Here is a 72,089-nt window from a genome sequence, read left to right as displayed (position 1 = left end):
GTTGAGCTCGTATCCCACTAGTGTTTTATTGATGTAGTAGATGGCTCACTCTTTTCCTTCATTATCCTGTTGTGCAAGAAAAACTCCTAATGATACTTCAGTGGTTGATACATAGAGCAATAACGGCTTGTCTGGAATTGGTGACATTAAAACGGGTGGTTGCATGAGATATGCCTTGATCTTGTTGAATGCATCCTCACATTGATGGTCCCACTTGAAATGAACATTTTTATGTAATAGATGGGTGAATGGTTGACATTTATCTGCTAATTGAGCCACAAATCTTCTGATTAACTGCAGTCTTCCTTGTAGTGATCTGAGTTGACTTATATTCTTGGGGGATGCCATTTCCATGATTGCTTTGACCTTAGCTGGATCTACTTCGATACCTCTAGCTGAAACAATGTATCCCAATATCTTTCCTGAAGTGACACCAAAGGTACATTTCTTAGGATTTAGCCATAGCTTGTACTGTTCTAACCGATCAAAGATCTTTTCCAGTATATCAATATGTTCTTCTCTGTTGTATGATTTTGCCAAGATGTCATCCACATAGTCTTCCATGAATGTATGCATCATGTCATGGAATATCGTTGTCATAGCTCTCTGATATGTGGCACCTGCGTTCTTTAATCTGAAAGGCATGACATTCCAGCAGAAAGTACCCCACGAACATGTGAAAGTTGTCTTTTCTTGATCTTCAGGTGCTATTTTAATCTGATTGTATCCGAAGAAACCATCCATTAGAGAAAACATGGAGTGTCCAACTGTTAAATCTACAATGATGTCAATGTTAGGAAAAGGAAAGTCATCCTTTGGACATGCATTATTAAGATCTCTGAAGTCTGTGCATACTCTGATACTTTTGTCTGGCTTTGAAACAGGAACAATGTTTGATACCCATTGAGAATATGCTATAGGTCTGATGAATCCTACATCCAGTAATTTTTTAGTTCTGCTTTGACCAAGAGAGCAATATGTGGATGCATCTTTCTTAATTTTTGTTTGACTGGTTTGGCTCCTGGATTGACATTCAAGTGATGCATAATAAGCTCTGGATCCAATCCTGACATGTCTGCATATGACCAGGCGAAATTGATTTTTCGTTGTGTAAAGAATTCCATATATTCTTTCCTTTCTTTTTCTGATAGAGAAGTTGTTGGATGTAGGATCTTTGGTTGCTCTGTTGTCCCAATATTAATTGCTTCTGTTGGTTTGATCAAAATTGATGACCTTTCTTGATAGTACTCAGGTAAAGTGTCAAATCTTCGATCTTCCGGCGCCTCAAGGAGGTTTTCACCGTTAGATGCGTCCTTTCTTTTTACTTTTTCTTGATCTAATGTTGCCAAGAAATGGTTTTCAACATTAGACCTGATATTGTTTTCTTTATTTTCGCTTTTGCGAGTAGGAGATTTGGCACCCACTTGAATGGAAGATGCGTTGCTGAAATTCCTGGTTGAAGTTGTTGCGGGTTCGATTGCATTAAGATATACGGATATGGCATAGTCATTTGGAAAGGTATCAATGGCAGTATGTCCTTCATTTTCCCATTCAATAAGTTCGGGGTGAATTAGAGGTAAAGGATCACTAGGTTGAGATGTTTCGAGAGTATTTAAGGTCATGATTGAGTTATCAAAGTTTTCGATATGTATGTCAATGTCTAGAACGGTACCCTCATCAAAATGATCTTGCCCAAGGAGTTCTTGATCGTTCTCAATTAAGTCCAAGTCAGCCGAATGTGATTCTAATTCAAGTGAACTAGTTCGTAACGTTTGTCCTGCATACGTGTGAACTACATCGACTCCTACATCTTCTTTAAAGCAATTTTCTTCAGCTGATTCTTCAGAATGATAGGAATCCCATTCCCATTCGTCAGAATCTGTCTCACTTGCAGCTTACAATCTACAAATTTTTTCATATAGCTTTTGATGTGTTTCTTCTGTTTGTCTTGCTATATCTTTCCTTCTTTCATATTCAACTTCTTCTGGACTGAGATTGAGTTCTGTCAACTTTACTATCAGTTCTCCTTGATTAGTACTAGGTTCATGCTTGTTTTGATTGAGAGTTAATGTTGCTTGGGAGGTATTATTGGTTTGTTTCTCTTGTTGATTTGAGGATTGTTTCTTTTTCCATTTCATGTTTGGTTGTGCTCGTTGCTTTGTAGATGCTTCTTCCCTTTCAATTGCAAGTTGTTCTTGTCTGTTTTCATATTCTTCTTTTTGTTGGTTAGAAAATGTGTCTTCTGGTAGAGTAACTTGTCCATACCCTAAGCCTGCTTTGTCTATAGCTTGCTGATTATTAGGTTGGATAGGTTCTGAGATACCTTCTTTTCTTTTTCCTATAGGACCTATTCCAGTGTATCCCATCTTTTGAAGAATGTTGAATCCTTTTCCATATTTTTCTGTAGGTATTCTGACATTGTTGACCTTTTGTTAAATTTCTTCATCTTTGTATAGCCACTGTAGCACATCTTTGTCTTCTGTCTCCTCTGACAAGGTTCCAGCACTAATGAATGCTCCATCAAATATCGGAAGATGTTTCACAATTGGTTGTTGTTTAGAGTTTGATGGTTTTCCAAAGGATTTAGGAGAGAGTGGTAATTGTGATGTTGAGTATTCTCCATTTCCTCAATCTCTTAACTGCATTTGTTTTTCCATACTTGATAAAATAGAGGCAAAGGATTGTTCTTTGGATTGTGTGTTCGAAGATGATGCCTCCTTGTTATGAGGAACAATGACTTCTTGAGCCATTTTTAGATTGCTGCAATACTGGAATGGATTTGAATCTGCAGATATTGTGATTTCTTGTCCATCATAGGGAAATTTGATACAATGATGATAGGTTGATGGGACAACTTGCAAGTCATGTATCCATGGTCTCCCTAGGAGTATATTATATGATAAGTCCAAGTCTAGAACTTGGCATGCTGTGTTTTTCTGTAAAGGTCCCACTCTGATGGGTAGTATCACAATTCCCTTAGAGGAACGTTCTTCTTCATCATAGGCTTTTATGGTGATCTTTTTATGGGGATCAACTGCATCTTCTAAATATCCTAAGGCACAAACAAGACTCAATGAACAAATATTTAGGCCAGCTCCACCATCTATTAGAACACGTTTAACTCGCGTTTTGTGAATGAGGACTTCAATATGCAAAGGAGCGTTGTGGGGATGTTGCAAGGACATGCCATCTTCTTCGATAAATGATAGGTAGTGAGGAGTTGTGATGTGTCCCACCATGGTTTGGAATTGATCTATATCAAGATCTTTGGACACTGTGGTATCTACTAATGCTCGTTCAAGAATCTCTTTGTGTGCAGGTGACAGTTTTAAAAGTTCTAAGATGGATATTTGTGCGGGTGTTTTCTGTAATTGATACACCAGATTGTATTGTTTGGTAGTGGATGACGTGTTTGTTGTAGGACTCGACAAAACCACTTTGGCTTTACTTCGTGTGATAACATGAGCAGGTTCGTGATGTTGTTGCTCTTAAACCACGATTGCATTTACCACATTGTCATATGCATGAGCATAGTTTACCTTTGCTTTACCTTTACCATTATGTCCTATTGATGATTCACCCTTCTCGTAATTATGAAGTGGAGTTTTGAAAGCTATGTGAGATTCATTTGTTGTATGTCGATCCACGGTTATTATTCCATTATCAATCAAATCTTGGATGACATGTTTTAATCATTGACAAGCATCTGTTTGGTGTCCTTTGTTTCGATGGAAATCACAATAATGGTTGTCATTCCACCAGGCAAGTTTTACCTTGGGTTCAAAGTTTCTTTCTTCTGGTAACGTAATCAATTTGTTTGCGATGAGTGTTTTTAATGCGGACCCAAGGGGTTCACCAATGCTTGTAAATTATCTTTGAAAGAAATTTTTGATAGTTGCTTTTTGGTGATTGTTGTTTTGTTGAGCTGTTGCTGAGTGATTGGATAAGTTGAAAACCGGTTGCTTTGGTTTTACATTGTTGTTATCCACTATCCCGTCATTGACGACATTACTATTTCTATTCCAAAATTTTGGTTTATCATTGTGATTATTGTTGTTAGGGTTGTTAGGAGGGTGAACTCCTTCTTTGAATATTTTTAACTCACCTTTCTTTATCATGGATTCTTCCATTCTGATTCCACTATCAATCATTTTTGCAAAACTTTGATTTCCTTGCATTTTTAAGTAATAACTCATTTGATCGTTTAAGTTGTCTATGAAAATGTCCATTTTTTCATACTCTGACATTGTACGAGGATACCTCGAAGCTAACCGCCTCCATCATTGTAAGAATGTCATGAAGGGTTCTCTGCTTTTTTGTTTTGTGTTACACAGGTCTAGCATGGTTATTTCGTGTTGGATGTTATAAGCGTATTGGGATACAAACTTATCCACCAACTCTGAAAAGGATTTGATTCCTGGTGGAAGTTTGGAGAACCATTCCATGGCTAATCCGGTTAAGCTTTTTGGAAATAGTCTCATTAAGTATGTATCTTCATGTGCAAACTCCATGCTCATTGTGCAAAATTCTCTTATATGATCTTGAGGGTCAGTGCTTCCGTCATATTTTTCGTACCTTGGAGTCTTGAAACCTATAGGAAAAGGTATCATGTTGAGGTTTCTATCGAACAGATAAGGACATATTTCTTGAAGCGAGTATCGTCTAACATTTCCTCTTTGCATATCTTGGATTTGTGTTTGCAATGTTTGTAGTTGTTGTGTGAGAGTCATGATACGATTATCAACATGATTTGTTCTAGCATAACCCTAATTTTGTATTCTAGGAGGATCTCGATCTCTTCTTGGTTCATCCCTGGTCCTTCTTGTATCCTCATTAGATTGAATGTTATTTAGAATTTCTACTTCATCTCTGTTGGGGATGTAAGTCTCTTCACTGGTTGTAGTGTTATTAGGAATTGATGTGTTATTCATTTTGAGACCAAAGATGTCCTCATATTGTTCGTTATTAGGAGGAGGATCACTTTTCTTTTGTGTCAATTTGTTTACATCAAAATCTTGGGGGAGTGTAGCACCAAATTTGGCTAACATTAGGAAATATTTTTCTTTTTCTCCCTCCAATATTTTCTGCATAAATTTTTCAAATTGAGGATCTTTTTTGATGTCTTTGACATGTTGTTCTGTTATTTCCTCTTCAACTTGTATTTCACCTTCATGTTCCATGTTTCTATAGTCTTTAGTTATTTCAAATGTTTCTATTTCCGTTTCTGCAATCTTTCGTCTCTGAGCCCTGGTTAGAACGGGCATACATGTGTTTTGAATGTTTTTCGAGGTTTAAATCTTGAGTAATGTGTCGTTATAAGTGATCAATTGTTGAGGTGAAAATTGTAAGTGGATAGACACGAAATGATCTTTTCAAGTATTTTCTTGTTTACAAGTTTTTTCGATCTTAGTTTTTGGAGTGCAAATTTTGTGATTTTTGATATGACCAAGTTCAATAGGAATGATATATCCTATGATAGAGAACGAGGTTATTTTGATCAAGCGTTGTAGTTTCGTGATTAAAGGATGATAAATCCTGATGAGAAACTATGTTTGAACGATCAAAGACAATGTGGTGTTGCACTTTAAGGTGTTTGATCTTTAACTTGTTTGAGGTGAATACTTGAGACTTTTGTGTGTCTTGTTCTTGAATCTATTTTTGACAGAAGATAACCTGATTAAATGACCCAACAAGATGACCTATTCTCTATGTTTGACTGCATGAGAAATGGGTTGTTTTTGTTTTTTGATTTTGATGTATTTTACCATAAACGCTGACAAAATGACCAGGAACTCTGCTGTACTGACCAGAAATGCTGCTGTTTAGACCAGGAACTCTGCTGTTTATACCAGAAACACTATTATTTAGACCATAAACTCTGACAGACTTACCAAAAACACTACTATACTGACCCGAAACGCTGACATACATACCAGAAATGCTGACTGACAGACCAGGAACTCCGTTCTGCAATACAATGACTCTAAAGTTCAAATAATGATATGTAGGTTTAGTAAATTGAGTGTTTGAACTTAAGAGATTACAATTTTGACCCAACTCTGTAATATGCTCAACCTGTTGAAAATATTCAGGACTAACCAAGTTACTAAGAGGGGAGGGGTGAATCAGTAACACTTAAACTTTTTAACTCATTTCTACACTTGTATATATTAAACCATTCATTCATTTAATCTACTGTATGCATGAAAGTATAATCATTCATAACACTTAACACAAAGATTTGGTGACCCAGAAACCTTCCAAATAGAAAGTAAAACTGGGGTGGGGATGGTACCCACAAAACTTTGGTACTGCAGTAAAAGTTGGCCGGTTAAGGCTTACAATGATCACTTCTGATGATCTGCCCTGTTAGAAGCAAATTTGGACTGCTAGGTCCACCTTGTTAGAGGATTTACAAACATACAATGAAGTATGCACTCGGTTAAGAGATTTACAAAAGACTGTTAAGTCTACCCGGTAAAAGGATTTACAAACTGATTCAACTGTTAGGATGAAACAGTAGATCTTGACTTACAACTTTATTGCTGATAAGATCCTTTGAGTATTGATCTCCTTCTGAGATAGATATGTCGATTCTGCTCCTTTACTGACTCTGCGAAAATGTTCTAGTCTGCTGCCTTAATGCAGTTTCTGCTCTGCTCTTTCTAATTTCGCATATTCATACATCTTACATACATTTTCACATTACGGATTATAGATGGTATAATACATCACATATATATACCGTCCATAATTACATTTACATTTCATAAAGTCGGCCTCATACAAATTAATAACATAAACTCATTCTTAAGTCGGCCTTACATAGGTGAACAAAATATTACTGAGTCGGTAGATACTCGGTTCCTCAAGCTGGCTCGGTGATCTTCTGATACATGGCGTCCACTACAGTACTCGGCATCGTCATGCTCTCGGTAAGAGTAGAAGCTCGGTCCATACTAGTCCCGAAGTGTAGCTTGGAACTCGGTAGCTGCGGTGACTCGGTAGATATAGTGTCACTCGGTAACCACTGGTAACTCGGTAAGAACTGACTTCTCGGTTACTGCTGTTTGTCTCATATGCTCGGTAATAGTCTTACTGCTCGGTATGAACTGTTTAATCGGTAAGCTTTATCGAATGCTCGGTATAGGCTGTGGACTGAGTGATGAGCTCGGTAAGCATTCAAAATTGAATAAGTGTTTTCGCTAAGTGTTATTCACTAATGACAAATATATCATTATTCCAACAATCTCCCCCTTTGGCATTAGTGACAAAAACACTTATGAGACAAAAATGAATCTGTCATGCTGACTTGATTCTTCAAAATTGATACCAATTGTAGATTGCTGTATATACCTGTATATCTCACTGTACATAACTCCCCCATAGAATATACACATGATTCTATACTTATCTCTATACCAATTGTTATTTACATTCTCCCCTTGTCTCTAATAATATGTTCCATATTCTCCCCCTTTTTGACAATAATGCCAAAGAATAGATAACTCAAATAGAGATATTAAAGCGTGAGATAAACTCTGAGTGTACCTGTTTGATATGAGCCAAGGTATTATCCCAATTTCCTTGCAAAATTGTGCAAATAGACAATGCAACTTGAACTTTGGCTGATAGTTCAATTACATGCTCTGCAACTGAAAAACTGTTATCATGGATCAATGTTTTGGAATGTGTAATGTGTTTCTGCATTGTATCCATGTTAGGGAGGATCATATTCTGAATATCTAACAATGTAGACCGGATCCTTGCATCTTCCCTAAGCAATTCTGATTGCTTATCTGATAGGACTCTGATTTTTGAATGGTGAGTTGAGCTTGAGCTGGGGTCAAGCTGCAACTGTTGTGCACTTGCTTTCAGATCATCATTAACTTTCTTCAGTTGATCTCTGATTCCTTTTATGAACTCGGTGACATTACATAACTTTGCAAAGAATGAAGTTACATTATTAAAAGAATTTTCTAACTTGGCCAAACTAGTGGTCAATTCAACTTGTTTTATTGCTATCTGCTGAGCAATGTGCTCAAGCACCTTGTTATCAAATTTCTTCTCGGTTCGTTCTATCAGTTTCTCTTCTCCTAATGAGTCCTCATTGAATCTATTCACAGCCTCTTCGAGTTGTAGCAAAATGTGTTGAGAGGGATCAACTTTTATGCCTAAGGCATCTGTAAGAATGGTTTTTGCACCATTTATGATGTTGAATTCCCTGTCTCTCTCACTTCTTAATTGTTTTTGTTTTGCGTTCTGTTCTAACATTTGGCTGATCAATCTCATTTCATCAACTGATGCAGTATTGAGGTCTATTTGTGGTATGACAATCTCTTTATCCAGATCTATATCTTCCTCTATAGCCTTGCCGGTAAGCAGAAGTTTTAAAGGTGTCTTTTGTATTACTTCTGTGCTTACTACCTTATCTTTTGATGTAGTTATAATGGTTGATAAGGTTGGACTAGCTGTTATAACTGGAATAGGAAGACTCATGGATGTACCGACTGTTTCCAAAATTGATGTACATGCAGGAGTGCTGATAGGTGCAAAAGAATGTGTCAAAACTGGAGAGGTTGCAAAACTTACTATACATGCTGCAGAGAAGTTGTGATCTCGGTGACTGAAGAAATCACTAGTTGCTCGGTAGAAGCAACACTCTGCATCCCGGTAGATAATGACATGCTCTGCAGCTCGGTGGATGAGGTAACTATTGGAGTCTGGAGCTGAGAGGTGATTGGCAAGGATTGAGCAATAGATGTAGCTACTGTGCTCACAATCCTGCTGGCTGAAGGTGATGATGCAACGCCTTTCTGCGGTGAGTGAGGAAGAGATGTAATGACTTTTGCTGCTACCTGTTCAGGATCATCTTCTTCATCACCTATTATCACCGTGTCACCTTCTTCTTCTTCACTTATGATTACCGTGTCTCCTTCTTCCTCAGCTGCTTCTTCTTCTTCCTTCTCCTCTTCATCCTCTTCATCCTCTTCTTTTTCACCCTCAGTTGTTACCGTGGGGTCAGATGACATTGGCAGATTATATATCCTTTTCCACACAATTGTGGCATTATTTACTATTGCTTCTATCTGCTTGGAGAGAACTAAGAAGGTATGAAACCTAAGTGTCATTTGGTGTTCATTCTTCTTTAATGCCTCTTTAACTTCTTTGTATGTCAGGTTCGGTAACAACTATTTTAAGGTTTGTGCATAAATGTCTTTGACAGTTTGCACTGCTGAAGTCCATCTTGGTCTAATCCTGTCTAGAAGCTCATTTGGAATTTGAGGACTGATATCATCTGGGGTATATTTCCATTTACCCATTTTGTTCAGTAAAAGCTCCTCGATCTGCATCTTTTCTGCATCTGATCTGTTTTCATACCTCAGTGCCTTGAAGTTAGACATGCCAGATCCTTGTTCCAACTGCTTCAATTTTTCTTCGAAGGTAGGAGGGGGTCTCCTGAATAGAATTTCACTTTCTTTCTGCCCTTTTCTGGTTTTCCTTGTGAACACTGCAGTTTTAGGTTTGGGCTTTGTGATTACTACTTTGCCTTTCTTCTTTGATGTTTCTGTTTCCTCCTCTGATTCCTCTTCTGTTTCTTCTGTTTTAGCTGCCTTTCTCTTGGTACTGGTGGTGGCCTTTGGAAGCTTGATTTCAAGCTCAATTCTGGCTTTGGCCTCATCATAAGTGCCAAATGCAGGGGTGTTGGGAATGGCTGGCTCATTTATCAGGGCTTCTATTATATCCCTTGCTTCATCTATGTTAATTTCATAGGGTAATGGTTTTACCCATGCCACTCGGGGTATGGCTGCCTGGATGTAAACTTTATCACAGTCTACCATGAAGCATATATCATCCTTGTAATCTTTTACCAACTTAGGAGGAATCCTGAACCTGTTGTTCATTTTGTCCTTAAATTCTTCAAAATAATTATCCATTACTGTCTCAAAATTCTGACCTATTTCTGCTATAAACTCATTTATCTGATACAAAATTGGAGTATCCTTCCTCCATACTATCGTGCCTTTAGAAGGGAAAAAGTTTTGTACATAGAAAAATATACAAATCAACAAAGAACCAAATTTGCATGGATTATTCTTTGATGTCCTTATACTGTCCATGTTCTTGTTGAATTGTGTTAGTAAAACCTCTGCTAGGTCAAAATCCATGTTCTTCTTTACTACCTTGTAGGCAAGGTCTACCGCCTCACATGCCACACTATTTAGCCTACTGGAACTATACAGCTTATATGCAATGATAATAATACCAAATTTAAGTTCAACATCAGATACATTGTTAATTTTCATTCCTCTGCCATCCCACTCGGCTTGAGTTAACTCCTGCAGTTCGTCCCGACCTAGGGTTTTGGTGGATTTTACTTTGTCTGACATCGGTAATCCTGTGATTCTATGAATCATCTTCTTTGTTATTAAGATAGGTTGATCTAACCAAAGTTGCCCATCATGTACACGGCTCAATACATACCTAATCCATTTTACTTGAAAGTTTCTTGGTAGGTGTGGGATATGGGTCAAGCCTTTGATTTCCAAATGTCTATGCACGGGTTTCAGGGTTTTGTCAACACATAGCTGATCTAGGGCATTGTCCATTTCCAAAGTCCCTAACTCCTGAATAGTGCATTTGAAATGAGTATGAATGTCATTGATGAGAAGTACCTTGGAAGGAATTCTGGACTGTGCTCCACTTGGGTCGAGTGATTCTGCGATCGCTGGAACGAGTTTGAAGTTCGGCGCTGTCCATTTAACTCCTTTCACTAACATATTGGAAGTCTTCTTCGCCTTGCTCCTGCTGGTTGTGCTAGTAGAAGTCATTGCTGAATAACCTGAGTTCCTTTTAGATTCTTCGCTGCAAATTCATCTTAAATCTCCTTAAGCACTTTGAAAACCTAAGCTCTTCGAATGCTGAATAACGCGGTGAAGAATGAAGTCGATTTTGCCCTTTTTATTAAAAATTCTATCATTAATGCTTGATAAGTGGGTAGGTGAGATGACTTAATGACTTTAGCGATTGCTCGGTAAGACTGACCTAACTCGGTGTTCTTATTTCTGACCTAACTCGGTAAGGTCTGCAGTTTTACCATGCTTGGTAACATTCAACTCGGTAAGTGACTTTTCTGTATGTATCGGAAATACTGATTTCATCGATTATGCTTTTGTATTTTAGAACTGCTTATGGTAAGGTTTTGAAGATGCAGTTCCTTATCTTCTTTAATGGATCTAATTTGTAATGGTGGGGTCACCCAATTCTTGAGTGACAGGACCATTGCTTGAATTATCCTGCTCGGTAGGTTTAGGAACCCACTGCTGTCTCATTTGTTTCCGAATGTTGTCAGCTTTAGCTTTCTTTTCATCTTCAATCTTCTTTGTGTTCATGCAGTTCTTGGCTATATGTCTAAGTTCAGTGCATGTATAACATCTTATGGTTGTATCTTTCTTCCTTAGATGATGCCTTGTACAATTCAACCCAATGTGTCCATATTCTCCACAATAATGACATCTGCACCAGGTATTGTAATCCCAACCAAATATTGCTTTGACAATTTGTTCTGCTGGAGTGAATATCTTTGTTCTACATTCTGATGCTTTGTGACCTTGTTTCTTGCATTTGTGACATTTGCCTTCAAATTTTGGTTTCTCCTTGCATTCACTAGCCTTGTGACCATGCTGATTACAGTTGTAGCATTTACCTTTGAATCTTGTCTTTCCATTGCTCCAACATTTGTTTGATGTGTGACCTGTCTTACCACAGTAATTGCATGTAGGTCTTTGATTTCTTTGGCTACCTTGCTCGAAAGATTCACCTTCTTCATTGTAACCAAGACCAGCTTTACCCTTTTGTTTGTGAAGATTTTGCTCATTTAATTGATCCAAGTCTGTTTGAGTTTTCATCATCCTTTCATTTGCTTGCTTTTGAATATCTAGCTCATTTTTCAAACTTTCATTCTGTTCTTTGAGAATTCTGATCTCTTCATTTGCATTGGAGAGTTGCTCGGTGAGATCTTCATGCTGTACAATTTCATTGCTTCTTCCTTCTATTTCATTTTGCATTTTATTCCTTTGTTCCAGGATTTCACAAAATCTTGCAGACTGAATTTCCTGTTCTCTTCTTAGCATCCTTACTTCTTTTTGCAGTAATCCATTCTTTTCTAGGAGTTCTTTGATTGCATTGTTTGCTTCATCTACTTCATTTGAACTACTTGTAGGAAAGAGATCTTCAATTTTTGTTTCAACATACTCATGATCATTTATTTCTTTTGCTAGTTCCTTCCTTCTTTTTAGGGATTGGGAAAGATGTTCTCTTGCTTCTTTGAGTTGAGCAATGGCCATTTCCAGATCTAGCTTTTCATTCTCAATAGCTTTGTCAAGTCTGGATATCTCCATTGTCTTGACCTTTTCTCAAGCTGTCAAACTTTTACTCTGAGAACCACAAAGCTCTGATACCAATTGTTGAAAATATTCAGGACTAACCAAGTTACTGAGAGGGGAGGGGTGAATCAGTAACACTTAAACTTTTTAACTCATTTCTGCACTTGTATATATTAAACCATTCATTCATTTAATCTACTGTATGCATGAAAGTATAATCATTCATAACACTTAACACAAAGATTTGGTGACCCAGAAACCTTCCAAATAGAAAGTAAAACTGGGGTGGGGATGGTACCCACAAAACTTTGGTACTGCAGTAAAAGTTGGCCGGTTAAGGCTTACAATGATCACTTCTGATGATCTGCCCTGTTAGAAGCAAATTTGGACTACTAGGTCCACCTTGTTAGAGGATTTACAAACATACAATGAAGTATGCACTCGGTTAAGAGATTTACAAAAGACTGTTAAGTCTACCCGGTAAAAGGATTTACAAACTGATTCAACTATTAGGATGAAACAGTAGATCTTGACTTACAACTTTATTGCTGATAAGATCCTTTGAGTATTGATCTCCTTCTGAGATAGATATGTCGATTCTGCTCCTTTACTGACTCTGCGAAAATGTTCTGGTCTGCTGCCTTAATGCAGTTTCTGCTCTGCTCTTTCTAATTTCGCATATTCATACATCTTACATACATTTTCACATTACGGATTATAGATGGTATAATACATCACATATATATACCGTCCATAATTACATTTACATTTCATAAAGTCGGCCTCATACAAATTAATAACATAAACTCATTCTTAAGTCGGCCTTACATAGGTGAACAAAATATTACTGAGTCAGTAGATACTCGATTCCTCAAGCTGGCTCGGTGATCTTCTGATACATGGCGTCCACTACAGTACTCGGCATCGTCATGCTCTCGGTAAGAGTAGAAGCTCGGTCCATACTAGTCCCGAAGTGTAGCTTGGAACTCGGTAGCTGCGGTGACTCGGTAGATATAGTGTCACTCGGTAACCACTGGTAACTCGGTAAGAACTGACTTCTCGGTTACTGCTGTTTGTCTCATATGCTCGGTAATAGTCTTACTGCTCGGTATGAACTGTTTAATCGGTAAGCTTTACCAAATGCTCAGTATAGGCTGTGGACTGAGTGATGAGCTCGGTAAGCATTCAAAATCGAATAAGTGTTTTCGCTAAGTGTTATTCACTAATGACAAATATATCATTATTCCAACACAACCTTTGAGAGTTAATGTTGAAGTATGAGAAATTTGACATTAACACCAAGAGAGCTGACCTTTGGATTTAAAATGCGACTGTTTGGACCGTAGGTACGACCGTTTGGACTGAAAGAGCTAATGTTTGAACTGTAAACACTAATGTTTGGACTGAAAGAGCAACTGTTTGGACTGAAAAAGCTAATGTTTGGACTGTTAATGCGACTGTTTGGACTGTAGATGCGACTGTTTGGACTGTAGATGCGACTGTTTGGATTGAAAGAGTTAATCTGCTACAAAACTTGTGAATTTGACAATTTGAAGTTTGAGTTTTCAATGTTGTATTTTAATGGATGATATCTTGACTTTACTTACAAACACAAAAATCGGATTATATTTTTGTTTCAAAGATTTTTAACAATTAAAAACACATCAATCAGTCTATCCTAAGGAGATTGGCTGAGAATGAAAACCTTTGCTTGCTAACTTAGGTACACACCCAATAGCTAATCAGAATACGGCCGCTGAGTCTCATGCAATGGATTCTCAATGCCGTATTATCCGACTCCAAACACTAATGGGGGCACGATATGGCAAGTGTCTTGGGAGAGTTACTATCTCTCTTGCACAAAGATTATCACCCTTTTGGAGGTGAATTGGGTAGCTTCTATTTTTATAGTTCTTAGTCAGGAATTCTGTTTGAAATTACCCCTTGAAGTCACGCAAGCATGATTGAGGCCTATAGCCCAACAAGGTACCAAAATAAGTTGTAGTCACGTAAACGTGATTGAGACCTCGAGGCCCTACAAAATGCCCGATATGAGAGATCTCAAGGAGAAAACTCAAATAATCCCATCCTCTGAGACTTTAATCATCAGAGGCCTATTTATTATAGTGAGTTGGAATGCTCAGGTCCAGCTGTACTCACTTGGGTCGTTCTCACAGGGTGATTACTTTTTCCCACTGTGATAGGCCCGCTAAAGATATGCACTATTGAAAGTAAAGGATGAGTCTAGCTTTCTGATCACCTAAGAAAGGTGAGAGCATACTCGCCTATCATCAAGACACATAAGACATGTTTGTTCATTTCCATTGTAATTAGTCTATGTGCCTAATTTAACAAATATAAGTGCAAAATCCCACGGCTGCAAACAAAGTTAGCGGTTTATATTGTATTCTTTGGTGGCGAAATAGTTTATAACCCCGATCTTTCACAGCGAAATAAGTACCTGTAAAACCAACAATCTGCAAATTAGGTTTAGGAAAATGACAGTCTAGAAGCAGAAATGAGGAATGCAACATACAATATTTGCAAAATTAATAAAAAACTGAAAACGCCATCAAATTGACCAAGAACGCTATCATATGTGCCAAGAACACTGCTCTACACACCAGAAACGCTACTCTACACACCAGAAACGTTGTTCTGCAAACCAAAAATGTTGTTCTGCAAACTAGAAACGTTGTTAAACAGACTGGAAACGCTGACAAATTTGCCAAAAATGCCACCATACATACCAAAAATGCTAAAGTACAGACTAAAAGCGCTAAAGTACAGAAAAACATAAAAACAAAGTTGAGGAATCTCCCATAAATGTCATTTGAGGTGCCGAAACGCCACAAAAGATGCCAAAAATGCGATTCGGGAGCCCAAGAGAGCTAATCTACACTCCGAAAGAGCTAATCAACTTGTCAATGAAATTTCCTGCAAGCAAACTTGTTAAAGATCAAAGGGGCTAGGCCCCACGGTGGGCACCAATTAATGTGATGCTAAAAATGTGGTTAGTATAAGAGGCATACACATATAATGAGACAATAAAGTATAATTGAAAAACTAAATCAAAGATGCAAACCATAAGCCTTCCTTGAAATGTCATGTTTTCCTCTATTCTTGAGGACCTTGAAGGTGTTGGATTGATAGGCTCTCAGCGGAGCAATGACCTCCAAAGTGACAACTCAAGAGTTGAGTAGCTAATTGATCATGATTGACTATGGAGATGATATGAAATGCATGATTTAAGAAACTAGATTAACATGCTATGATAAATCCAAAGCTAATTACTAGATAATTGAAATGCAAATTGCCTATAGTAATGATGCCTAAATTGATATGAGATGGGATCCATGTTTCTCCAAAATGAGGGGTATTTATAGGATTTCTAGGGCCAAAGTTGAGGTGGCAGGAATCGACGGTCCATATTTGATCTGAAGATATCAAAGGCCAAGATTGAGGAAGTTGGAGAAGAGGTTGGAGGAAGGGACACTTGTCATCTCTGTGGTGACAAGTGTCAAGGAGCCTTGCTCATGAGAGGGCTAGTGTCCAAGGGAGGAGACATGTGGCAAAAGTGCCATGTGTCTCAAGGAGAGAATATCCACACCATGAGAGGTTAGGATAAGGAGGTTAGAATGTGCAAGATAGGATAGGTTTAGTTAGACCCAAGATTAGATTGAATGGGTTAAGTTAGGGGATGGTTAGGTTGGGTGGTTAAAGTTAGGAGCCATGTGCTCATTTGAATTTAGAAATTCAAATAATTGGAAAATGGTAATTAATCTCAACAAACTTGAGTTTGTTAATCTTAATTAGGGATTAGAAGAATTGATTAGTATGGGGAGACATTAATTAATTGAGAATTAATTAATCAAAGGGGGATATGAGATGAACTATATGAATAAATCATTTAGATTCATTTATTAGTAGATGAATAGAGAAATTAATTAAATTGCTTGTGAATCCAATTAATTGGGAAGGGGAATTAATCAAATAACTACGTATTTAATTAACTATCTTCAGACCATTTTTAGGTGTATACAACTTGTGAGTTTATGCTCACCATGGGTTTTCCCATTTGGGTTTCCACATCAAATATCTTGTGTTATGGTGATTGTGCTCTTGTGGGTGAATGCTTTGTTTGCTATTTGGTTTGCATGTATCCTAACCAGTTTATTAGTGAATCTGCTGCACCGGTTATCTGCTAAACTGTTTAAAAGATTGATTACAATATTTTTTGGTATACTAATTCAACCCCCCTCTTAGTATTCATCACTGTTGAGAGGTATTGTTGACTGGAGTTGCTATAGATTTGACAGGTGTGGAACCTTGAAAAAAAGTAAAAACAAAAAAGAAGGAGAGAAGTGTGTGGTGTGGAAGTGTGAAATATAGAGAACTCTAAGACAATGTTGTGGTGAGTAGTTGTTGGACCAGAGATTGAGAGAAGCAAAGTCCTGTGATCAGAGTGCAGAAAGAAGAGATAGCTAGAAGCAACAAGGAGTAGAGAAAAGATAGAAAGAACAACATAAGGAAATCAGAGTAGAGCAAGGTGCAGAGAGCAGAGAAAAGAAATACACAAAAGGAAACCAGTAAGGAGCTACATAACTTCATTTGTAGAGAGATTTCTAATTTGTATTAGAATCATTTTTTTTCTTTGTAATCTTTGAGTGGGTGCTCAGAGTAGGGGTAGGTGCTCCTTTGAGTAGGTGCTCATAAAACTAGGGGTTGGTGCTCCTTGGGTTGGTGCCCTAAAACTTATTGTAAACTGTTATTTACTGTGAGGCTGGATTGGGGCAGTAGATTCCAACAGCTATTCTCACCAAGGTTTTTCCCACATTGGGTTTTCCTTGTATATCCGGCGTTATGTGATGCTCTCTTGTGTGTGTGTGTAAGTTTGCATTACATTTCTAAAATCTGCACACTATCTCCACCTAAAGTTTTAAAATACACTGATTCACCCCCCCCTCTTAGTGTCCATTTGTGTTCAACAAGCGTGTCATGCTAGTGTTTCCAATCACATGATTTTTTTACCGTGCACTATCGTTTATAGCGGAGCTATTTGATTCCCACTATTAAAAAAAAAACCCCCAAAAGTGACCTAATGGATATCAATGGTGAAAAATAGCAAAGGTGCCAAAGGAGAGGACTAAAGTTGGGGAAAGTGTTGTAGTAAGTGATGTCATAAGAAAGGGTTATTACATATAGAAATGGCTATAAATGTGATGATGTGCAATAGCACATAATATCCATTAACTCTTGGGGGTTTGGACACCTAGGGATGATAATGGAATGGAGGTATCCTAAGAGGATGTGAATACCAATTAGTTTTGTTCTAAGATTTTAGAGATGAATAAAAAGAGACTAAAAAGGTAAATTAAAATGCTAATGGAAATAAGAAATAACAAGAATTTGATAGAGGTAGTTCAGGGAATCAAAATGGTATTTAAGAAAAACAACAAAATGAACCTTGTTGAGGAGAGGTGATTGACACAAACCCAAGAAAAGGAAGAGAGATACTAAAAAAAACTGAGAATGCCCATGAAGCTTCAATGGAATGTGCTAGGATGAGTCCTACTAAAAATTAAGGTAAATTGAACTCAAAGGAATTTAAAGATAAGATGATGCTTATGATTCTTGAATTAGAATATTCCTAACCCCAATAAGAAAAGATAAGGAATTTTTGACATAAATGGAAAAATAATTGTCGAATATGAGGGATTTATTGAGGTAGACAAGGGAGTGCTTGGAAGTAGTAGTGCTCAACTATGTATTAGAAGTAGGAGTGCTTAGAAAATTAATAAATTTATAACTCGATAGTTAACTATTAATCGTAGGTTATCACATCTAAAGATCACAATGAAAGAAAGGTTTAAGAAATTGTTGACCCTAATTTATTAGTTATGACCTTCAAATTTTAGTGCAAATTATTTGGGTATTGTGGTTAGTAGGAATATTATTTACAAAAAAAAATATTGTTAAGGAGTTTAAGTTTACTTGAGAAGAAAATTGGAGGAAGGAAGCAAAAGCTTCGATGGAAATTTGAAAAATCTCAAATATGGCATATAAACATTAAGAACATTTGAAGAGGAATGTAATAAAGAAAAAGAAGATGATAACTCAATTTTTGTTATTGAAAATCTATTATCTAATGAGGAATTATCAAAATACACATCCCTAAAGCTCAAGGAATCCCATAAGGAGTGGGCCCTTAAACCAAGATTCATATTATCGTCCCCTTTTGAGTGGGCTTGGGAAACCTGGTTGCATAGTATTAGGACTCGGGACATAGGATTTGGTCACAATTTTAGTATATGACAACAATAGGATGTGATAAGGCCCAAATAGGCTTGGAATGACCCAAGAGTGGACACACTAAAGTAAGGGCCCTTGATTGGAGTGTGAAATTGTAAGAGGATACAGTTTACGACACTACATTTAGCCCCCACTATAGTGGAAGTATGAACTTAGACTCATACTTGCAGTGAAGTAGAGATAAAGAGATAGAGAAGCTAATAGCAAGATAAACTAGGGATATGATAACACTAAGTTGAGAGAAGCAAGCCCCAAAGCTTAGGATCCTATCAATCCATTCAAAACATTCAAATATATACATATACAAAGCAAACAATGTTACTACTAAAGCAAACAAAAGGTTTTAAGATAATTGGGTGAAGAGACCTCGATGTAAAGGTTGTCTCAAGCGCTAGTATCATTCTTAGAATGTTATTGAAAGAGCATGAGTGGACTTCTATAAGGAGACAAGACAATACATTGATTAATAAGACAAGGGTCCATGGAGAAATAATGAATTCCACTAGCCAACAAGTTGTGTTATATTGGGCGATTCATGTAGTATGGCAAAATGATAATGCTAGAAAGCCACACTATATTGGATAATCAACACCTGAGAAAGAATAATTGATAATAACGATTATCATTCTAACAAGTTGTGTTATGTTATATGACCAATGCATGACCAATTCTCAAGGAGTACAAAATGATAACAATGATCATGCTAGCAAGCCTTGCTATACTAGTTGACCAACATGTTGCTAAAGGATGAAGCTAGCAAGTTGCATTGCTAGAAGACTACAATGAGTCATATGGATGCCACTAGCTAGAAATTTGCATTATGCTAGGTGATCCATTGATCATCAATTATTTGAGAGATCAAACTAGTAAGTCACACTATGCTAGATGATCAAACAAAGATTAAATACCATGCAAGTTGTTAGAGATATATTGATACCCACACCTTAGGGGGTTATGTAACACAAAATTGCCACTTTGGGGGCACATAAATGAATGACTATAAGAAAAAATGAGGCCTCATATGCCCCCCCTTAATATGCCAACATGTTTCTATGTTTATATCTTAAGGAAGATAGAGATTTGTATCAAGGATAAACACCTTCAACACCAAGGAGATATCCTTTTAAAAAAAATATGCATTCAAAGATAGGAAGAAGATCCTTATAAAGGATGAAAATATTTAAGCAAGGAAGAGATCATTATAGAGGAAACATCTTGCAACAAATGTAAAGGGATTCTTAACAATGATTCATAACTATCAAAGAGGCAAAGAGAGTGGAGTATCCTTGTCTAAGGACACTTATTTCCACAAAGGGAAGGAGACCTTTAAACAAGGATGAACACAAGATAAGGTGAGAATCCTTGTCTAAGGACACCTATTTCCACACAGGAAGGATATCTTAAGAAAAGGATGCATGCCTCCAAACAAGTTGTCCATGCCCTTTAATGTGTAGGCAAGGACAACCACACTAGGGACTATTATGCTTACCCTATAAAAGGAATGGTTACACTTGAGATTGTACCACCACAAATGACAATGAGCCCCCATATAGAGATAAAAATGATATATAATAGAAAATAGGTGCTATTTAGAAGGGACAAGACAATAATGCAATTCGTTATCACTTGCTTTTGAATGATACCAAAATTGATAAGTTTTAAATTTTACATTCCAAAACTTGAAATTAATAAGTGGAATGACTATGCATTTGATGATACACAAAAAAATAATAATTTTATTGATTAGGTTTATGATTTTTCTTTTGTTTTGGCCAAGGGAAAGTAAGCAAGTTGGATTTACAAAGTGTTCGCAAAATATTCTCTTATTTAGATGAAATATTAGGAATAGGAAACAGTCCTTTATCTTCATTAGAAGAAGACATAGATGTATTAGGCGATGGAGGAGGAGATGTAGACAAAGGAGGAGGTTGGAAACCTACACCCACTTTAGAAAAGTGTGATGTAGATTTCATTATAGCCTCATCACTTTGTTCCATACATCCTAAACCATGTCCATTGTATCTATGTTTAAAAATAATTTAAAAACCAACTCCATATTATTTTTCCAAATCAAATGTAGGCTCCATACTAGGTGTTGAAATGTCAGGATGGGAAGGTTTAAATTTATATTCAATTGGACCATATAGGCTGAATTATAAAGAGTTCCAATCATCATCAAGACATGTTTTAGAAGGAAAATTTAGAATGGATTTAGGAGTAGCTTGGACAAATAAAAGACAAGGATTCTTCAAGGCTTTATTTTAAAATTTGGGGACTTTGTATTTTCCACCAAAGGAGGGTGTACAGTAGAATGAACCCCAATCATCTTATAAGAAAGAATCATTGATAGGAGATTGTGTTGTAGAAGGAACCATAGTGCTAAAGGAAGATATGCATCTTGCATAGTATGAAAATGTAACCAAGTAGAACATAAGACCAAGATCCACTTTCATACCAACATTGAAATACAAAATCACCTAGAGGAGTGATCGTATTTGACTCTGGTATTTGACTAACTCTTGTAAAAGAGAGTCAAATGACACTTCTAGGGTTTCTATTCCTTCGTTGCTATGGAAAGTGAATGAAATATGGGGATATTTTGAAATGATGTAAAAATATGGATAAGGTATGAAGAAATTCAACACTTAAGTTGTTGTAAATAGTTGACAATTAATAAAAAATGTTGTAGCAGGCAGACAACTCGGTAGGGAATCTGAATGTGCACCTATGACTGAAATTTGATGCTGATTTGGAAGGACCAGGGTGCCCTAGCGCCTTGGTCTTTTGAGGATGAGTTGCTATAGGAGAATCTATAACCTGAAGCAGTCTGGAAGCCACTTATGAAAACTACTAAAAAATGTTGAGGACTAGGGTGCCCTAGCACCTTGGTCCTAGGATAGGGGCGTCCTAGCTCCCTGGTCCTTGAAAACTAGGTCCAAATTTTGGGATTGGGTTTGTACCAAGCTCTTGATGTTGTCCTAGGTCTTCCAATTTTGTTAGGTACTTTTAGCTACACACAAGAGGAAAGAAGGGGGGTTTGGATAGGGATTTGCCTTAGGTCAAACCCCGAGTTTGTAATTAACACTAATTGAAATAAAAATTGAACTTGAATTGAATTGGAAAGCTTACCTTTTGAGGGAAAGGAATTGAAATGCTTGAATGTAGATGATTACACCTTTAATAGGTGATGCATTTCTCTTAGGATAAGTCCTCCATGTGTTGATGCAATAGCATGATAAATCACATACAATCCATCATGAAATCATAGATAAAACATAAATGGAAGATGCCTTGATGTAATTTTCTTCTCCTTGAATTAGATCTTCTGTTGAGGAAGAATATTTTTTCTTGAATTGGATGATAATGTCAGCATAATATAAGATGTTCAAAATAAATTGAGAGCGATGCCTTATATAGGGGTTTCATAATTGAAATCACCTTTTGGCCGATTTAGATTTGATATATTTTCACATGGAGTGGAATTGAATTAGATAAGGCTGCCAAATTATCCTCCTGAAATTCAAGGAAAAAAGTGTTGGACCATGGTGGTAGGTCATCCTGGTCCTGACAACTTTTATTTTTATTTTTGAGGAATGCTTGAGATAACAAGGTTCTAATGTTGATTCCAACTCAGTGGCTCAAATCATAATGTATAGATATGCAGAATGTGTCTTGGAAGTTGAAATTGGGGTAGGATTAAGGATAAATCAAGATAAAATGATAAAGGGCACACCTAGAATTAAGGGCCCAAATAAGAGTTTGATGATGTAATAAAGTGGAATAAGACCCATAATATTAAATTAAATATTAACTAATTACAATAAAGGTCCCATAATGCATAAAGGAAAGGGAAATACTAAAATAGGTGCTAGGAGAGTGTGAAATTGGACACACCCATAAAGGTATACAATTTATAAAAATACATTTAGCCCCCACTTTAGTGGAGTATGATCTTACGGTCATATTCTCAGTAAAGTAGAAATAAAAAGGTAGAGCATATGAGAGAAATACAAACTAGGGATAGGATAATGTTGAGGGACAATCAAGCCCCCAAGCATATGATCCTATCAATCCATGCAAATAACTTTAAAGTATAAAAAAACAAACAATGTTAATACTAAAACACAAAGTTCCAAGTCAACTAGTTGAAGAGACCTCAATCATCACAATGTCTCAACCGCTAACATCATTCTCGACATGTAACTGCAAGATCACAAGTGGACTTATCGAAATAAAAAGGATGTATACCAATTGAAAGCACAATAAACTATGATCCAACACTAGCAAAGTGTGTTATGCTATGAGTTCATGGGAGAGAAAGAAGGAACATGGATTCCACAAGCTAGCAAGTTGTGTTATGCTAGGTGATCCATGTAGGGAGGAAGAGTCAGAATACTCTAGCAAGTTGTGTTATGCTAGTTCTACTCATCTTGCTAAAATGTTGACTGGTTTCAGGAGTTAAACATCTTGTCTAAGACTTTGGTTTGGTTTCAAGCATGCAACAACCTGTATAAGACATGCAATTGAAAACCAATGTTTCTGATTTCAAGAATGAAACATCTCATCTAAGACTTAGGTCTGGTTTTGAGAATGTACACTCCATATAACACATACAAAAGGATTGTATTTGGTTTAGGAACGAAGCATATCATATAAGAGTTAGGTCTGGTTTTGAGAATCTACACCATGTATAAGACATGCAATAAGGACAACCAAGCAAGGCATTATGCAAGGAAATCCACAACTTGAATTAAAATATATGGTACAAGGAGGGCATGATTTATGCCCCCCTTAAGATGTCAACATGACACTATTTTGATTCCTTAAGGAGGACAGAAACAAGGATACACTCCTTCATCACCAAGGAGATATCCTTTAGGCAACAATGTACATAAATCCAAGCTAAAGAGGCATGACTCTTATAAGAAAGGAAAAGATAGTTGTAAAAGAGATATCTTGTAACAAGTGTAAATGGATCCCTTTGAGGGATGCAAGGAAGGAGATAATTATCCAAAGATATCCACGATCAAAAAATAGAGGGGATCTTTGATAAGGATAATTTCTTTGAAAAGGAGAAGGGGACTAAGAATACACACCTTCTCTCATTGCTAGGAAAAAGTGGATCTTTAGTTAAGAATTGCACACATTTTCTAAGGAGAGATTGTTCATAAGAGATGTACCGTTTCAAACAAAGAATAGGTCCTAAACAAGGAACACACATGTACTCGCATACAAGATAATTCTGTGCAAAACATGATATCAAATTATGAAAGATGCAACTCAACAAAGGAAAAGGCAATCTTTAGAAAAAGAGAGAGAATGAAATACTATTCTTTCCCCCCAAGCATAGAGATAAGGACACCAAAAAGAGATAATTTCTAAAAGACACTCTTCTAAAATAAAGAAAATATCCTCATCAAGGATTTATTTTCTTACAAGAGAGATGAGATCCACAACAAGGATATGCAGTTATAAGGAAAGGATAAGATCCTCATCAGGGATACTTGTTCCAATAAGAGGAAGGGGATCCTCAATAGGGATATACACTTCCATAATCAATAAGAGATCCTTATAAGAGACACTACTTCACAAAGGGAAAGTTTAATCTTGAGAAGGAGAGATGTTTGAAAATCATTCTTTTCGCCCAACATAGAGACAAGAGAAGATACAAAATAGGCTATTATGTTGCTACCAAGGTATGCTCGCACATGAAATTTTACCACCATGAATGACAATGAGCCCCCAATAGGTAAGCTACTAATGTCACATAGTGAGGAGCAACATGGTAGCCATTAATTTTATTTAATATATAATAGATTGGATTAATAAGTTGAATACGACAGGTTGAATGCTCTACAATCAATGGAAGTAAGACCATACATAAGATGATAAACATTGGAATGTCTTGATCAACAAAGTAGTTTGTAGAAGAAGAATATGCCTCTAAGTCATGTTCCCGTTGCACAAAAACTTCTTCATGCATAAAAGAAGCTTTAGAAAGAGGGACAAGTATAATTCATTAGGGCCTCATTTCTATAAGGTAGGGTATTGGAATGAATAGAAGGTAAAGCCTCATAAATTTAACCTCTTTGGAAGCTTCATAAAGGGACTTGTCAATCATCACAATTTCCTTATGAGTGTGATGCATGTTGAGAGATGCAGAGGATGATCTAATTGAGATGAAGTTATCAAGGGTTTCATTTAACATATCACAGTCATCACTACTAAATATGGCATTCACAGTAAGAGATGATTTCTTAAAATATTTGGCGGGCTTAAGGATTATGTCCAAGTCTGAATGAAGTTTCACGTATGTTATTTTCTAAAGGAACTCTAATCCCTTGTTTAGTTTCACCCCAACCATTGCCATTATATCCATACACCTTTTATTATCATGGATTGGGTCCTATATTATTAAAAGTTGTATTAAAATCATAGTTTTTGGGTAATGGTAAAGTAGTATCAAGAGGTAAAATGGAAATAAGTGTGACAGGATTGGCACATATGATTTGATTCATGACGGACCACTAAGAATAAACTATATGAATTAATTAATGAATTTTTAAAATGGTCAAGGATGATTAGAAAGTGTATTGATTGAAAAATATTTTTAGGAGGAATAAATCGAGGTATAAAAGAAGTTAGATTAATTGGGATGATAATGTTCATTAATTACTTATTGGTTGAGCTATTGGAAGTGAAGGTGTTTTTGTATAGTTTCATAATTTTGAGAAGAATTCAAAGGATTAGAGGTGGACAAATTAAGAGAATCCTTGTTGAATTTTATCGTTTTTATTTCATAGTTTCTAAGTTTGACATAAAGCTCATCAAGTTTGATATTTTCAAAGAATATTTTCCACATTGGAAGGGAGAAGTCCCTCCACAAAAACTCAAACAAATTAAATTGACATTACTAGAGTTAGGATTGAGAAAAATAGAGACATACAAACATGAACTAGAAATACTAGAATATAAGCTATACAAAATAATAAGATTCACATGTAAATATGATATTAATGACTATACAAGCTTGGTAGATACTTAAGAATCGATGGTCCAAATTTTGAAGTTGTAGGAGGTATCCTCTATCAAATGGGAGTTGGGTCGGTGACTGTACATGAGAACTAGATAGGTACAATTCATGCTAGTGTGTAGAAAGAATGGGATGAACCCACAATTATGCATATATTGTCTCCAAATAACCTCAAATTTTGACTAAAGTTAGATTACTAAGTTTACAACTTGCACAATCCCAATTAGGAACCTACGATACACAGAAAGATAGATGATAATAAATAACCTAATATGCTAAGCTTAAAGGAGAAAAATAAAATATGTAATGGATTACATTCATTTGATTAGGGATAGAAGAGATGACTCGTATGGAGGTTGAGATATTGGAGAAAGTTGTTAGCCAATTGGGACATTGTAACTATTGAACTATAGTACCTAGTGGAGATGTCAATGCAAATGATGCATACTCATAATGCTTCCAAAATTTTAGGATTCTTTATTTTGAAGAAGTATACATTTTAATTGTATATTCTCATTGTTGAATACACAAATTATCCTATGAATAACCTAAAATTTACTTTGACAAGAGACCTTTAAAAAAAAATGTTAGGGGGGAATCTACCTTTCCAACAAGATCCACATACACAAATATGGAAAATGATCACAAAGGAACAAGAAGGGATTGTAAGGGTTTGTATGAGGCAATGAATGGTAGGTCAAAGTGTATGAAAACTTAGGGTATGGTAAGATGACTTATAAGATGGAGAAACCAAATGGAACATATGGGGGTGAAGGGGATAAGAAAGTCATAATAGAGCTAGACCAAAGCTCAAAAATAATTTAAATGATCAAATGGCTCTAATCTCTAGCAAGACTCCAATACCTCTATAAAATCTCAAGTGAAAGCAATTCAAATTGTAAGATTGATAGAATGTAAAGATTACAAAGATGTGTCATTTGAAATGAGAGGGAAGCATCTATTTATAGGTTTCCATAAGAGTCTAGGTTAGTAAACATAGGAAATGGATGCATAATTAATAAATGAGTCTTACAATAATTTTTTTAATGGAAAAATAAGCAAAAGATAATTTCGCTACGTTGTTCACTAGATAAGTGAGACACAAATGGCATAGATGTCCTTTGATGCTAGAAAAATCAAATATCTAAGGAAGACTAATATAATCGAGAAGTGTTAGAAACAATCTCAAGTCTTTATGATCGACAAAGAAGAAGCAATATAAATGAAAAAATTACTATACATGAAAGTGATACACACAAATTAAATATTACATATGAGAAAATAAACATTATATAAGAAAGATACTGTTGGAAACACGGTTGCCGTTGCACCAAAAATCGACCTATTAATGCCCGATACAACCGCATGACACATAGAATCCACGGGAGGCGGTTAAGCCATGCCACAAACCCACTGCTTGCGCTGCACAACACAAGGAGACGAAGGGCTTACACCTTACAACAATCCCCCCCCCCCCCAAGTGCAAGCACGAGGTTTGAATTCGTGACCAAGTTCTAATACCACTTGTTGGAAACACGGTTGCCGTTGCACCAAAAGATCGACCTATTAATACCCGATACAACCGCATGACACATAGAATCCATGAGAGGCGGTTAAACCATGTCGCAAACCCGTCACTTGCGTTGCACAACACAATGAGACCAAAGGCACACACCTTGCAACAGATACAAGAGACTTCCATAACAATTTAAAAACACACATGAAAAAATGTCAAATAAAAATTTAACTAAAATATATAAACATAATAAATAATATAAAAAATTCTAACATATAATTTTTATTACAATACCATAAAGAAAATTTTCATCAAATAATTAACATACAATATCTTATAATATCTTGATAGAATACAAAAATATATCATTAAAGTGATTGCAAACCTTTGAAAAAAAAAACCCTAAAATTGGATTCTCATCCTTTTGGAATTTTTCCCATCGTAATGGAAAATTCTTTTCTATTTTTTATCTTATTAGTTCCACTCCGAATGGAATAACCAAATGGTCAAAGCTTTAGAGAATTTATGCTCTTAACCTTCAAGTTGATAGATACTAGGCATTTTGAACACATTGTCTCAATGAATAAAATGAATTTATCTACTCGATCACTAAGAAATCATTCGCTAAATCTGTTAGAAATGTATTAAATGATAAAAAAAATGTTAATATACATCATAAAAAAATAATATTATTTAAAAAATATTATATATTAATCTTAAAACATTTTGGTGGTGTGGAAGAATGTCTATACTAAAAAAAAGTGGTGAAAAGAAAAAAAAAAAGGAAAATAAAGACAAATCAAAAGACTATAAATTGGGTTAATAAAAAGAATCACATAAAAAATAATTTTTAAAAACAAGTAATTTTCATGTCTTTCTTAGAAGCTGATTTTTATAGAAAGATTTACGAGACATTTATTCTCATCTATAATATATTATTTTTTTAAAAATAAGATAAAATTTTAAAAATTGACCTATTAATGAGCTTAGAAGGGTTAATCCTCCTCAAGTTCCAAATGAGATGGTGGTATGGGTGCCTCTTGATCTAGGTTAGATTAAGATCATTTTTTATGGTGCTTCGCAGTGTAATCTTGGTCTTGCAAGTCCCAGATGTATTGCACGAGACCACATGGGTAGAACTCTGGGTTGGTGTAGGCAGGGAATTGCCGTGGCTTCTAACAACATGGTGGAGGTTAGAGCGACATACCTGATAGGGGAAGAGCACCAGTAGCCATCATAGCTAACTTCGCACACCCACATATCCTAAACGGTAAATCATTTTTAAAGTTATCTTCGTATGCGACATAACCGCTCATAGCTATTGATCTGGCTTCTGGGTAGTAACGATGCACGCTATGTAATCAGTTATGCACACAATGGTCAAAAAGTGCACATTTCAAAGTAAAGATGTTCCAGTAACCGTCAACTCAAAATCGCTAGTACTTACTGACAAACGTCCCAATAGTGGTGCACAAATGTTCCAATAGTGGTGCACAAATGGGCCAATTATGAACAAAAAAATTTAAAAAAATGATCGAATATTGATACAAAACAAATTTATTAATGATGTTTTCACTATAACGGCTATCAGAGGTCAACATGACAATAAAATGATTGTTATTGGAACTACCTGTGTTATCTATTGATGCTCTTCCTCTAATCCGAATTGGAAAATTGCTCCTCATATGAATCACAGTCAATGCCATCATTAAAGGCGGCTCTGAGAACTGGAAGTTAGACTAGGTGGTGAAGGCAATTTGCAAATTATTGTTGTCGTTCAGAGAATTTAAAATTTTGCACGTTTGGAGTATGAGCAACGTGGAGGTTTTTGTACCTTCTAAATGGGTAGTAGGAGTTAATGCAAAGATTGAAGATCTGATTTGGGAATTTCCCCGAGATGATAGGGTGGAAGTCGAAGCAAGCTCATTGGATGGTACAGAGGTGACTACATTTGTTGTTTAGTTTGGAGTTAACGTTAGTTTTGGATTTCCAAGTGGTGCACCAAAATGCAAGCAAACTTTTGGCTACAGACAATGAAGCCATGGTGGCTTTTTAGGAGGGGTGACAAAAACTTTCTTTTGAGGATGGAAAATTGTAGGTGGCAAGAGGAGGAAGAGCGGGTAACGGCCTTGGCGGAATCAAGTGCGCAAGGCGAGCAAAGGAGGAAACAAGGTCGTCTGAGGGGTTTGAAGAACAAGGTGCAAAGGAAGATACCTTTTTGTAACATTTTGTAATCTTCCAACTTTATTAATAAATAAATATATTTACCTATATAAAAAAAAAAAATTTAAATATATTAAAATTCTCAATATCACTTAGAACAAAAAAACCATTAACTATTTTTTCTATTTTTAAAAAGATATATTTTTTGGTTATATATTCATGTTATTTTTCTTTAATACATTTTTTCAATATTAATACATAACATATAACCCCCACTTAAACACTTGATATTTCTTATTTTGTAAGAAGTTTCACGAGACAGATATTCTCATCTATAATCTATTAATTTTTAAAAAATAAGATAAAGTTTTAAAAAGAATAAGATTCTCAACATGATGTAGAACAACAAAAAACTACAGAATCAACTATTTCTTCTATCTTTAAAAGGATATGTTTTTGTTATATATTTATGCTATGTCTCTTTAATAAAAATATTCAATATTAATTCATAACATATAGCCTCCCCTTCAACACTTAGTATTTCTTATTTTTTAAATTTCATTTCTATTTATAATTTATATTTTTTTGTATAAATTGTAACTTTAAAATTTATATAAGGATAATTTTGAAAAAAAACGATTATATTCTCTTAAAAAATAATTATAAATTTTCACTAGATTTGTAACTAAAAAATAGAAAAAAAAAACTTAATTGTAATGATAATTTACATTCAAATCCCACATACCATATTCGTTAATGTATATATGCTTAAATATATAGACCAGTTATATCCTAAATTACTATGAAGAGACCATAAACTTTGTACTTTTGAAGAATGAATATTTTTCAAGATGCCATGAATTACAAAACACATCAACTTCATCCTTTAAAAAAGAAACTTCCACCCAACATAGACTGCAACTATGTCCAAAGCATACCAATGACATTTGTGCTGAATTAGTCAACCTTGGAAAAAGAGGGCATCCATTACTTCTAAGGAACATTTTTAAGTAGTTGATCAAAAGTTCTATCCAATATTTATGAATAATGATAGCGAAATATAATGTTTTTGGTAATAAATTGTGTGGTTTTTTTTAATCAATATTGTAGATCATATTTTATAATTCACTATTAAAAATAGGTGAAAGAGATTTTTCTTTTATTTTTAATAAATTATAGAATAGGATCATAAATATTAATGCAAAAATTTAGATACAATTTTCTATCAAAAACATTTTATTTTAGTGTACTAGACTATGAAAAATATCACATGTATAATAAGTAATTACGAAACTATCTACCAATCTTTATGCATCATTCCAAAACATAAAAATATTTTAATTTTGATAGATATATTATAATTAAAAATATTGTTTCTTTAATAAGTTATGATGACACTAACTATTCATCTTTATGCATCATTCTAAAATTCAAAATATTCCGAGTCTAATAGACATATTATTACATATTACACACCTTCCAACTTTAAAAACATCTTAATCAATATTTTTCTTGAACAATTTGTAAACATATTATCGTGAACAACTACATCGACTAATCTATAATATTTAAATCTTATTAAATATTGAAAAAAAAGACATCTTAATAAATCTCTCATGATTTCAATATTTAAAGTAGTAGTTTTAGTTTTATTAGGCTTCTTTTTCCTTAAAAGGGTGTATTTCTTTTTTTGTTAGGTTGGTGTGGTAGGTACCAACCATTCCATTATTTTGTTTATAATATATTTTTTTTCTTAAAAGACCTTTACCCCTCTCCTACGTAGTCTACCTTTATGTACTTGGTAGGCTTTAAAGATTTGATTGTGGTTAAAAGTCAAGTGTCCCACTCATATGGAATTGGATTCCCCACTAGAAAGTGGCTTCTATTCTACATTGACAAGACTTGTGTGTGGAAATGATATGGAACTCCACCTACAACAAACGTAAAGAAGGGGGCAACTATACCTATCCACATTTTGTGGAAATATATGGAAAATTTTATAGAGGCCTTGCGTGTAAGCATTCATTATCTAGAATGACATCTTTTTGTGAAAGTAACTTCAATCAATATGTTTGTTTGGTTGACCCCATGAATCCCTTCATAATAGACTTAGAATGTGGGGCAAAAAGCATCAAATGGTGCAAGTCCGGGTCATACATTTCCAATGGGATTGGACCCATTAACTCATATGTTAGTTAAATTGCTTTGTTTTAACTTGAAGATTATGATATTTGAGTATAGCCTCAAACAACTTAATTAGAAAGTTCTAAGCTTACCTGTAATTATTTATGACTCTACATTGTTGTTTGTTTTTATTGAGTGAACTATCTTGTGCTTTTATTTTATTTAATCATTATTTGAGAGGATTTATTTGAATGGTTTATTTATCTCGTTTTTGTAATAATGGATCTTTGGGACTTAGATGCTTGATTAATTTTTAGTCAACAATGAAAACAAAATATTTGTGAGATTTGATCTATCTGGCATGGACTAAGCTGTTATAAATTGAAAAAAATAGAATGTTGTCAATAATTTCTCTTTCACATATGTAGACATTTAAAATTGATCAATATATGCGATCAATTTATCTCCAATTTCTCTTATTCCCACCTACTACCTACTATATTGATTAAAAAATATTTTTATCATATGATTAATATTCATACCATCCCGATCTCATCTAAATTCATTTTATCTATTTCCTTAAGTCTTAACCTAAGGTAAATAATTAGGTTTAATTATTTACCTATCCTTGCCCCCCTCTTTTCTTCCAATAATTAAATATATAATTATATTTATTTAATTTTTCCCTCTTCTTACATCCTCCATAACCTTTATGTAATCTCCCATTAATCTCCTAATCCTTCCCTAATCCACTCCTAAATATGAGAACACATTTAATCCATCATTATGTGGGATTTGACCTCTCCATTTCCCCATGCAACCAAGCTTGTCTTATTTATCTTAGATTCTCCCTTTTTGGAAGGGATGCATCTATTCTGGCTCCAAAACAATAGTACGGATTGACTAATTAGTCGCACGTTTTACACCATCGATTTTGCAATAAACTACTACGATTGACTAACACGTCGCTATCATGCTGTAAGAAAGGTCTGTTTTGGAGCCAGAATACCTTCGGCCTTTTGGAAGAGACCCCCATATGCTTGGAGGTATGTGCCCTTTTTCTCAAATTCATAAATGGGCATTTTTAATTCCCCACTTGTCCTCTTTGAGTGAAGTGGACAAGAATTACCTTTATGAGCTAGCTTCCAAAGGTATCTCACAATACCCTCAATCTTTTGACTTCGTCTCCTTATGCCACTTGGCACAATCTTCTTGCTTGAGACAACTCAAGCCATCTCCACCATTGATCATATCTTGCCATTCTAGCCATCCATCTCATTCCTCAAAATTATATCTAATCCCCCAACACTTAGCAATTTACATCACTCACAATTTCATGAATGTGACAATATGCTAAAAACATTTTGTGAGCATACATTGAACTAATCAATTGGGTAAATCCACCCTTGAAGTACAATAGGGTGTTTAACATATGACTTTATTTATGAATTTTATGTTTATTTGGATTTCTTTTTGCCTAAATTGATTGTTTGTTTGACTTTATGTTTGATCAATTTAGATAGATTATATTGTTCACATTGACACAAATTCATGCATGCATCATAAAGCCTAGCAACAACCAACATCGTTCAACCAATAGACATGCTAAGACTAGCAAATAACATATCATCTCTAAGCCTAACAAATTATACTTAAGGAAAAACAATTAAATGCCATTTACCAGATAGTCCTAGATGTAATTCCTAAATATCATTTATTCTTTTCTTTTTAAAATGTATTCTAGATGAAATTGGATTCTATAAGTAGAAAAATTCAAAATGGGACTAGAATTGGATTTTAGAGTCCATAAAAGATCATTTTCCCATTTTAAATAACATACAACATAATGATAAGATCAATATTCCCTTCTACCTAATTTCCTCACTTCAAAAATGTATTGAGAATGAGGTTTCCCCTCCCCTCCATCAAGGTCTAAGTATGGCTATGTATGATTAATGTCCTCTCATTTGTTCTGTGATCCAACCCTACTCATGTGTAGAGATAGATAAATATCAAGCTAACTGAGACTAAACATGTGACTCTACTTCTTAAAGCCCCACTTAAAATCTTACTCCTGGGGAAAAATTGCTAAACTTAAAAAAGTGTCTCTAAAAGTTGATTACAATTCTTCATTGCCCCTTGAGAAGGATTTATTGAAGATCACCCCGAAGAAAGAAAAACCTTCCTCTTCCCTCTCTAGCTCATCTAATAAGAGGATGTTGGGCTATAATACAAGCCAAGGTGCTAGGGAGGAAACAATTGACATTGTAGATGATGTGGAGATTAATCATAGTGAGGGGAAGAATGTGGGGACTTCTGGTACCTTATAATTGGATGGTAGAAGGTTTGCACGACTGGCTAAGGCTACTTCCTAGGGTAAGTCTCCTAAGAAAAAAAGAAAATAACCTATTTGTGATGAGGAGGTGGAGGATTCTACAGATGAGGAGTTCAAACCACCACACTGCTAAGAAGAACATTGAGGACAATGCCCAAGAAGAAGAGGAGGAGATTGAAAAGGATAATGATAATGTTGAAGACTATATAATATTGATAATGTCAAGGAAAAGTTTGAGGTTGATGTTAGTGATGAGGAAGAAAATTCCAAAGAAGAGGATATCATAAAAATTGGGACCCAACTCAAGACTGACAAGGAAAATGAGGATGAGTTCAAAGTTCAGGGTGAGATGATTTCCATATACACATTTCTCACATACCTCTCTCTACATACCTTTCTCTCCCTCCATACCTACCTATATTTCTCTACATACATCTCTCTCCTATCCACTCTTTCCTTCCTAGCCTCTTTCTCCACATATTTATCTCTCTCCACCTCTCTCTACCACTCCATCCCTCCATCATCTCTTTCCCCTCTCTACCTATCCATCTCTATCTACTTCTCTCTATATCCCTTCTCACTCTCTATCTATCCATCTATATCCCCTCTCACTCTCCTTTTATCTCCCCTCTCCCTCCCTCCCTCTCTACCTACCTCTCCCTCCCTCCCTCTCTATTTTTATCTCTCCTCACTCTATACCCTTCCCTCCATACCACTCTCTCTCACTAGCTACCTCTATCTCCCCCCATCTCTTTCATACCTCTCCCTTCCTCCATCTAGAATTATATCTATGTCACCTCTCTCTATCCCTCTCTACTTCCCTCTCTACTTATCTTTACATCCCCTCTTCATTTCCCTACATACCTCTCCTTCTCACACTCTTTCTCCCTTCCTCCTTCCCTTGTCATTTCTCTCTATCTCATCCCTCTCTCCCTCCCTACATCTACCTCTCCTTCTCTACATACCTCTCCCTCCCTCCTCTCTCTACTTACCTCTCCCTCCTTCCCTATCCCTCTCTATCTCTCCTTCCCTCTGTACTTATCTATATTTTCCCATCCCCCTCTATCTATATATACATGTACCTCCTTCCTTCCCTTTCCATCTAGGGTTTGATTGTATAGGTTTTAGGGTTAAGGATATAAGGTATGGGGTTGAGAGTTGAGTGTTAGGGTATATGATTTAAGATTGATGGTATATGGTTCAAGGCTTAGGGTTGAGGGTATAGGGTGTAAGGTTGAGTATAGGGGGTATAGTGTTAATGGTTTAATATTGAGGGCATATGGTTTAGGGTTGAGGATTGAGGGTTCAGGGTTTAAGGTTAAGGCTTGAGGGCATATGGTTTAGGGTTAAGGTTATAAAGTTTACGATTGTGGGTACCTCCTCTTGTCACTTATCTTTATCTCACCTCTCTCTTACCTCCCTCTACCTACATGTTTCTTCCTCCCTACTTCTCTATCTCCTTAACTAACTACTTATCTCTATGTCACATATCCCTATCTCCCTCTCTCCCTCCCTACCTCTATTTCTCTCTAGACCTCTTCCTCCTTCACCATTTAACTCACATCTCACTCTCGTCTCTCTCTCTCTCTCTCTCTATCCTCTACTCTCTACTTCTCTATTTCTAATTTTCATCCCTTCCTATTTATGTATATACATCTCCACTCTCTCTCCCTCTCTCCCTCTCCAATTCTCTTTGTTTCATAGGGAGAGAGGGAGGGATAGGGGAGGGAGGGAGATGTAGGTAGAGAGAGGTAGGAAGGAAGAGAGAGGTAATTAGAGACAAAGGGATAGAAATAGAGAGAGAGGAGAGAGGGAGGGAGAAATAAGTGAGAGAAGTGAGATAGAGAGAAGTGGCGAGGGAAGGACGAGGGGGAGAGAGAGGTTGGTAGAGAGATACCCTCTCTCCTTCCCTACCTTCCCATTAGGAGATAACCTTATCTTTATATATCTCCTCCCTCTCTCTCTTTCTCTTTTTTCACTTGTCCACTTTTCTCTCTCACACAAACTCTCTCTCACTCAGTCTTCCTCTTTAATTATCTAATGTATCTCCCCTCTCCCTCTCTCTATATACCTCTTCCTCCCTACCTTTATTTCTCTCTCCCTCTTCATTACCCCCTTGAAACTTCTCTTTGTCTCACCTCAATCTCTTCTCTCTCTCTCTCTCTCTCTCTCTCTCATTCACTAATTATTTATATCTATATCACATCTCCCTCTCTCCCTCCCTCCTTCCCTCACCATTTCTCTCTCTCTACATACCTTTCCCACACTCCCTCTTTGTCTCCCTCCATCCCTTATTCCCTTTCTAATCTCTATCTCACATAGATAGAGGGAGGTAGAGATAAGTAGAGAGGGAAGGAGAGATAAATAAAGGTAGGGAGAGAGTGGTATGTAGAGAGAGGAATAGGGATGGGGAAGGAGAGATAAACTACGCTAGAGAGAGAGGCATGCAGAAGGAGAGGAGAGATAGAGATAAGTAGAGAGAGAGGCGAGAAAGAGAGAGAAAGAGAGTAAAAGACAACTAAAGAGGGAATTAGGGGAGAGCAGATGGAGGGGTGAATATATATATATATATATATATATATAGAGAGAGAGAGAGAGAGAGAGAGAGAGAGAGAGAGAGAGAGAGAGAGAGAGAGAGAGAGAGAGAGAGAGAGAGAGAGAGAGAGAGAGAGAGAGAGAGAGAGAGAGAGAGAGAGAGAGAGAGAGAGAGAGAGAGAGAGAGAGAGAGGTCTATATCTTGGGAAAGAGAGGAGTCAGTGAGATACCGAGAGTTAGAGAGAATGGGAGAGAGATAGGTCTAGAGATTTAGGGAGACAAAGAGAATAAGATAGAAAGAATGATGATATGAGCCTTCTAATTATTGAAATTTGACTAATTCAAAAAAAATAAAATTGTAGAGCTTGGAAGAGAGAGGAGAGAGTGAGATATAGAGAGGTAGATAGAGGGAGAGAGAGGGAGAGTGATAGGGAGAGAGATAGATCTATAGCTTAGGGGAGACAAATAGAGTGAGATAGAGAGAGTGAGAGAAGATGACAGGAACCTGTTGATTATTAAAATTTGACTAAATCTAAAAAATTACTTGCTTCTAAAACCTAGAATATACATTACAACTCCTGGAAATCTGAAATCACTCTCAAACACCCTAACAATATATACATGAAATATAAATGTATTTTTCATTTCTTATACTTAAATGTTATATTTCATGTATATATTCTAATGAAAATACTAAGTTTGAGATATAGGCAAAGATGTGAAGCTAAAAACTTTTCACCTTCTTCAAAATGAACTTGTGTTCTAATACAAGTGCGTTTAGATTAGTAGTGACCGAATTTAGGCTTGGCCACTACCAAGCTATAACATGTGCTATAATGCTAGCACACTATAACATGCTCGCATAATAATGTGAGAACGTTATAATGCAAGCATGTTATGATTTTTTAGTGACTAATCCTAGGCTCAATCATTACCAAGCTATAACACGAGCACATTATAATGTGAAAGAATTATAATATTCTTCCATATTAACATGAGTACATTATAATGCACTTGTGTTATGTCTTAGATTTTACCATAAAGTGAAGTGCTCACTTTTTGGTCCCCCATCTTGGTGCACATACCCAAAACTTGCAAGAAAGTGAGGGGATGAACAATGGACTTAAGACTATTATTAAAAAAGGTATAGAAACATACTAGTGAACAATAAAAAAAAGAGTGCTAAACATGAAATATAGGAGGAAACGAGGCATATAGAAAATGCATAGGAGCTAAACAAGATACATAGGAAAGTATAAAATATAAACAAGGAATAGAGGATAGTGTAGGAGTTAAGAATCATCATGTTCAAATTTATGTCGTAATATGATGCATCTATATTAGAATTCCAATTCATCCAATGATAAGAACACAAAAAATATCCTTTTATTATCTCCATTGTCTTAACTAGATGCAAAGTAATAAGATTGTATTCCAAAAGTTGTTCTAGTATAATATGTGGAGGCACCTCTGATTTAGTGAACTCTCTAAATATTTTTGGTTTGATATATGCATTATGATAATTATTAGGTACATCCTTGTTGATCTCAAATAAGGTAAAATATCTTTATCAACATGTCTCAAATTCATAGGTGTATGCATGCCATGTTTAATGACGGGAAAGATTGAAATAATCTATTAGCAATTAAGGGCATATAATCCTCACATATAAAAAATCAAAATCATAGAATATTTTTTTTTTTCTTCATCCTTATTAATGCATATTTCATTTCTCTCAATATAAGGTATATGAGAATGTAGTCTACAAACACTCAAAGACACATCATAATAAGACATACAAGGATCCAAAGGATAGTTTCTACGGATCATAAGAAGTGGCACATCATCATGATGCTTAAAAAAATCATACGATTCACTAGGGGCCACTAGAAGGAAAATAATGATAATTATGTATAATGCATGCTCTAAAGATAAAATTAAAGTAATCAACAAAAGAATAGGACAAATTATGGAATGATGTATGATATCCATAACACAAATTAAACATTATTTAACTCCTATTAATGAATATAATACCAAATGCATGCATCAAAGTATATCGTCATCATTTATATAAACATATAATATGCAGATAAGAATGATTTAAAACATAAATTTACACTTTAATTAACACTAAATGATTATACCATAAGTTTCTTAAAAGAAATAGTGTGATAGATAAAATTATCATGCAACAAATAGTCATCTTCCATATCTTGAGAAGATAAATAATTATTACTATATGTAACATGTTCATCACTAAAAATGTATCATTAGTAGACCATGAGCCAAAAGATATAGAAGAAGATACACAAAACCCATGAGAGGTTAGGACTAAAGGATCATCATATAAAGGATCATCATATGAAGGACTATCCCTATGAAACGAGGTATACTATCATGTAAAGGAATATCTAGGTAGATGCAACATGAAAGCTTAAAATTAAAGTATCATCATATGAATGAATATCTCTATGAAATTAGGTATGCCATCACATAAATGAATCTTCGTAGATGTGTCATGAAATCTTAGGACTAAAGTATCATCAACATGAACCAAAGCATGGGAAGGAAATATGTGAAAAGGTAAGGCATCACTATGCTCATACACATTACTTTGACTAGACATAAGAAGAGTATAAGTAAAATAAATCTCATGGAGAAGTGAAGTAAGTGTATCCAAGAGAGAAGGAAAATAAATAACTAGATCTAGGGAGGAGGACAAATCATAAGTTATGAAACATTGTCTCCATAGGAAAGAGATTCCCATGCATATGATAAATAGGAGAATAATACCAAGGATGGACGAAACATAGGTAAGAAAACATGTAATATATCAAGATCTATAACATAAGCATGGATAAAGGCTAAATATAATGGATGATGAAAATCCATGATAAAAGATTTATCAATGAGTAGCAAAAAGAGTAGGTGGGTATAGATCAAATATATACATGGACAATGATATCATAGACCCTAATAAGATTTGAAATGAAAGATATATAAAAAAGAAAGAAAGATCAAAAGCCCTAATTGAAAATGAATAAAACCTAAGGAAAAAACCATAGGAGTTGTAGAAATGTTGAATCCACCATTTTGATGTAATGAAAATAAAACATCTTCTTGCATGCATATCTTAGGAAGAGTTAACTCTGCAATAATTAAACCCTAGTGCTTAGAGTTAGGAATAATTAATAAATGCAAATAAACGCACAAATAAAATAAAATAAATAAATGTACTTGGCTTTAGATCCAATGAAGAAACCATTGTGATAAATGTAAGAAATCAAGTTGCCATTACACCCAAAAATTAGGTCTTGATAGATAATTGTATTAAAACTAAAATAAATTTAACTAGAATATGCCCATTCTTATCTATGTTGGTGGATTTGAACTCCACATGTCTACACAAAAAGAGGAACAAATCCTTTCTTGTATATTTATATTGATTAAAAAATAATAACTAGAATTTTCCATCCTTGCGTGACATCTATGTTTGACAGACGAATATTGATAAACATTTTTTGAGAACCAATGCTAGTAGATTTCCACAATCCATGGGACTATATGTATGTTGCTTTTGAATTTGATTGCATGAATGTTTTTTGCATCAACATTTCGGATCACACTCCATGATCTATCACTAGGATGAAAGAGAGCATAAGAAGAATATAAAACACAAAGAATGATCCGAAACATTGATACAAAAAACAATCGTGCAATCAAATCAAGAAGCAACATTCAAACATTATCTGAAAACTTGTTAAGAAAAAATAATTCCCCTTTATTCAAGCCTCTAAATAGCAACAACGATGAATATATATTAAATATAATAAACATATATATAATATACCTAAAATACCTAAAATGATAGATACACTCTAATAATACAATTATATGCCACTCTCATATAAATGCTCTTAAAAATGATGAATCTTAGATATTGCATGCTTTTCATACATCCACCATTACAATTGCAAACTTTTAAGCCTTGTAAATGGCTTTTACTTAGTTTTTAAAAAGGGGCTCTTTTGTGTCACTAGATTTCATTACATTATGACACGAGTATGTGCTTCTATCAGTTTTCCAGTATAAATTAGGCCATCGAATGAGCATCATATATTTCAACGTATAATTTCACTTTATTCTTCTAAAATTCTTTAGAAAATGCATACATTATCCATTTAAATATTCCTCTTATATACGAATTCTCCTCTACGTTAAAGGTTCGAATCTTTACTGTGCTGGGTTATTATTTCCATGAAAATAATCTAACATAGTTTAAGAGCTATTTTATGATTTTAAGGATAAAATATGTGGAGTTTTTGGAGATGTTTACTTTGGCTTTGAATGGATGTCCCATATCCACATATCCACAGGTAAATGCATGCCATGTGTAATAGTGGGGAAAGATGGAAAAGATCCCCTACCAACTAGGGGCACATAATCTTCACATATAGCAAATAAAAATTTAGAATACTCATTAAGGGTAATTATAAGGAAAAGAATGAGAATTATGAATAATATATGTTCTAAAAGATATAGATAAAGTAATCAAAATAAAGTATCGAATGATGTATATCATGAATGACATGAATTAAACATTATTTATTTTGATTAATGAATAAATATATCATATGTATATATCAAATTATCAACATCATTCATATGAACATATTATGAAGATTAGAGGGATTTGACACATAACTCAAATGCATCTTGTTAACATTAAATGATTCTATTATAAGTTTGTCAAAAGAAAGAGCATAATAGATTTAATTATTATGAAACAAAGAGTTGATTTCTACGTCTTGAGAAGATAAATATTAATCACTATATGTAACAAGTTCATCACTAAACATATCATCAATAGGCTACGAGTCAAACGATATAAAAAAAGATATAGAAAATTCATGAGAGCTCAGGTTTAAAACATCATCATATCAAGGAATATCTTTATGAAATTAGGCATATTATTATATAATGGAATATCCCTAGATGTATCATGAGAGCTTACAGCCAAAGTATGGGAAGGAAATATGTGCAAATGTAGGGCTTCACTATGTTCGTACACATTACTATCATTAGTCATAGAAAGAGTAGAGATAAAATGAAGCTCATGGACAAGTGAAGTGCATCTGAAAGAGAGAAGGAAAAGTAATAACTAGATCTAGGAAGGAGGAAAAATCACTTTCGATGAAACATTGTCTCCATAGAAAGGGCATCCGTATCTATAGGATAAAAAGAGATGAGGATATCAAGGATGGAAGAAAAGTCAGTAATGAAGCATATAATATATCAAGATCTATAACATATGCATGGATAAAGGCTGAAGATAATGTATGATTGGAATCCATGATAAAAGACGTATTGATGATGAACAAAAAGTGGTTGGTGGGTATAAAAGATATATCAATGATGAACAAAAAAAGGTAGGTGAGTATAGATCGAATAGATATAAACAATGACAATGTAGATCCTAATAAGATTTTAAATAAAAGGTATGTAAAAAAATAGAAAATAAAAAACCTTAATAAAGAAGGAATATACCTAAGGACAAAACCATAGGAGTTGTAGAAAAATATTAAATCCCCTATTTTGATGTAATGAAAATAAGACATCTTCGTGCAAATATATATCTTAGGATGAATTAATTAAGCAATAAATAAATTGTAGGACTTAGAGTTGACAATAATAAATAAATACAAATCAACATAATTTAAAAATAAACTCTATAAATGTACTTAGTTTTAGATCCAATGAAGAAACCATTGTGATAAGTGTAAGTAATTAATACATACCATCCGACCCAAAAATTAGGTCTTTGTGGACAACTGCGTTAGAACTAAAATAAACTTGATTGGAAAAATGATCATTCCCATCTATGCTTGTGGATTCGAACTTCATGCATGCAAAATTGAAGGCCAACACCTAAGATAAAAAAACTAGGTTTTTTATTTGTTATAGTATATATTTGGTTTTAAGTTTTTAATTTTCTACTAGAAGCTATTAATGAATTTAGTCATTTATTGATTATTTTATCAATATTAAAAAATTATATTATATTGTCAATGGGCCTTTGGTTTATTGGTGAAGTTGAATGGCTCCAAATGAGCCCACTAAAGATCAAATCTTGTTGAGTGCAAGGCTTCAACATCATAAGGGATGAGGTTGAGGTTGTGCCCCACACAAATTTGGTGGAATGGGCACACCTTAGTCCTCTCAGTTGAAGAGGTTTCAAACTATAAGCTCGTGTCAAAAATGACTTTGCGAAGGCCCTCACTAGACTAGTGTGCTCGCGGTTTTTTTTGCCCTAGTTGGGTATCATGCTTGCAGGTTTGGATCTCCATTAAAATAAAATAATATTATTTTATCAATATTTAAAAATTGTTGATTTTAGTCATTTGTTAATATTAAATTAAATTTTTAATTTTTTAAACTATAAAATAATTTTCTAAAAATATTTTAATTTTTAAATGATACAATATATATGTTTTTAAATTTTTAGAATTTTTAACAAGATTATCTTGAATATTTTTCAATATCAACTAAGAAACTTTCTTTGATATTAAATTAAAGTTTTTCTAGTAATTCATGGGTAACATCTAAATTTTTATGATATTCATGATAAATATATTTCTTAAACTTCAAAATAATTAACTTGCATCTCTACTTTACAGAATATAAATATTTCTTTCTTGAATATAAAAAATAATAAATTCAAATGAGGATAAAGCAATTAGAAAATAAAAATGTAGATGATGTTATATTTAAAAAACGGAGGCAACTTTCTTACACAATTTTCATGTAATTTTTTATACAAACAAGAGGCAAACTATATTTTTCTCACTCTATTGAAGAATTCAATGCCTACTATGAGCACATTGTAGTAAGTACTATTGGCAATTTGGAGGAATTGATTATGTGTTGATGTTTGTCATTGATGTCAACACTACCTGTTTTACTATCTACCGGGCTCCGGTAGAGTGGTTGGTTTATGATGTTGATCTGGAGATCTTCTCCGGTATGTTTCGTCTTGTGGAATTGGTTTGGATTGGTTATTCATGTGTTCTTGATGCGTATCACATTCAGTTGGTTCAAGATTTGGTGATCTGGAAGTTATCATTTGCTCTAGTAAGCCTTTTGGTTACCGGTAAGGGTTTTACCGACAGATATTTGTTGAAGATCTTTTGAGGAATCCGATAAGTGGTTTTGGTGTGGCTTCTAGAAGGTTATCAGGATGCTAATGGTTATCATGTTTGTGTTCCAGTTGATCGGTGGTGTTTGCATTTAGGACCAGACCTATTCTTATTCTATTTTGTTAGGTTATGGAGCAGTTTATGTAATGTGTTGGTTGATGGTCCTGATGCGTTACCGATTGGATTTATTGTTTGGTTTATGTTGTTTCAGTCTTAGGCCGACTTGGTTTATCATTGGTTTGCGGGTTATGTAATGGATTTATTGTATTATCTTTTAGGTGGTTGACCTAATTGTTTAGGTCCCGGGTTGGTATAAATATGATGTAAGATCTGTTTGTAGATCATGGATGGATGGTTATGGGATTATTTGTATGTGAATAATGTTGTAATCATATGCAGAGGTTTTTATCAATCATAGGTGATCAAATTGGGTTTGTGGAAGAGGTTTAAGACCTCCGGTATTGAGCTTAATTGGAACTGTACTCAAGCATAGGAGATGCTATACTTGTAGTTCAATCTTCATTCCGGATTGCAGTCCGATGTTTTCTATAGTCAGTGAGGCTCCTTTTGTGATGAACAATGTGCTCTAGGATGTTGGCCATCCTGCATGTGTAGGCCCCTTATTATAATATTTATTCATCTGATCAGTGGATAGATATTGTGGGTCTCCAATCCCACCGTGGTTTTTCCTCTTTGAGGTTTTCCATGTATAAATTTGTGGTGTTATGGTGTTCATCTTTGTGGTTGCATTGTTGCTTATTGTTATATGAAATATGTTTACCAGTTGCTGAGTTATTGTGTTAATAAGGTTAAATTTCTCCATTCTGGTAGAACACTGATTCACCCCCCCTCTCAGTGTTCTTGATTCCCAACAAGTACAATGGTTAAATTTTCATATTCAATTGTTTGTGCATATTTGATTTAGAAAATAAAAAGAAAAATATTCACATAATATAATTTATTTTGTTTGTTGTATTTGATTTTGCATTGTAGGAGCTGTGTTTGCTTTTAATTTGGGACAGGGGAAGATTTCTTGAAGTTTTGGATTGTGTTTGTTGAGTTTATGACTATAGTTTTATTTTATTACCTATAATGATCAAACTGTATCTATTCAATTGGGAGATCCACTAACATGGATAAATATTGACTCTCGAGATGATGAATGAAATACAATGTTTTGAAAAAAATATTTTTCAAAACTTAAAGATGAATGCACTAAAAGGGTGTTTATCCTCTAGTCAATTCTCTATGTCTATTTATTTGATAGATATCTAAAGCTAACTCTCAAGATATAAACTATAGTCTTATTTAAAAATTATTGAAAATTTTGTAGAATTTTTTTTGAGGTACATATTCTAACAATTTTGAATCAGCTCACAAAGAATGCTAAAGATCATCTTTGACAATTTTATAAAACAAAATTGAATTATTTGACAAAATTTAAAGAATGCTTATGGTATACCAATTGCATACAATGTCTAAGATACTTTAAGTTGAATGCCAAGCTCATGTTCTACAAATTTATGTCAAAAAAAAATATTAAATGGCAAAATTCTCAAAATTGGGAAAAAATAAATACAACTATTACTAAAACATAATTATTTCCAATAAAATACTTAGACAACTATGTAGTACACTATAAGTAGACATCACTAATGGTGACTTATTTTCCTCCTGTTCATAAGTGCAAAGTTATATCGAATTGTGGAAACTTGAATTCTTTAATTATGTTGGTTTTAGTTCCAAAGTTTCAGGTAGGATGCAAATGGTATGCCTATTCGATTTACTTGGTTAGAATATGTAAAGATGAATAATCCAAAATAACTTTAATGCAAATGAATAGAAATGAAAATTTCAATGAAAATGATACAAGATAAAAAATATCAATAGAAAGTTAGCCTCCAAGAGAGAACTGCAAATTCTAAGGAAGCAAAATAGCATTACAAGAATGCAAGAGAAAAATATATAAAATGCAACTACAATGCAATAGAATGGAATACCAAGACTAGCTAGAAGTGAGTATATATAGAAAATGAGGTGGCAAATACAACCAATGGGAAGAGAAAACCACAATATTTTAAAATAGGGAATTGTAAATCCCATGGAACATGTCAACACCTTGCATCCACTCTCACTAATACTCAATTAATCCTAAGAAAGCTTAATTATAAGTGTAGGAAAAACTTAGGAATAGGAAAATAAATAATGAACTAGGAAATTAAAACCTCACTAACACCCTCATTAAGTATAGCTTAGGTGAATAAATTATGATGAGTCTTGAAAAACGAGGCCATATTAGGTACCCATGTACAAAGAAGTCCCCCCAAAAGAGAAGAAGTCCCCCCTCCAAGACAAAAAAGAAGCCCCCTCACAAATAGAGAGAGGAAACCCCCCAAAAGAGAGAGTAAATATGAATAAGAATCCCCCTCCGAAGTGGACAACTATCACACTCACAACAAAGCTCAAGAATGAAGGAAATTTCTCGGTGAAGGGTTTGGTGAAGATATCTAAAATTTGATTTGATGTTGGGAAGTACCTAAGATCAATGATTTGCTCATGGATCAACTCTCGAATGTAGTGCATGTGGATCTCAATGCACTTTTGGTCCTTTGATGATGGACTGGATTGTAAGAGATTTGTATAGAATTCTAGTTGTCACAAAATATGAATGTGGGCTTCCAAAAATAAATTCCAAATTTAGTGATAATGTTCTAAAGCCAAATAGCCTAAATAGCACATTAAGTGCTCCTTGATCAAACTTTGTAGATAAAAGATCAATTGTAGATCGCTTCTTTCTCGATGAACAAATTGGATTGGGATCAAGAGAGAAGAAATATCCTAAAGTAGACTCGTGATCTTAAGAATCGCTTGCCCAATACAAATATGTGTATCCCACCAAGTCAAAATCCATGCCCACTACACAATGAATCCCATAACTATGATTATCCTAAATGTCATGAATAATCCTCTTAGTTTCTTTCCAATGCAACTCACGGGGCTTTTGAATGAATTGACAAACCGTGCCTACAACAGATAAAATTTTAGGTATTGTGGAGTCAAGTATATAAGACTACCAAAAAGTTTTTGATACAAAGTGCCATCCGCCAAAGGTGTGGAACACTTAGTCTCGAGTTTGACCCATAATAGAAAAAGAGTCAATACAAGCTTACAATTAGCCTTGTGAAATCTAGAGAGAATATCAAGAGCATAATTAGGGTATGCAAGAAATACCCCTAAAGAAGACCAAGTGATATCAATCCCAAGAAGTAATGCAAAAGGCCTAAGTCTGACATCAAGAATGCTCATGAAGAGCAGTTTTTGTTGGGTATCTAGATGATGAAAAAGGGTATAGACTTATCCATCCAACCACTCATGAGTTGTTTAATGAGAGGAGTGTTCATTTTGAGGAGATTTATTCTAGTTCTTCTTATAACACTTATCCATTCACCATCACATTGGAGACATTGCATTATAATGATAGTTCTTCAAAAGATCTTAATCCTCATAATCTTGAAGATGAGTCTTCTTCCACCACTTCAGATGGTGACAATGATAACGAGGATTCATATTCCTCTCATAGTCATCATTAAGAGGGTGACGATTCTCTCCTAGACTCTCAAGCCTCAGTACCTCTTTGAGCTCAACAAAAATTTGAGTTAGTAGGTGATTGGTTGGGCGATCCATCAGATACAAGAACAAGGTGATAATTTCGGAAATGTCAACATCTCTTCATTGCTTCAGCTTCTGATCCACAATATTTTCAAAAAGATTCAAGTATTCCTGAGTGGGGATGCTGCAATGTAGGAAGAGTGCAATTCCTTAGAAAAAAATCACACATGGGATTTAGTTCTGTGTAGTTCCACTTCCTAAGGGAAGGAAACTTGTTCGATGCAAGTGGATCTATCTAATAAAGTTTGTAGCAAATGGGTTAGTTGATAAGTATAAAGACTCGGTAGAAAAAGGATTCTCCGTGGTTCCTGGGATTGATTGCTCTGAGACTTTTGCACCAGTTGCTAAGATGAATTCCACTTGCCCATCCTTGTTATAGTTGCAACCCATCGTTGGCAAGTTCATTAGATGGATGTGAAGAATGTCTTTCTTCATGGCAAATTTCACGAGGAAATCTACATGGAGCAGCCATAGGGTTATGTTCAAGATCCTTCACTTGTATGTCAACTTTGAAAGTCTCTTTGTGGCCTCAAACAAGCTCCTTGAGCTTGGTATGCCAAGATGGACTCATTCCTCCTAACAATTGGTTTCAATCGATGTCATTCTGATTTAAATGTATACATTCTATAGTAGGATGAAACTCTCACATTTCCAATTCTCTCTGTTGATGACTTGTTGATCATAGGGTGTCACTCATCCACCATCAAGGCAGTGAAAACTTCTCTACATGATAGATTTTTTATGTCAAACTTGGGTACTTTTCATTACTTGTTTGCGATTGAGATCGCTTGGTCATATTCAAATATCTTCCTTGGACAACCCAAGTGTACACTTGATATGCTCTCCAAATTTCGCATGGCTTAAAGTAAGCTTGCATCGACTCCATTTTTGCCAGGAGTCAAAATTGAGGCTAAGTTCTCTTCACCCTCAGTTGATGGTACTTTATACCAATATCTTGTTGGGAGTCTCGTCTACTTGAATCATATGAGATCTGACATTTCATATGTTGTGGGCATGGCCTCTGAATTCATGCAAGAGCCACATGAGTTGCATTGGAAAGCACCTAAGTGGATCCTCCACTACATTCAAGCTACTCACAATTATGGAATTCAGTATGTAGCAAGCATGAATATTGACTTGGTGAGATATATAGATTTAGATTGGACAACTGATTCTTAGGACCACAAGTCTACTTTAGGGTATTGCTTCTCACTTGGTTCTAGTCCAGTTTGTTGGTCGAGTAAGAAGCAGTCTGCAATTTCACTTTCATCGAAAAAGCCCAAGTATCAAACGGTAGTTAATGCTACCATTGAGGCTATTTGGATTTTAGAATATTCTCATTGAGTTTGGTATTTTAGTCAAAAAGCCTATTGTCATCTTTTGTGATAATTAGAGTGCTATACAAATCTCAAGAAATTTAGTTCATCACCAAAGGATGAAACACATTGAGAAACATATGAACTACATTCGAGAGCTAATTTGGGAAGGTATCATTGATCTTAAGTATTGTTTTACATCAGAGAAGACTATATACATCTTCACCAAACCCTTCACTGAAAGCAAGTTCCTTCATTTGTGAGCTTTGCTTGGGATGTGACATGTGTCTACTTTAGGGGGGACTTCTTAGTCCTTTATTCTCTCTCTACTTTGGTAGGGGGTACTTTCTCTATTTAGGTGGGCTATTCCTCTTGGGAGGCTTCTTCTTTTTTTGGGGGGGGTCTCTATGTACATGGGTACCTAATGACCTCATTTGTTGGGACCCATATTTTTACCCACCTAAGCTATGATTAAGGGGGGTGTTGGTGTAGGTATTTATTTTTTCATATGTTATGGGGTATTTATGTTCCTACACATATTATTTAATCTTGTTTAGGTTATTAGGAGTGGTTAATACGAGGACACATGGTGAAATACCCTATCTACATGTGTAACTCCAAAATAGTCATGGGTAGTTGAGTTACACACCCTCTTTTCACTTATTGTGCCACCTCATATAACCACTATTTTGTTGTTTCCAAAGTGGGTAATAGGGTAGTTGGGTTTTTCACCCTCTTTCGACTTTATGTGCCACTGTTTTAACTACTTTTTTGATTTAATGTAAGAGGGTTATGCCATATGTTTTGGCATTTACCAAGTAGGTAAAATCTCCCACTTTTATGGGGAGTGAGAGTTAATGCACCTCTTTTATTTATGTTCTATTTTTTTTCTATATAATAAGCACTATACTCTCACCTTGATTAGTTCAGTGATAGTTCGGTGAGAGTTTTCTCAAAATTCACTTTTTTGTCTCCATTTTCTCTCATTTTAGATTTCTCTTTATTCAACTATTTGATCTCTAGTCATGTATTTCTTGGAGTTGTATTTGATCTACGAATGACATCAAATCTTGTCTCGCTTCTCACTTCTCACAAAATCTAACAAAATGTGGTTGCTCAAACTAGCAACATGATGTGAGGATGAGTATTGATATAGAAGAAATGTAAACATAAGGATATGAAGAAGATAGATGATATAATTGAGACCAAATGACTCAATTTATAGATTATATATGATGATAATCAATGGATAAGATTCAATGATTAATGGATGGCTAAGACTAATAGAGAGAGATGGCATGGATTGAGGGGTTAGTCACAAGGAGCATGGAGGTGTAAGAGATAGGTGTGCTCACATATGTGTGAGCATTTATTGGGAAGAACATGAAAGAGACATGTTTATGACATGTGTAAGTGATAGGGTGGCTTGGAAAGTGACATGTCTATGACATTTGTAATAGGTTAGATGGCTATGAGGTGATATTTTATGCTCACACATGTAAGAAACAGGTTGGTCTAGACACTTTTCACATGATGACAAGTTTAGATCTGGATCCATGCAGATGGCTTTAAGGGGATAGGATTCAGTGGACAAGGATTGAGGATAAGGTGTAATTAAATAATAGAAAAATGGTAATGAGGGTTAACTAGCCTAAATCAATTAATGAAGAAGATATCGATCAATTGATTTAGTTAGAGGATTTTGGGAATAAGGTTAGACATATTTAAATAAATGTACATTTATTTAATTAAAGGTGAGAGATAAAGGTGAAGGTTAGAATTAATTTAAATAAATATAAATTTATTTAATTAAGGATGAGGGGTAAATATTAAGGATGAATTAAATGAATAGTAGATATATATTCAATTGGCTAGAATGGGATAAGGTCAAGTAGGATCGGATATGGATGAGTTAGGTGACCACATTTTGCCCCTTTTTGATATAACACCAGGAAGTTATGTTGTATAAAAGAAGAACAAAATATAGTGGATAGAAAGGGATAAGGACTAGAAGTATGATTCCCTTGTCACTAATAGGATTAGGAATGATGACGAGGAGGTAGTGGTATGCCCCCTCTAGAGGACATGTGAGTTCTAAGAACACGTGTGTGATCTTGAAATGAATAGGACTATAGGTTTAATGATTGATGAAAAAAGATAGAGATGAGATGGATGGAGAGTAGATAGGAATGATGGATAAATAGAATAGACAGGGGATGGATGATAATCATGTTATGGTAGTGGTATTTTACGTGATATTATCTACCAAGGTATGAGGAACTAGGATGATAATGCACTAAATACGTGATAAAAAAGGTCAAGTGCAAACAAATATGCCTTCTGACACCATGATATGGAAAAATATGATGCATTTGTGGCAATAGGATGTAAATACCATGATAAAAGTAAATAATAATAAAACACACAAGCAACAAGTTAGAATGTATAAGAACTAAAAGAAAACCAAAATTTTACCCAGGCAGTCAAGTTGAAAATTGATTGATTGATTGATGATGGCGAGATTAACAATGTTAACGATAAGAAAATGTATATCCCAAGGGTTGGGAAAGATACATACCTATGATGATTATTGGATTGAAGTTTATCAATGGATTATCACTTGATTTAGATCAAGATTTTTGATTGATTAAGGATGATGAGATAGATTGCATGGATTAGGATTGATTGCATTTATAAGAACTGATTTGGGTTTTTTAGATTGAATTTATTAAAGGAGGATAAATGGATTGGATATGATGGGAAGGGGATAAAAAGGTTGGGTATGATGGGATGTGTAATTCCCACTAAAATACATTAGCATTACTATGAAGAGACCATAAACTTTGACAAAATTTAAAGAATGCTTACGGTATACCATTTGCATATAATGTCTAAGATTCTTTAAGTTGAATGCCAAGCTCATATTATACAAATTTATGTCAAAAATAAATATTACATGGCAAAATTCTCAAAATTGGGAAAAAATAAATACAAGTATTACTAAAACATAATTATTTCCAATAAAATACTTAGATAACTATGTAGTACACTGTAACTAGACATCACTAATGGTGACTTATTTTCCTCCTGTTTATAAGTGCAAAGTTATATCTAATTGTGGAAACTTGAATTCTTTAATTATGTTGGTTTTAGTTTCAAAGTTTCAGGTAGGATGCAGATGGTATACCTATTCGATTTACTTTGTTAGATTATGAAAAGATGAATAATCCAAAATAAATTTAATGCAAATGATACAAGATCAAAATATCAACAAAAAGTTAGCCTCCAAGATAGAGCTGCAAATGCTAAAGAAGCAAAATAGCATTACAAGAATGCAAGAGAAAAATCTATAGAATGCAACTACAATGCAATAGAATGGAATACCAAGACTAGCTATAAGTGATTATTTATAGAAAATGAGGTGGGAAATACAACCAATGGGAAGAGAAAACCACAATATTTTAAAATAGGGAAGTGTAAATCCCATGGAACATGTCAACACCTTGCATCCATTCACACTAATACTCAATTAATCCTAAGCAAGCTTAATTATAAGTGTAGGAAAAACTTAGGAATAGGAAAATAAATAACCAACTAGGAAATTAAAACCTCACTAACACCCCCATTAAGTATAGCTTAGGTGAGTAAATTATGACGAGTCTCGACAAACGAGGCCATATTAGGTACCCATGTACAAAGAAGTCCCCCCAAAAGAGAAGAAGTCCCCCCTCCAAGACAAAAGAGAAGCCCCCTCACAAATAGAGAGAGGACACTCCCCAAAAGAGAGAGTAAAGATGACTAAGAAGCCCCATCCGAAGTGGACAACTATCACACTCACAACAAAGCTCAAGAATGAAGGAACTTGCTTGGTGAAGGGTTTGGTGAATATATCTAAAATTTGATTTGATGTTGGGAAGTACCTAAGATTAATGATTTGCTCGTGTATCAACTCTTGAATGTATTTCATGTGGATCTCAATGCACGTTTGGTCCTTTGATGATGGATGGGATTGCAAGAGATTTGTATAGCACTCTAGTTGTCACAAAGTATGAATGTGGGCTTCCAAAAAGAAATTCCAAATTTAGTGATAATGTTCTAAAGCCAAATAGCCTCAATAGCACATTAATTGCTCCGCGATCAACCTTTGTAGATGAAAGATAAATTTTAGATCGCTTCTTGCTCAATGAATAAATTGGATTGGAATCAAGAGAGAAGAAATATCCTAAAGTACTTGTGATCTTAAGAATCGCTTGCCCAATACGAATCTATGTATCCCACCAAGTCAAAATCCATGCCCACTACACAGTGAATCCCATAACTATGATTATCCTAAATGTAGTGAAGAATCCTCTTAGTTGCTTTCCAGTGCAACTCATGGGGCTTTTGCATGAATTGACAGACTGTGCCTACAACATATGAAATGTTAGGTCTTGTGAAGTCAAGTATATAAGACTAGCAATTTTTTTTTGATACAAAGTGCCATCCGTCAAAGGTGTGGGACACTTAGTCTCAAGTTTGACCTAGAATAGAAAAAGAGTCAATACAAGATTACAATTAGCCATGTGAAATCTAGAGAGAATATCAAGAGCATACTTTGGCTATGAAAGAAATACCCCTAAAGAAGACTAAGTGATATCAATCCCAAGACGTAGTGCAAAAGGCCTAAGTTTGACATCAAGAATGCTCATGAAGAGTAGTTTTTATTGGGTATCTAGATGATGAAAGAGGGTATAGACTTCTCCATCCAACCACTCATGAGTTGTTTAATGAGAGGAGTGTTCATTTTTAGGATGTTTCTTCTAGTTCTTCTTATAACACTTATCCATTCACCATCACATTGGAGACATTGCATTATAGTGATAGTTCTTCAAAAGATCTTAATCCTCATAATCTTGAAGAGGTGTCTTCTTCCTCCACTTCAAATGGTGACAATGATGATGAGGATTCATATTCCTCTCATAGTCATCATTCAAAGGGTGATGATTTTCCCCTAGACTCTCCAGCCTTAGTACCTCTTTGAGATCAACAAAAAATTGAGTTAGTAGGTGATTGGTTGGGTGATCCATCGGATACAAGAAGAACAAGGTGACAATTTCAGAAATCTCAACATCTCTTTATTGCTTCCGCTTCTGATCCACAATATTTTTAAAAAGCTTCAATTATTCTCGAGTGGGGATGCTGCAATGTAGGAAGAGTGCAATTCCTTTAAAAAAAAAATCACACATGGGATTTAGTTATGTGTAGTTCCACTTACTAAGGGAAGGGCAATTGTTTGATGCAAATGGATCTATTGAATAAAGTTTATAGCAAATGGGTTAGTTGCTAAGTATAAAGACTCACTTGGTAGCAAAAGGATTCTCCCAGGTTCTTGGGATTGACTGCTCTAAGACTTTTACACCAGTTTCTAAGATGAATTCCACTTGCCTATCCTTGTTATAGTTGCAACCCATCGTTGGGAAGTTCATTAGATGGATGTGAAGAGTGTCTTTCTTCATGGTGACCTTCAGGAGGAAATCTACATGGAGGAGCCATGGGGGTTTGTTAAAAATACATCACTTGTATGTTGAGTTTGAAAGTCTCTTTGTGGCCTCAAACAAGCTCCTTGAGCTTGGTATGCCAAGATGGACTCATTCCTTCTGACAATTGGTTTCAATCGATGTCATTCTGATCTAAATGTATACATTCTATAGTAGGATGAAACTCTCACATTTCCAGTTCTCTCTGTTGATGACTTGTTGATCATAAGGTGCCACTCATCCACCATCAAGGCAGTGAAAATAACTCTACATGATAGATTTTTTATTTCAAACTTGGGTACTTTTCATTACTTGTTTTGGATTGAGATCGCTTGGTCATCTTCAAATATCTTCCTTGGACAACCCAAGTATACACTTGATATGCTCTCCAAATTTCACATGGTTAACTGTAAGCTTGCATCGACTCCATTTTTGCCAGGAGTCAAACTTGAGGCTATGTTATCTTCACCCTCAGTTGATGGTACTTTATACCAATATCTTGTTGGGAGTCTCATCTACTTGAATCATATGAGACCTAACATTTCATATGTTGTGTGCATGTCCTCTGGATTCATGTAGGAGCCACATGAGTTGCATTGGAAAGGACCTAAGTGGATCCTCCACTACATTCAAGGTACTCACAATTATGGAATTCAGTATGTAGTAGGCATGGATATTGACTTGGTGAGATATATAGATTTAGATTGGACAACTGATTCTTAGGACTGCAAGTCTACTTTAGGGTATTGCTTCTCACTTGGTTCCAGTCTAGTTTGTTGGTCAAGCAAGAAGCAGTCTGCAATTGCTCTTTCATTGACAAAGCTCAAGTATCAAGGGGTAGTTAATGCTACCATTGAGGCTATTTGGCTTTGAGAATATTCTCATTGAGTTTGGTATTTTAGTCAAAAATCCTATAGTCATCTTTTGTGATAATTAGAGTGCTATACAAATATCAAGAAATTTAGTTCATCACCAAAGGATGAAACACATCGAGAAACATATGAACTACATTCGGGAGATAATTTGGGAAGGTATCATTGATCTTAAGTATTGTTTAACATTGGAGAAGACTATAGACATCTTCACCAAACCCTTCACTAAAATCAAGTTCCTTCATTTGCGAGCTTTGCTTGGGATGCGACAGGTGTATACTTTAGGAGGGACTTCTTAGTCCTTTATTCTCTCTCTACTTTGGTAGGGGGTAATTTATCTATTTAGGAGGGCTATTCCTCTTGGGAGGCTTCTTATTTTGGCGGGGATCTCTATGTACATGGGTACCTAATGAATCATTTGTTGGGACCCATGTTTTCACCCACCTAAGCTATGCTTAAGGGGGGTGTTAGTGTAGGTATTTATTTTTTCATATGTTACGGGATATTTATTTTCCTACACATATTATTTAAGCTTTCTTAGGTTATTAGGAGTGGTTAATATGAGGACACATGGTGAAATAACCTATCTACATGTGTAACTCCCAAATAGTCATGGGCAGTTGAGTTACACACCCTCTTTTCACTTGTTGTTGCACCTAACATAGCCACTATTTTGTTGTTTCCAAAGTGGGTAATAGGGTAGTTGGGTTTTTCACCCTCTTTTGAATTTATGTGCCACCATTTTAACTCCTTTTTTGTTTTCGTGTAAGAGGGTTATGCCATATGTTTTGGCATTTACCAAGTAGTTACCTCTCCCACTTTTATGGGGAGTGAGAGTTAATGCACCTCTTGTATTTATGTTCTATTATTTTTCTATATAATAAGAACTATACTCTCACCTTTTAATTCAGTGATAGTTCGGTGAGAGTCTTCTCAAAATTCGTTTCTTTGTCTCCATGTTCTCTCATTTTAGATTTATCTTCATTCAGCTATTTGATCTCTGATCATCTATCACTTGGAGTTGCATTTAATCTACCAATGACATCAAATCTTGTCTCGCTTCTCACTTCTCATAAAATCTAACAAAATGTGGTTGCTCAAACTAGCAACATGATGTTAGGATGAGTATTGATAGAAGAAATGTAAACATAAGGATATGAAGAAGGTAGATGATATAATTGAGACCAAATGACTCAATTTATAGATTATCGATGATGATAATCAATGGATAAGATTAAATTATTAATGAATGTCTAAGACTAATAGAGAGAGATGGCATGGATTGAGGGGTTAATCACATGGAGCATGGAGGTGTAAGAGATAGGTGTGCTCACATATGTGTGAGAATATATTCAGAAGAACATGAAAGAGACATGTTTATGACATGTGTAAGTGATAGGGTGGCTTGGAAAGTGACATGTCAATGACATGTGTAATAGGTCATATGGCTATGAGGTGACCTTTTATGATCACATGTGTGAAAAATAGGTGGCTAGGGACACTTTTCACATGATGAAAAATTTAGATCTTGATCCATGTAGATGGATTTAAGGGATAGGATTGAGTAGACAAGGATTGAGGATAAGGTGTGATTAAATAATAGGAAAATGGTAATGAGGGCTAACTAGCCTAAATCAATTAATTAAGAATATATTGATCAATTGATTTAGTTACAGGATTTTGGGAATAAGTTTAGACATATTTAAATAAAGGTAAATTTATTTAATTAAAGGTGAGAGATAAAGGTGAAGGTTAGAATTAATTTAAATAAATATAAATTTATTTAATTAAGGATGAGGGGTAAATATAAATGTTGAATTAAATAAATAGTAAATATTTATTCAATTGGCTAGAATGGGATAAGGTCAAGTGTGATCAGATATGGATGAGTTAGGTGACCACATTTTGCCCCTTTTTGATATAACATCACAAAGTTATGTTATATAAAAGAAGAACAAAATATAGTGGATAGAAAGGGATAAGGACTAGAAGCATGATTCCCTTGTCACTAATAGGACCGGGAATGATGATGAGGAGGTAGTGGTATGTCCCCTCAAGAGGACATGTGGGTTCTAAGAACACTTGTGTGATCTTGAAATGGATAGGACTATAGGTTTAATGATTCATGAAAAAATGATAGAGATGAGATGGATGAAGAGTAGATAGGAATGATGGATAAATAGAATAGAGAGGGGATGGATGATAATCATGTTATGGTGGTGAAGATGGTGAAAAGGAGAATGAGGTGGATTAGTTAGTAAAAATGCAAATCAAACATGGAAGCATATAAAATCAAAAGATATAACTCAAATCACATGAAAACATGAATAAAATGCATATACTTGACAACCTTTTTACCTCTCCTTTGGATTGAGCTTGATGAAGTGAAGTCACCCTTTGATGATGCTCCACTTGATGTGCTCCTTTGATTGATTTGGATGTGGATTCATCTCCTTTGTGCTTAACAAGATAATTTCATGGATTTGATAAGATTGGATTTGAGTGATGGATTATGAATTTGATAGATTTGAGAGAGGATTAGAAGAGGATGAGAGAAGAAATAGGCAACATGACAATGCATGAGAAGTGGATTATTTGTGAGGAGAATAGGCTCCAATTTATAGATTGGAGAAGGCCAATGGAGGGCCAAGATTGATTTGATTATCAAGGGTTGAGATTGATTTGAGATAGAAGGCATGGATCAAGGGTGCCTTGGGAAAATAAACAGGAATATAAAATTCCTTGGGAAAAAGGGGGGATAAATTCGAATTTCAAACTTGAGGAATTAAAAATTCCAAAATAAGGATTCATTGAGGGATTCGAAGAAATTTGAATTTCTTTGAGAGACTCAATGTTGATGTGACATGAGTGGGAATTAAAAATTGAGGGATAATGATAAGCATGCTTATGAGAGATTCTAGAAGGATTAATTAGGTTGAGTGGGATTAGGAAAAGTGATTTGTAGGAATCACATGACTAGGTTAATTAATTAGAATTAATTAACTGAGTGGGTTTAGAGGAAATAATTATTGGAGGGGACTTTAGAAGAATAGGGGAATAATTTATTTATTTGATAAATTAATTATTGGACAATAGTGACAAGATTAATTAAATTATATTTAATTGATTATCAGAGGAATAAGGATCACACAATTAAGTCAATTAATTATTTTGATAGGCTTAAATTAATTAAATATTAATGTAATTAATTTTAGGTGTCTACATTTTTCCCCTCTTTGATATAGCATCGTGAAATGATGTTATATCAAAGAAGAATAAAATATAGTGGAAGAAAAGGATAAGGACTAGTAGCATGATGCCCCAGTCATGAGATGAAGAAAACGATAAGGACTATTAACATGATGCCCGAGTCAGGAGATGAGGAAGAATGATGAGGAGGAAGGATGACGAGGAAGTAGTGGTATGCCCTCTCGAGAGGACATGCGGGTTCGAAGAACACAAGTGTGCTCTTGAAAAGGAATTAGAAGAATAAGTGATGAAATGAAAGAGAGAAGTAGGATGAGTTGGATCGTTGTGAATGAAATGAGATGAAGAAATGATAAATGGACTGCATTTCTTGTTGAGCAACTATAGAGAGAAAATCTAGGTTTGATATTGCCATGGATAGTATACACCACTGATTATAAGAACCAGGATGATATGAAGATCTGAGGCGTGCACTAACGCTCAGTCAAACAGGAATGCCTTGCACACAATCATACAAGTGTTGATAAACACTAATGTAGGGTTGTTGGCTCATACAAGGAAGACCTTCAAACACACCATGCCATGAAAACTATGCCCCATTATACACAAGCCAAGACATACCAAGATATAGGATGATCAAGGCAGTCCTAAACAAGTATAGTCCTGGGACACAAGATGAAAACAAAGTGAAAATCTCAAGCATTCAAACAATATGCACATGACCAACTTACATCTCTTGCCAAAAGTAGGACATGGATTTGGATAAACTGCCATACTAGGAAAGGATACATCCCAATGGGTAGGTGGTGGATTTGGATGGATGACAAAAGACAAGTTGGATGTGCAAGATCTACAGATGAGAGGATTGCTACTTGGATTTGATTAGCATAGTATGGATGGGTGCTTAGATTAGGCACAAGTCACTGCGAGCTCAGGTAGATGGGGAAAGATCAGTTTGATGGATTGGGCAGGATTGGAAGAAGGATAAATGATTAGATAGGATGAAAAAGGGGGATGGATGATTGAATAGGATTGGATTGGGGATGGGATTAATGATTGAATTGGAAGAGATGGAGAATGTGATTGGATAACATAGGATTGGATTAGAAATTAGATAGGATGGGGTGGATTGGTGGATAGGATTTGATTGATTGGAACCAATGACAAGGGAGAACCAAGGATTGGTAAGAGGATGGATGAATGGAAGGAGGGAGTTATTGTTTGGATAGATGGATCAAGTGAATGGATATGGATAGGAAATGGAGGAATAAAGGATGAAGGGTAGGATGATGGAGACCCAAAGACTATGCTGCAAAGGAGTGCAATGCCTCACACTAGAGGTAATGGAATTAAGGATGCAAGAATGGTGGATAAAGATGTATGAGTTTTGAAAGATAATGTGTAATGGATATGGATGGTAGAGGATTAAGGCTTAACTGCTCCAAAGCATGCATGCATATACATTGTTTTGCCTCTTATATGATCAAGATGAAAGATAGGAATGGAGGATTTATTTTGATAGGATGAGGGATATGAGATGAAGGATATGGGAAGGATAGTCAAGATCAAAGATATGAAAGGAGAATGTACTTAGATATGATGTAGGTGAATGGGAGGATTGTGCGGATGAAGCTTGCCCCCAAGTGTAGAGTGCAAGGGGATGAGGGGATTACACATGATGCTTGTTTGCCAAGTTTTCATCATGGTACATACCCAAGGCGCCACAAGAAGTGGTTTTCACCATTGGATGAAATGATTTTTCTTTACTTTTTTCTGATTTTTTCTTTTTTTTTTGTATTGTTGTTGATTTTTTAATTTTTTTTTGTGAATTTTTGGAATAGTTTGGATGGATAAGGATGAGGATGAGTGGATATGGAAGATAGTGGATGCGTGAAAGAGGAAGGGAGGACTCAAGCATCTAGTTCCATAGATGGTATCCCTTAGTATTTCTTTGAAGTGGAGGTATTCTCATAGATGTTGGTAACAATAATTGGGGAGATGAAATGGATAGGGGATGGAAGATAAGGATTTGGAAAGGATTGGACTAATGGAATGGGATTGTGAAAAGTGGATGATTGATAATGGGTGGGGTTTTGAATAATTTATGGAAGATCAATATTGGCACATACCTTGAAGGGTGGTGGAGTAGTGGGGGACAGTGTTTTGAATTAGATGGGGGATATAGTATGGATTTTGGGAAATGACGACCCAAAATAGAAGAAGGGGATGATGGAGTTGGGATGGTGGATTTTGGGACATAAGGACCCAAAATAGATTTTGAAGATGGAGGAGTGTTAGATTGAGGATTGGAGGATTTATGAATGGATGGAGCTTTTGGATTAGCAAGTTTGGATGCCGATTTTGATTTTTCTTTGGGATGCATTGCTTCTTTAGGAATCCACATAGTTTTTGATTTTTTCTTTTGGGGCCTTTGTGGCCTTTTTTATTTTTCTTTCTTTCGGATCACATTTTTCTTTTGAGCATGACATTTTGAGGGGACATGTTGATACTTTGATTTTTGTGGATTTTGAGCTTTATTCTTTTTAGATTGGGCATCCAAATTGCTTCCAATAGAAATGGGATGGGTGCATAAGGATGAAGGATTGATGGATTTTATAGATGGGATGGTGGAAAGAGAGTGTTGGGAGGCATCCAAAGATGTGTACCTTTGTTGATCATGCTTAGGGATTATTTGAGGTGATGGAGTGGTGGATGGATGGATGTAAGGACCCAATTTGGATGGAAGGGATGGATGATTGAGCATTGGAACATAGGGGCCCAAAATGGATGGAAGGAATGAAGGGTTTAAATTTGGAATATAGGGTCCCAAAATGGATACAGAAGATGAGGGATAACGAGATTTTGATTTGTATGAGGGAAATTTGGATTTAGGAGGAATAGAGGATGTACCAACATCTTGAGCATTATCTTAAGGACCCTTATTATTTCGAAAACAAGATGCACATCCATTTTGAGGGGAATGAGATGTGGAAGGAAGATTAGGATCTTTAGATGGATTGGGATCATGACATGGAGATGAAGGGATACTTTGATCTTGACTAGGGAGGTTATCATGAGGTGGAGTGGGAGGGGTGATTGGATCATGAGATGGAAGAGGATCATGCGATGATAGAGGAATCATATGATCGTGAGAGGAAGTGGAGGGGATGGGATCATTAGATGGAGTGGAGGGAGATGCATCATGAGATAGAGATATTTCTATGCTAGCATGCTTTGGAACAAACTTTTGGCATGTTGGGAGTTGTGGGGATTGTGTGATGGAGGAAGATATGGAAGCTTTGATATGAGAAGATGGGGAAATAGGAGTATCATGAAGTGTGGGGGATTGGGATTTGTTTTGAGGTGGAGGTGATTGGGGTGGATGGAGGACTTGAGGAGACTTGGCCACTTTGCTTTGAGGTGAGGATTTTTTCTCTTTTGCTAGCATGTCTTGGATAAGATTATGGATGATGGATTTGGAGGATGTGGACAACATGGATTTTGGAGGATTAGGATTAAATGGAGAATTGGGATTAGATGGAGGATTGGGATTAGATGGAGGATTAAGATAATGGATTGGGGAATTAGGATTAATGATTGGAGGACTATGGAGTAAAGGATTTGGATGGGGAGTAGAGGTAATGAATGCATTGTAGAAGGATGGGGATTGAGATGTAGATGGGAGGGATATGGAGGTATACATATTGGATTATAGGAGTATGTGGATGAGGGATAATATGGGGATATCGATGGGGAATAAGATGGAGATATGGATGGGGAATAAGATGGATTTCCCTTGTCTAAGGTAGAGTATAGATTGGGATTGGGTGTAATGTGTTGAGATGGGATGGATGAAGGTATGGTAGGAGACTGGGAGATTATGGGATTAACTTGGTAGGTAGATTCATGAATTTCCATGAGCATCTTCTCATACCAAGCTTTGAAATTTTGGGTAGTCATGTTGAGAGTGAAGGATTAGATTGGAATTGGATGAATATGTTTTGGAGGGGAACGATTATGAAGATGATGTTAAACAAAGATGAGGATTAGGACTTGGCTTGGAATGATGATGGATTAGATTTGATTAGATTTGGATTGGATTAGGACTTGATTGGATTTGGAGGATGAATCGGATTTGATTGAATTAGTCCTTGGATTAGGACTTGGTTTGATTGGATTGGATTGAATTGGATTGAATTTGATTGGATTGGTCCTTGGATTAGGACTTGGTTTGATTGGATTGGATTGAATTGGATTGAATTGGATTGGATTTGATTTGATTGGTCCTTGGATTAGGACTTGATTTGATTTGATTGGATTGGTTGATTGATTGAATGGATTGGATTGAATTGGATTAGTTTGGATTTAATTGGATTGGATTAGGTTGGATTAGATTCGATTTGATTTGATTGGATTGAATTAAATTGGATTAGGTTGGATTTGATTTGATTTGATTTAATTTGATTGGATAACCGAATTAAGAAGATGGATGGATTTGATTGGTTGGAATTTTGGAGATTTGATTGGATTAGAGGAAGAATGAATATTAGTTGAGGAAGGATGATTGTTTGAGTGGATAAAAGTGGATTGGGGATTGGAGAATTTCTTGGATAGATGGAAATGGATTAACGATTTGATGATGACAAGATGGAATTTGGAAAGAGGGATGATTGATTGGTTGTGGGGGATGGACTTGGCAAGAGATGTCAAGTAAAGAAAACACAATGGTCAAGAGAAGTTAGACTCAAAAGACACTCATGCGCATTCACAACATATCCTATGGCGAGAAAAGACAATAATCAATGGATCCCAATTGGTTTCCCAGCTACGCTTACCTAGAGCGGACACTTAGATGCTTGACCCCACTAGCTCCCCTCCATGACACTCACTTCTCCGAGGCAGCCCAACATAAACTCCCATGAAAAATACTCATGGCAAACTTTGTGTCTCTACTAAGGGCCATAAAAATATGTGCGACTTTAGAGGTCTGATCTCTTGCACCAATGACTAGAAGGTTTTGGCTACCATGCACAAGGTGTTTAGTATGGCTTCCCGTTAGGAGCTACCCTTTGTAGTTGCGCAAGCGCAATTGAGGCCTATAGCCCAACGAAGCACCAAGAAATTAGTAGTCATGCAAGCGTGTTTGAGATCTCTAGGATCCTACTAAGCACCCAATGTGAGAGTGAACTCTCATATAGCCCCAACCATTGAGCCTTTCGTAATCAATGGCCTATTTATTATAGTGAGTTGGGAACCCCAGGTCCGGGTGTACTCACTTGGGTCGTTCCTCTGTTACCTTCTCAAAGAGAAAGTTGGGAGGGCAGGCCCGCTAAGGGTAAACATGCAACAAACATGAAAAGCTTGGAGGGTCTGGATTTTTGATCGTCTAGATAAACGAGAGCATACTCTTCTACCTTTACGCTTTTCAAAAATACAAAAAGTAATGATTTTATTTACCCCCTAATTAGATCTAGGTGCCTAATAAAAGAAACATAATGTTTGCTTGAACCTCCTACAAAACCACTTGATTAGTAGTTTGTAAATTAAGTCTTCAACAAGCGTCCTACAAAAGACAAAAGAATGACAAAAATATATATATTTTTAAATTTTTGGGAATGAGTAGAAAAACAAGAATAAAAACTTTTCTACTAATGACAAAATGTGGATTTGGAGGAAACTTTGATGGGTAAATGGGGTTTGACTAGGTTTTTGCCACTTTCTAAGGGATAGGCAAGCATAAAATGGGGATTTTGGAGGAGAGGTGAAGGAATGGAAAAAATTGTCCAAGAGTGAAAAAGAAGAAAAAATTGGAGATAGACAATATGAAAAAATATGGAGGTGATTGGATAAAACTGGAAGAAGTTATGCCAAACCTTAAAAATAGAGAAATGTGGGATTTCAGGCTTCAAAAAGTGGAATTTGGGACAAGGTCCTCAGGGAAGGAAATGTGCAAAATGAAATTGCAGGGGATCTAGTGAAGTTTGGAGGAAAACAAAGTGAAGATGAAGAAGATATGGCGAAAAAATATAATAATTTTTTTTTATTATCCCTGCAGTCGCGCTGATTAGCAGATAGTTGCGCTAATGCGCCAGCGGTTGCGCTAATAGATAGATTATTAATTTTTAAACAGACAGATAACAAAAAAAGGAAAATTATAGTCACGTTGATTATCAGGCGCTCGCGTTGATGCGCGTGCACTCGTGCTAATATGCGGGCGCTCGCGTCAAAACAACCACAACGCCCAAAAATTCAAATTTAAATTTTTCACAAAAATGCTCGTGCTAATCACAGAGTGGTCGCGCTGAAGTGAAAACAGTAAAGAAATGTAAATGAGAAGATAGAAGAATGAAGAAGAGGAAGAATGAGGAGGAGATAGAAGAATTTTCGCAGCGGTCATGTTGAAGTCGATGTGGTCGCACTGAAGCATAGTGAGGCCAAATTTTTTTTTGAAATTTTCTGTTGTCTCGCAGAAGCCGAGACAATCACACTGATTAGCAGGCGATCGCGCTGATCCAGAAACGACCGTGCCAATGCGCGTGTGCTCACGCTAAAGCGGGAATCCTGCGAGAAACCTTCACAAAATTACCCATTTTTTTGTTAAATTTGGGATGTGGGTCCCACCAGGCGTGCCAAAATGAAGATGGTGAAAAGGAGAATGAGGTGGATTAGTTAGTAAAAATGCAAATCAAACATGGAAGCATATGAAATCAAAAGACATAACTCAAATCACATGAAAACATGAATAAAATGCATATACCTCACAACCTTTTTACCTCTCATTCGGATTGAGCTTGATGAAGTGAAGGAGCCCTTTGATGACACTCTACTTGATGTGCTCCTTTGATTGATTTGGATGTGGATTGATCACGTTTGTTCTCAACAAGATAGTTTGATGGATTTGATAGGATTGGATTTGAGTGATGGATTATGAATTTGATATATTTGAGAGAGGATTCGAAGAGGATGAGAGAAGAAATAGGCAGCATGACAATGCATGAGAAGTGGATTATTTGTGAGGAGAATAGGCTCCAATTTATAGATTGGAGAAGGCCAATGGAGGGCCAAGATTGATTTTATTATGAAGGGTTGAGATTGATTTGAGATATAAGGCATGGACCAAGGGTGCCTTGAGAAAATAAATAGGAATATAAAATTCTTTTGGAAAAAGGGGGGAGAAATTCAAATTTCAAATTTGAGGAATTAAAAATTCCAAAATAAGGATGCAAGTGAGGGATTCAAAGAAATTTTAATTTCTTTGAGAGACTCAATGTTGATGTGACATGAGTGGGAATTAAAAATTGAGGGATAATGATAAGCATGATTATGAGAGATTCTAGAAGGATTAATTAGGTTGACTGGGATTAGGAAAAGTGATTTGTAGGAATCACATGACTAGGTTAATTAATTATAGTTAATTAACTGAGTGGGTTTAGAGGAAATAATTATTGGAGGGGACTTTAGAAGAATAGGGGAATAATTAATTTATTTGATAAATTAATTATTGGACAATAGTGATAGGATTAATTAAATTATATTTAATTGATTATGAGAGGAATAAGGATAACGCAATTAAGTCGATTAATTATGTTGATAGGCTTAAATTAATTAAATATTAATTTAATTAATTTTAGGTGTCTACAGGTGGTGGTATTGTACTTGATATTATCTACCAAGGTATGAGGAACTAGGATGATGATGCACCAAATACGTGATAAAAAAGGTCAAGTGCAAACAAATATGCATTCTGACACCATGATATGGAAAACTATGATGCCTTTGTGGCAATAGGATGCGAAGACCATGATAAAAGTAAATAATAATAAAACACACAAGCAACAAGCTAGAATGTACAAGAACTAAAATAAAACCAAAATTTTACCGAGGTAGTCAAGTTGAAAATTGATTGATTGATTGATGACGATGAGGATAACAATGTTAACTATAAAAAAATGTATATCCCAAGGATTGGGAAAGATATATCCCTTTGATGATTATTGGATTGAAGTTGATCAATGAATTATCAGTTGAATAAGATCAAGATTTATTTATTGATTAAGGATGATGAGCTAGATTGCATGGATTGGGATTGATTGCATTTATAAGAACTGATTTGGAATTTTTAGATTGAATTGATGGAAGGAGGATAAATGGTTTGGATAGGATGGGAAGGGGATAAATAGGTTCACTATGATGGGAGGTGTAATTCCCACTAAAATACCCTAGAGAAATACACCTAATCTATCTACAATGGAGGCAATTTTTTTTAAATGCGCATCTTTTAAACAACATATGCAACTTAGCATTCATCTAATGCATATCAAATACAACATCTACTAAATGCATCAATTACAATCACATCATAATCTTAATTACTACGTTGTATAACATATCTTAACACAATTTACGCAAGTAGAATAACATATCATATCATCTTTCTCCTAGGGTATCTCAACGTCACTACTTAAGAGTAACATCCTATAAAGTAGATTTGATTTAAGAACCAATACCAAATGTTCCTAATACCATATAACAATCCCTTCCAAAACCATAAAGATAACATATATCCTTCCTAACATCATGATACTAATCTCATAATCAATCTTTACTTCCATTAAGACTAACTTAGATCTAGGAATCTTATGCATAACATTAGGAATACTTTCATATGCAACTACATTAACATACATTAATAAACAAGGAACATATTTCCATCTAATAATTATGCATTAATTTTTTTAAATATAAAATAAGACAACTTGTGTCATATTCCATGAATACCATTTTATTACATACATTCCTAGCCTTACAATGTCACATTACATAGATTTACTTTTAGAAGGTACATGATCCTTTCCTCAATACAATGTCATTATGAATACATGAGAAATACAATACATAGAATCAAGTACAATTCTTCTCACATAATGAAGAACAATAGAATCCACATCCACGCAAGCAACTCCAATGAAGAATATCCTAATGGGAGAAGGCATCAAACCACCCAACCATGTGGAACCAAATAAGAACCACCGCCATTCTAGGAGATGACATGGGGTTCCAACACTCACTCAAGACCTAGGTTAACACCTAACAACCATGGGAATCAACATAGCACATATAAAAATCAACATAACAATAATCACATAACATCACAAGGTTGAAATCAATAATAAAATCTTCCAGAGGTGTACAATAAATCATGGCATATGGATATGGTCACATGTACGAATGGAGTGTCATCACATGTTGTCCTCATATAGAAGGGAATATGGCCATCCTTACTAGTCACACTCCTACGTGCTAGCCTCACAAATAAGGTAAATATGCACACATAGTAGACATGTATGCTATCCTCACAAAGAAGAGCAATCCATACTCCTAATAGACATACAAACTACCCTCACAAAAGAAGGGTGAAAATAATGCTTTAACAGACATGTGGAGCCATCTCAACCTATGAGTACAAGGGAGATTATCTTGCCATCTCATATGGACTCAATCCAAATAGAATTATCTTATTAGGTGAAACCCAAGCCCAAACAATTATTAAATGTTATCATTGAATTATAAAAAAGGAAAACTCCCAATGTGCCATGGCGGTCAAGGTGTCAAACAACCTAACTCACGTGACCTGAATCATCACAAGGAAGCCCACTCCCATAATAATATTCCAAGCCATAGGGTAACACATAAAATTACATCACATCACATAAAGAATTCTCACAAAAGACTCTCAAGTACACATAACATTACTGCAAACATACTGCACATTAAGCATACATATGAACCATTACAACAATAAAGCCTTCACCAATGCCTCATAGGCATAGTACCAATGCAAGAACATGAAATATAAGAGCATCATAAACTACTAAAAATCCTCAACAGGGACGTATAAAACATTCCACTGAAGTCATAGAAACAATCCTCAAACAAGAAGGCAACAACCTCTTGCTAGAGCAACTTTGCATAAGGAAACTCCTCGATGGTAGGGCATGAACCCACTTACTGGAGCAAAAAAAACATCATAAGACATCAGAGAACATCATGAACTAGTTAAAATTACTCAACATAGACTTCACATGCCTGTGGGAACATCACACAGTCCAAAGTAGGGCTTTACAACAATAAAATTGACCTTTCTGGGTCTCTCGGACCAGTTCAGCTCTCTTGGTGTGCAGGTTAGCACCCCTGGTATTGAGGGTAGAATTTTTGGTACATTTCATAGGATTATGGGATGATTGCACAATGTTTTTGGTGCATTGGTCAACGTTTTCGGCTTCTAGGTCAACTTTCTCAGTCTGTAGGTTAGCTCTCTTGGTCATTTTGCCAACACTCTAGGTTTGAACTATGGCGTTCCTGGTATGAATAGTGGCATTCCTGGTTGGTAGGGTAGCATTCCTAGTTGGTATGGTGGTGTCTATAGTATTTTTGATGACGTTTATGGTTAAGCACGTAAAATCATAAGTTTAAGAGATCTTGAAGATGAAGTGGCTGCCCAGAATGGCCTCAAGGACCTGATTAGGAGGTTGGATAGGAATCAAAAAGGGTGTACACATGGTTTACACATCAAATGCAACTCACAGGAATGATTTTTCAACTTAGTGGATAAGCTATTTGGCTAAAACTACATATTAGGATTAAAGAGCAAAGGAGAGAACCCTATCTCTACATAGGCCAAAACAACTGAACCAAAACATTACTAAACACTCAAATACTCTAACAACAAGACTAAAAATGTCTAAAACATGACATGGACACTCACTGTGAGCTTCATGAGCTCTTATAATACTATCGACACACTCAAACCAAGGAAAAACAACTCCTATCACATCAAGGAGTTCTCAAGAGGAGAAATACTTGAACAAATTTTCAATTCCACCAAGAACACACTTTAAACATACAAAAAACATGAAAATAAATATGCAAGACAATAAATTTTAACAACATTACAGAAATAAAACATTTCCAGAGACACACTCAAAGAGAAATTCGGAGAGAAAATCCACAATGACAATTCACAGAAGAGGATTCCATCAATCGTTCCTTTCAAAGCTAAACATTCCCAAATCTAAACCAAAATAGACTAATCCCCATACAATCTTTAAGTTGAAGACACGACAAACAAATCCTCTCATGGAGAAAACATTCTCTGAAAAACATAAATGTAAAAATTAAAAATCCACCGACCTTCAAATCGCAATCCAAAAGAGTCGAATTGAATAGGAAGAAATGCTGAATCCAAAACCACTCCAAAATCTTCAATCCAAACTAGAATCACAAATCCAAAATCCAAAATGGCACCACCTGGTAACCCCCAAACAACTACAAGAAGCCAAATAAAAATATTTCCAAGCAAAACTCCCGACCAATCAAAATAAACTATAAAAATAATATTTCTTACCTATAGTGTATACTTCCAAGGTAGGAATATTTTATTATATTTTCTACCAACAAATTTAAATTCACCCAATTACCAAATAGGGTAGGTAGAATATATTATATTTTATTTTACCCCACCCCATGCACAATAAACAACAAAATAGTAATATAATATTACTTTTAGGGGTGTAGAAATAAAAAAAGGTTTTACATCTTTTATATTAATAATAATAAAATCAACTTTACAACTATATCTAAAATAAATTAAAAAAATCAATTAACAATAAATAAACTCAAAAGGATAAAATTACTTAAATAAAACAATAGTCAATAAATCAATTAAATAAATAACAATCAATTAAATCCAAAATGAAACCAATTAATTAATAAATCAAACATTAATAAATTCAATAACAATAAATCAAATATCCATTAATTAATTGATTAATTATAACTTTAATAACTATTACCCAACATTAATTAATTTAATTAAATAAACATTATCCAACCATATGATAATTAATCCAATCAATGATAAATCATACACACACACATAACCAACCGCACATAGATAGAAAGAGACACTGACTCAAGACTGGACAACACTTATGCTCGACAAGACTGGCAAGGTGAGCATACTAGACCATGAGTGGGTGGGGGAAAACCAAGTCATCTCCAACAACTGCCATTGGGATTAGGACACGCTCAGACCCTTGAGACTAGGTGGAGTCGATGTCCGGTACCTGCAATCCTGCATCCACTGATACACAAAATAAGATATATACAATATCATAGTAACAAGCAAGTGAAAGAGAATCACAACACCTTATCATGCTCGCGATGAGTGATAAGGTATTGTCCCTTTCACGAAGACAGACACCCAATACAAACATGTCTTATAAAATCATCATAATGAAGTAGGGATAGTATCATCATCATATATCATGAAATCTTATAAATCACATAATAATCACGAATACATATAAGTCCATCAAAAAATACCACACATCGAGTAATCATAACATATCATCCATCACATAGATCATTAGAAGTCATCAATATAGCATATGTCCATATAGTATCATAAATGTCTACTGCATAGGATTAAAGCCATAATCATCATCAAAGTATCATCATAAGTCTAGATAAGTCTATCAAATCATAAATCAAAATATGAGTCTATGAGGGACACTGCATCCTCCCCCCCTTTGCCTAGGCTTACTCCTATAAGCTTGATAACAAATAGGGATATAATTATCTCATGCGTGCAACATCCTCCCATGTTGTCGAGGAATCATCACTTGGGTCCCATTAGACCCTTACCTGCTCCATGACCCAACCCCTGAGGGTCAGCCCTCAACACTAAAGAATGCGCATGGGCTCTAGGGAAAGTTGCCCGTCATCGACCTGCAATGCATGGAAATCCAAAACATGCGACATATCAGGATGATAAAGCCTCAAAAAAGACACATGAAATACATCATGGATATGGGACAAGGTGGGCGGTAATGCAAGACGATATTGTACAAGACCAATCCGCTTCAAAATCTCAAAAGGTCCTACAAATCGAGGCGCCAACTTAGAGCCTTTTTCCATACCGGATTGGAATCTTTTGCAGATGATAAGTTGAGACTTTGTCATGTTTTTATCATCAAAACTCTTAGGTTTTTTACATCTTTTGGTTTGCATAGTAGTAGTGAAATATTGTAAATTGACTATATGTATTCCATGTGTTAAACTTGAACTTATAAAATCATGTTGGAACTTTCCCAATCTATTCCTGCAGCCAAGTGAATTGTTCCTGTTTCTATGTGGATCATTTAGGGTAATGTCATATGTGAATTAATGAATTTATTAATTAAGTAAAATACATATGCATGTCCTTGTATGTTGTTTTTGTTTTAGTGTAGATAATAAATGATGCTGCAGTGGATATTCTCCTTTCGCGCCTGAAGAAGGATGAATCACGTAAGAAATAATTGGAGATCAAAGTGAAGAGGAGCCGAGCGAGCGCAAGGCATGGCATGAGCGGAGCAGCCAGACAACACTATGGAAGTTTAACTCTAGTGGGTATTGAGTTTACAAAATATCGCTATGGCATGCAAATACTATGGTTCGGTTTAGATCCACGTTTCCTGCAACCAAGCTCTGGTTATCTTCTTCATCTATTAATCATCCGCCTCTTCTTCTAGGCGTGATTTGAGTTTTCCATTGTAGTTGATCTTTGCTTCATAATAAGCTCTTCCTTTTTCTTAGAGGTTAGACATAATAGAAAGGAATAGAGCAGAGAATTTTGATAAGCATTATGGAGTTTTTCTTTTAGAACATGTAATCATTTTCAGGAAGCAATGAATGAAAGATATGTTGTTCTGATCTGTTAAGAGAATTTTTCTGGAAGCTTGATATCACTCATCCAAGGGGGCCCACTTGGTGAGTGATCTTGTGTTTATGTTCATTGAAATTAGTTATTCTTTAGTTACAGTAGAAGTTCATGCCTTGAGTGTTCCTGCAACCACTGGAAATA

The sequence above is a fragment of the Cryptomeria japonica genome, chromosome 10 (genome assembly GCF_030272615.1).
Source record: "Cryptomeria japonica chromosome 10, Sugi_1.0, whole genome shotgun sequence".
NCBI classification, from domain to species: Eukaryota; Viridiplantae; Streptophyta; class Pinopsida; order Cupressales; family Cupressaceae; genus Cryptomeria; species Cryptomeria japonica.
This window is presented reverse-complemented; position numbering follows the sequence as displayed.